The sequence below is a fragment of the Electrona antarctica genome (assembly GCF_951216825.1).
Source record: "Electrona antarctica genome assembly, contig: scaffold_247, whole genome shotgun sequence".
NCBI classification, from domain to species: Eukaryota; Metazoa; Chordata; class Actinopteri; order Myctophiformes; family Myctophidae; genus Electrona; species Electrona antarctica.
Genome location: NW_027637910.1, coordinates 35,375 through 107,463, shown reverse-complemented (window position 1 = coordinate 107,463; position 72,089 = coordinate 35,375). Strand labels below are relative to the sequence as shown.

General features: G+C 45.3%; 1 protein-coding gene across 1 annotated transcript; it reads left to right on the top strand.

Moving 5' to 3' along the window:
• Positions 1–20,032: 20,032 nt before the first annotated feature.
• On the top strand, positions 20,033–63,622 carry LOC306918574 (NACHT, LRR and PYD domains-containing protein 12-like). The gene is made up of 15 exons (XM_079531467.1): positions 20,033–20,184; positions 32,893–32,954; positions 35,696–37,679; positions 39,119–39,292; positions 39,772–39,914; positions 42,115–42,265; positions 42,346–42,501; positions 43,455–43,498; positions 48,267–48,801; positions 50,956–51,018; positions 51,385–51,599; positions 53,363–53,610; positions 58,387–58,518; positions 60,376–60,517; positions 62,626–63,622. Exons 1-15 carry the CDS (start codon positions 20,141–20,143, stop codon positions 63,003–63,005), a joined length of 4,473 nt encoding a protein of 1,490 aa, XP_079387593.1. The 5' UTR covers positions 20,033–20,140; the 3' UTR covers positions 63,006–63,622.
• The last annotated feature ends 8,467 nt before the right edge of the window (positions 63,623–72,089 follow it).

Here is a 72,089-nt window from a genome sequence, read left to right as displayed (position 1 = left end):
GAAACAGTGTTGTTATTGTGGTGATAACAGAGGAGACAGAAACAGTGTTGTTATTGTGATGGTAACAGAGGAGACAGAAACAGTGTTGTTATTGTGATGGTAACAGAGGAGACAGAAACAGTGTTGTTATTGTGGTGGTAACAGAGGAGACAGAAACAGTGTTGTTATTGTGATGGTAACAGAGGAGGCAGAAACAGTGTTGTTATTGTGATGATAACAGAGGAGACAGAAACAGTGTTGTTATTGTGATAACAGAGGAGACAGAAACAGTGTTGTTATTGTGGTGGTAACAGAGGAGACAGAAACAGTGTTGTTATTGTGATGGTAACAGATGAGACAGAAACAGTGTTGTTATTGTGATGGTAACAGAGGAGACAGAAACAGTGTTGTTATTGTGGTGGTAACAGAGGAGACAGAAACAGTGTTGTTATTGTGATGGTAACAGAGGAGGCAGAAACAGTGTTGTTATTGTGATGATAACAGAGGAGACAGAAACAGTGTTGTTATTGTGATAACAGAGGAGACAGAAACAGTGTTGTTATTGTGATAACAGAGGAGACAGAAACAGTGTTGTTATTGTGGTGGTAACAGAGGAGACAGAAACAGTGTTGTTATTGTGATGATAACAGAGGAGACAGAAACAGTGTTGTTATTGTGATGGTAACAGAGGAGACAGAAACAGTGTTGTTATTGTGATGGTAACAGAGGAGACAGAAACAGTGTTGTTATTGTGATGGTAACAGAGGAGACAGAAACAGTGTTGTTATTGTGATGATAACAGAGGAGACAGAAACAGTGTTGTTATTGTGGTGGTAACAGAGGAGACAGAAACAGTGTTGTTATTGTGGTGGTAACAGAGGAGACAGAAACAGTGTTGTTATTGTGATGATAACAGAGGAGACAGAAACAGTGTTGTTATTGTGATGGTAACAGAGGAGACAGAAACAGTGTTGTTATTGTGATGATAACAGAGGAGACAGAAACAGTGTTGTTATTGTGATGATAACAGAGGAGACAGAAACAGTGTTGTTATTGTGATGGTAACAGAGGAGACAGAAACAGTGTTGTTATTGTGGTGGTAACAGAGGAGACAGAAACAGTGTTGTTATTGTGATGGTAACAGAGGAGACAGAAACAGTGTTGTTATTGTGATGGTAACAGAGGAGACATAAACAGTGTTGTTATTGTGGTGGTAACAGAGGAGACAGAAACAGTGTTGTTATTGTGATGGTAACAGAGGAGACAGAAACAGTGTTGTTATTGTGATGGTAACAGAGGAGACAGAAACAGTGTTGTTATTGTGATGATAACAGAGGAGACAGAAACAGTGTTGTTATTGTGGTGGTAACAGAGGAGACAGAAACAGTGTTGTTATTGTGATGGTAACAGATGAGACAGAAACAGTGTTGTTATTGTGATGGTAACAGAGGAGACAGAAACAGTGTTGTTATTGTGGTGGTAACAGAGGAGACAGAAACAGTGTTGTTATTGTGGTGGTAACAGAGGAGACAGAAACAGTGTTGTTATTGTGGTGATAACAGAGGAGACAGAAACAGTGTTGTTATTGTGATGATAACAGAGGAGACAGAAACAGTGTTGTTATTGTGATGGTAACAGAGGAGACAGAAACAGTGTTGTTATTGTGGTGGTAACAGAGGAGACAGAAACAGTGTTGTTATTGTGATGATAACAGAGGAGACAGAAACAGTGTTGTTATTGTGGTGGTAACAGAGGAGACAGAAACAGTGTTATTGTGGTGGTAACAGAGGAGACAGAAACAGTGTTGTTATTGTGGTGGTAACAGAGGAGACAGAAACAGTGTTATTGTGGTGGTAACAGAGGAGACAGAAACAGTGTTGTTATTGTGATGGTAACAGAGGAGACAGAAACAGTGTTGTTATTGTGATGGTAACAGAGGAGACAGAAACAGTGTTGTTATTGTGATGATAACAGAGGAGACAGAAACAGTGTTGTTATTGTGATGGTAACAGAGGAGACAGAAACAGTGTTGTTATTGTGATGGTAACAGAGGAGACAGAAACAGTGTTGTTATTGTGATGGTAACAGAGGAGACAGAAACAGTGTTGTTATTGTGATGATAACAGAGGAGACAGAAACAGTGTTGTTATTGTGATGATAACAGAGGAGACAGAAACAGTGTTATTGTGGTGGTAACCGAGGAGACAGAAACAGTGTTGTTATTGTGGTGGTAACAGAGGAGACAGAAACAGTGTTGTTATTGTGATGATAACAGAGGAGACAGAAACAGTGTTGTTATTGTGATGGTAACAGAGGAGACAGAAACAGTGTTGTTATTGTGATGGTAACAGAGGAGACAGAAACAGTGTTGTTATTGTGATGGTAACAGAGGAGACAGAAACAGTGTTTGTTATTGTGATAACAGAGGAGACAGAAACAGTGTTGTTATTGTGGTGGTAACAGAGGAGACAGAAACAGTGTTGTTATTGTGATGATAACAGAGGAGACAGAAACAGTGTTGTTATTGTGGTGGTAACAGAGGAGACAGAAACAGTGTTGTTATTGTGGTGGTAACAGAGGAGACAGAAACAGTGTTGTTATTGTGATGGTAACAGAGGAGACAGAAACAGTGTTGTTATTGTGATGGTAACAGAGGAGACAGAAACAGTGTTGTTATTGTGATGATAACAGAGGAGACAGAAACAGTGTTGTTATTGTGGTGGTAACAGAGGAGACAGAAACAGTGTTGTTATTGTGATGGTAACAGATGAGACAGAAACAGTGTTGTTATTGTGATGGTAACAGAGGAGACAGAAACAGTGTTGTTATTGTGGTGGTAACAGAGGAGACAGAAACAGTGTTGTTATTGTGGTGGTAACAGAGGAGACAGAAACAGTGTTGTTATTGTGGTGATAACAGAGGAGACAGAAACAGTGTTGTTATTGTGATGATAACAGAGGAGACAGAAACAGTGTTGTTATTGTGATGGTAACAGAGGAGACAGAAACAGTGTTGTTATTGTGGTGGTAACAGAGGAGACAGAAACAGTGTTGTTATTGTGATGATAACAGAGGAGACAGAAACAGTGTTGTTATTGTGGTGGTAACAGAGGAGACAGAAACAGTGTTATTGTGGTGGTAACAGAGGAGACAGAAACAGTGTTGTTATTGTGGTGGTAACAGAGGAGACAGAAACAGTGTTATTGTGGTGGTAACAGAGGAGACAGAAACAGTGTTGTTATTGTGATGGTAACAGAGGAGACAGAAACAGTGTTGTTATTGTGATGGTAACAGAGGAGACAGAAACAGTGTTGTTATTGTGATGATAACAGAGGAGACAGAAACAGTGTTGTTATTGTGATGGTAACAGAGGAGACAGAAACAGTGTTGTTATTGTGATGGTAACAGAGGAGACAGAAACAGTGTTGTTATTGTGATGGTAACAGAGGAGACAGAAACAGTGTTGTTATTGTGATGATAACAGAGGAGACAGAAACAGTGTTGTTATTGTGATGATAACAGAGGAGACAGAAACAGTGTTATTGTGGTGGTAACAGAGGAGACAGAAACAGTGTTGTTATTGTGGTGGTAACAGAGGAGACAGAAACAGTGTTGTTATTGTGATGATAACAGAGGAGACAGAAACAGTGTTGTTATTGTGATGGTAACAGAGGAGACAGAAACAGTGTTGTTATTGTGATGGTAACAGAGGAGACAGAAACAGTGTTGTTATTGTGATGGTAACAGAGGAGACAGAAACAGTGTTGTTATTGTGATGATAACAGAGGAGACAGAAACAGTGTTGTTATTGTGATGGTAACAGAGGAGACAGAAACAGTGTTGTTATTGTGATGATAACAGAGGAGACAGAAACAGTGTTGTTATTGTGGTGGTAACAGAGGAGACAGAAACAGTGTTGTTATTGTGATGGTAACAGAGGAGACAGAAACAGTGTTGTTATTGTGATGGTAACAGAGGAGACAGAAACAGTGTTGTTATTGTGATGGTAACAGAGGAGACAGAAACAGTGTTGTTATTGTGATGGTAACAGAGGAGACAGAAACAGTGTTGTTATTGTGATGGTAACAGAGGAGACAGAAACAGTGTTGTTATTGTGGTGGTAACAGAGGAGACAGAAACAGTGTTGTTATTGTGATGGTAACAGAGGAGACAGAAACAGTGTTGTTATTGTGGTGGTAACAGAGGAGACAGTGTACGGATATAACTAAACTTTGCTGTTTCATAGCTTTGCTTAATTACTGATTCAGACCCTCCGCAAAGGGGTTATAACAAACAGGTCTGGTAACTGTGATTTAACACACACCAAGGTAACATTTATATTACTCAAACACACATAGCCTCGACGTTGCAATAATGCCCGTAAACAATCACTTGATTTTGGCCATTTTATTACTATTATCTCATAACACACTCACACACGTACAAACATACTTCTACTACACTTGTGTACAGTATAAAGCCTTATTTGCCTTGTCTGGCCCGTGTTAGATAGTACAATAGCATTGATGATCATTACAACAAAGGAACCTGAGACTGTGGCGTTTAGGTAATAACTGCAAACACAAAGAGAAACACAAGATACATACTATTAATTCACAGATATAGCGACTGCATAGATGCATCATTTGTGACTGAATTTAGAGCATTTAACGAACATATAACACATTAAAAGGACTTACTTAAACGCGTCATCCCGTTCGTTACATTGTTCTGCACTGAAAGAATGAATGAACACATCGTGCCCTGGTATAGCTCGCCCCTCTCTCTGTCACCCGACACTTCCTATCCCCATACCATGTCCTGTCCTAGTATGAACTCGCATTCCTGGTATATAGTAGTATCACATTGGTAACACATTGGTAACACATTTACCCCCCAATTAGCTGTATTAATATCTACATCCCTGAGATATACTGTAATTGGTTGATAAGAGGATCTCTGTTCTTATATAACACAGAGTATTTACTGTATAGGCAGTGAACTTCATAATAGCACCAACATTCTATACATAAATGACACAACATGAAGTTACAAATATAAGCTGGGCCGGCACTTAATATTATAATGATCCCACTCACGGAATAAACTCGACACCTCCCACTTTTAGGCTACGGTTTGAAATAAACCCAGTAGGCTAAATAGATTCCCCACAATCATTTGCAAACAAAAACATTCAAACAAAAATAAAAAATAAGTATATCAATCATGCTTCTAATCGATGAACGCCTCCGGATGGCACTCACCAGTTGAACTTATGAAATAATAAACCTAGTTTACTTTCATGCACTGAATTAATTTTGATCTCAATCTGACTGTAGGAGGTAGGCACCACCGCTTTGCTCCTTACTGAGTGACAAGTATGCCTCATCACCCAGCTGCCTCAAGTAAATACCCAACTGACTAGTCTTACTCGCGCAGCATGCATATGGAAGAGTTCGTTAGGGTATTTCTCAAGAGGTCTTTCTAGTCTAATTCACTGATCTTCAACCGGGATTAGGACAACCAGCCGCCGCACATCACGATGGAGGATGACGGATGGCCATGCCACCACGTCTTTCACCACCTGCGACCAACTGATGGGCAGACTTGGACATGTCCGCACCTTTACGTCCCTGACGACACCCTGGTTATCTGGATTCACCTCCACGACACGACCCATCCGGAATCGACCTCGTAGAGCATTCTGGTCCGCGACCCACACCAGGTCGCCGACGGCCACATTCCGTGCTGGAACGTGCCATTTCTCTCGGATGAAGAGATGAGGGCCCGCCAGCTGGCTCCACCGCTTCCAGAACTTGTCCACCTCGCGCTGGACCGCCCGAAGACGACTGTACGGGTAGCTAGGGAAGTCAAAGCCCAGGATGTCTCCCCTGGGCCCTGCCCGCCCCAACAGCAGAGAGTTGGGAGTGATGATGTCCACGGAATCCTCGTCGACTTGAGTTCTGGCTCCGATGGGTCTTTCGTTGGCCAGGTTAGCAGCAAGGTAGAGTAGAGTCTGGAACTCCAACGCCGACAGATCATCGGTGTCGCCGACGCTGCTCAACGCCCTTTTCAGAACATGGACGGCAGCTTCGGCCGCCCCGTTCCGGTGCGGTGAGTCCGCTGGGCTAAACTCCCATGCCCAGTCGGTCCCTGCAACTGCTGCTCTTTGCTGGATCTGCTCCTTGTCAATGTCCCCTAGGAACTTGTATAGCTCCTCCAGTGCTGGCCTCGCGCCAACAAAGTTCGTACCCTGATCAGACCACAACTTTTTTGGATGGCCTCTCAGAGCAGTGAATCGCTGGTAGGTCTGCAGAAAGCCTTCTGTAGACAAGTCCTCAACTAGGTCTGCATGGACAGCCCGTGAGGCCATGCAACTGAAGACCACGCCCCAGACTTTTCTCTTAATGCGTCGCTTCACAGTGCCCCTGACAGTGTAAGGACCGAACAAATCCAGCGTTGTGTACTCGAACGGAGCTGCTGGACTTGTGCGCACTGTAGGAAGATTAGCCATCACTTGACTGGATAGCTTAGCCCCCCGTTTGCGACAAAACAGGCAAGAGTCGATCACCTTACGTGCGACCCTTGGCCCCTGAACCACCCAGGCTTTCTTCCTGACTCGCAGGAGTGTCCCAGCCACGCCCTCGTGGTTTGCACGATGGGCCTCCTCACACAGTAGTGTGCTGAGTCGTGCCTCGTAAGGAATGATGGGCACGCCCTGGCTTTCTTGGTCAACGGTCTGAACCCGGCCTCGGCATAGCAAGAGACCTGTCTTGTCGTTCTTACTAACTACAAGACGGTTTAGTGTCGTTGTCGGGAAAGAAATTCCCTCTTGGGCGGCAAGGCACAGCTCCTTAAATGCTGTGTCCCGCTCTCCGACAGAGAGCACCGCCCCCCACTGTACACGACTGCCGGACTTGAATAAGCCTCCGTGGCCGTGCAACACTCTGCGGACGTAGCCAACTGCCCCGCAGAGTTTTGACAGTGTGCTGCATCTAGCCAAGTCCATTTGGTTCACAAGGCCTGACCCCCACAGCTGTTCAGTTTCGTCATTAGATGCTGCCACAGAACCCCCATCACTGACTGGTGAAGGACCCCTGCTGACCGCTGGAGACCCCCCATTGTCTGGTGAAGATCTGCCACTGACTGGCGAGGACCCGCCACTGTCTGGCAGTGGCGCGGACCCCTGGTTCTTAGTTTGGGATCTAGTAACAGCAGCAGAGAATGCTTTCATTTTGAACACTTTTCTCTGCAATGTACTCACGATTTCCCGCGATGAAGAAGCCACCTCAGCAGCAGACTTCATAGGCCATTGGTCGACTGGTCTGGCTAGGAACTCTGGTCCCTTTTGCCACAGGGAATCACTGTCTAATTGCTCAGGAGAACCCCCCCTCGTGACTAGATCAGCTACATTTTCCACCCCGGGAACCCACCACCAGTCAGTCACAGGCCCCGCCTTCTGGATTTCCCCAACCCTATTGGCGAAGAACGTTTGGAACCCATAACTGTCCCTTTGAATGGCACCCAGCACTGTCTGGCTGTCGACAAAGTGATACCACTTCTCGATTGTCAGCCTGCTATGCTTCAGCACGTACCCTTTCAGTCGTGCGGCAAAGACAGCACCGCAGATTTCAGCTTTCACTGCATCACCCTTTTGGTCTAGAGGAGCCAACTTGGCTTTTGACTCCACCAGACGAGTCTCCACCCCGCTAGCAGTTTCCCACCGCAGGTAGAGCACCGCTCCGTAGGACTCTGAGCTCCCGTCGGAGAAGGTGATGCCCCAGGGTTTCCCCACCCATCCGGGCGGAGTGATACACCTGGGGAACGTGATCGCACTCAGCTTTGCGTATTCCTCAAAAAGTTCAACCGCTCTCACGCGGAGATCGCTAGACAACGGCTGATCCCAAGTGTCTTTGGTCAATGACCCCGCCTCTTGGAACGCCCTCCTGACTAGAATAACGCCTTTCTGTTTCAGAGGCGTCACAAGGCCAATGGGATCATACAGCCCCGCTACTTGACTCAGCAACATACGCCGAGTCAGAGGATCTGGCGTCTTCTCCGCCACCTCCTCCAGAGCAAGGTTTTCCTCGCTCCGCACTTTCTTTTTTCTGGCGGAAAAGTTTATGGCAACCATGATGAAGAGGCTGTCCTCCTTCACATGGTAACCAACCCCCAGAGCCTTATTGTCCTCTTCTCTCATCTGGTTCGGAAACAACATAGTCTCTGGTTTCATTTCTCCATCTCCTTCCCTCCCACTTTGGCCTGACCGTACCCAGGGCTTTAGGTGAAACCCCCCGGTAGCCAGAATGGTTTTAACCCCCGCCAGTACCTCCTCCAGCCTCTGGGGGCAGTTGTGAGATAGAAAAATGTCATCTATGTAAGCGTTCTCCACGATTACGTCCCTCTCGTCAACCATGTGGGTGAACTGAGGTAGATACGCTGTCTCGCGCATCGCTATTTGAGCTATGCTACCCGCTGGACGGTCTCCCATATTGACCCGTACAACTGCATAGTCTTCAATCTTGCTGTCAACTGAGTCTCTCCATAGGAACCGGTGCAAATGTACCTCCCGCTCTTCTAGCCAAACGGAGTGGTACATTTTGCTTACGTCGCCAATGGCGGCGTATTCCCCCTCCCTGAAACGCAGCAACACTGCTCGGATCGGGTTCAAAACATCGGGCCCCTTCAGCAGGATACTGTTCAAACTCACGCCCCGGAATTCTTGACTACTGTCCCAGACTATCCTAACTGGCGTGGAAACTGAGTGTGGGTTTGGTGCCATAAGATGGTTGATCCACCAAACAGCCCCGTTCCACATGTCCATGGCAGCTTTAGACAGCTTGACAGCAGCACCTCTTTTGAGCATCTCGTGCACCTGGTTAGCATAGGCCTGGTACCACACGGGATCTCGCCTGAGACGTTTCTCAGACTTTAAGAACGTGGCCTCAACCGCCGCCCTATTATTTGGTAAAGTAGACGGGTCCTCTTTCCAAGGATAGCTCGCGTCCCAATGCGACTCATCGCTGTGAGAGTCGCTTGTCTTAAAAGTCAGGCCCCTCTTGACAATCTCCATTTCTCTCTCGTCAGCGAGAGACATCTCTTTTCCACCAGGGGCGCATTTTCCACAACGACAACCCCCACACAGGGGATCACATGCCGCCCCAATACTGTCCCAACGCCACCAAGACAGTGCCGCGCTGGTGTCAGTATGGCACGTAGCAGCCTTAATTTCAACGGCTCCACCTCTCATTGAAAGAGCAAAATGGGTTGACGCCCACTGTCCTGTGACCATTTCACTGGCGTCGAATAGAGACGGATGACATCCGCTAACCGTCTTACCCAAAATCCCCGACCAAAGTACCAAATCTCCACATCTAGCCAACCGCTGTGGGGCTAAACGACCCTCACGCGCACTGATAAGTATTTCCACCTCCAGTGGACGTCGCAACTCCTCCGGATCGGTGCCCGGGAAAAGATCTGCAATGCGCCTAGGATTAACTGGACAATTGATCTTTGCAATCTCATTCAGACCATAACAAGTCATGTCATGGTCCAGTGGAGAAGAGCCCTTCTCCCCCATTGTCTTCAACTTAATGGAGTATTTTTTCGTCTTGAATGTCTTTTTCATCCCCCCAACGCCCTGCACGCTCAGAGTGACAGGTCTTCCTTTCAGCCCGAGCCTGTCTGCAGCTTTGTGGGTGATATAATTCGTATCAGAGGCGAGGTCAATCAAAGCCCCCACCCAATCACCACTTTTCGTGGTTACTTCCAGCGTCATCATCAGAGCAGGCATCTCTCCGCCCTCAGTGCAGCCTGTCGTGGCTGTATTGTTCGTGTAAGCTTTGCGTACTATAGCTAGTTGCTTTGGCGTCAACTCGGCCTCAGCAAGCTTAAGTTCAATTTCATGTGTAGGCCCACGTGAGTCCCTCCCCACGCTACTAGCCCCCCCTCTCGCGCTGTCACTATTATTATTACTAGTGCTACTATCCCCATTACGTGGACGCGCCTTGGGGCACAACTTGAAATTATGAGGAGGCGACGAGCCGTCCCTTTTGCACTCACTTAACCTACACAGGAAATTGTCATTGCGCACTCTGCATTGGCCGTCATGTAGATATAAACACTTAAAGCATGCTTTATGTTTCTTCGCATACGCACGCCGGCCTTCCACGTTGGCTTTCATGAACCTTTTACAACGGAACAATGCCCCTGAGTGATCGCTCTCTCCGCAGATTCCGCACGAACCCCGCGCCTCCTCGCCGCTAAACGTAGCCCTTGTCGAAGCACGCTTCTCGCGCGCCCCGTTCCCCGGCTTATCATTCTGTCGGTCATTATTACGGCTACGTGGGCTCGGATCACTTCGTTTGGTCCCTATGCCCTTTGCATTTAATTGTTCTTGTTCAACGAGCACCTTTGTATGCTCGCGTAAGAAGGCAATGAAATGCGGGAACCTGTTTTGGCTATCAATATTATTATTTGGATTACAACGCATCACAAGCCACCGTTCTTGCATTTCTGGCGGCAATTTAGCCTCTAAATTGTGAATGACGAGCTGATTTTGAATGACGTCGCCAGCATTAAGATCCGCTAGATCTAGAACCGATTGCTCTATTAATCTAACAAGATTTAATGTCTCCTTTGGCTGGCCACTGCTTACAGCGGGCACACTTTCCAACTTCATTATAATCTCCTTGACAATCTGTCCTACGTTTCCGTAGTGGAGTTCTAATTTCTGGTAGACCTCATCTGAAGTCTGGCAATAATCAAGCCTTAATTCATCATTTATCCTTTTATCAATGGAATCAATCAGTAGCTGGTAACGCATGTCATCACCCCATCCAGGATTGTCAAAGAGTGCATAAATCCTATGCCACTGTTTCTTCCATCTGAAGTATGACATGCGTTCCCCACTGAATTGGGGTAATTTCATAGGCTGAGCAGCCAGCTTGCTACCGGCTGACTTCTTTCCTCCATTGTCAACGGCGAGAGGTACACTTTCTTGTTTAATTTCCTCTTTCATTTCTATTACTATTTCGCCTTTGTGCTTTAAATCCTGGAGGTTGGCACTCTTACGTGCTTTCAAAGCATACACCTCAGCTAATACCTTGGCCAAATTCCCGTCAGAAATGCAACCTTCCCATGAGTTTAATAACGTCTGCATGTCTGTTAATGATCGCTCAATTACACTCTCTAGCCCGTAAATAAGACTTAGGTTAATATCCTGTTCTTCGTAACGGTCAGGACGCGCTCTGTCTGCTGCCTCTGCCGCCCACTTGAGGGTGCGCTGCACAGACTCTTCTATGAACCGCTTCCATAAGTTTTCCTGCAATTCTGTCCGAGCCAAAAGATAGGATATCTTTGCGGCATCGAGTCTCGTACTAACAACTTTTATGTCCATAGCGTTTTCATCAGCCTCTACCATTGCACTTGTATAATCCGTGCTACAAGTTAGAAGCTCATCAAAACCTATATCCATGTCTTTCAGTAAAGCCTTAAGTTCACTTTCGGACTTATGGGCAGCCGTACTTTTGGCTCTGGTCGTTAACCTTGTTAACGCGCCTTGGCTCGCCGAGCGCGCTTTCTTTAACGCATCTAAGGCTGCCATGGTTACACGAGGCTACTCGCTCGCCCCCCCCACCAACCTTGTCTCTCTTTTTAGATGGCCGGTTCGGCGTTCCTCCCTGGCGGCCAGTCGTGCTGTGAAACATACACAATGCGGTAGTCCCAACCCCTATGCTATTAGCGTTAGCATTGGCTAGGCTAGCCCCAACAACATCCAACTGGAGTTACCCTCCTTTAGCTTAGCATTAGCGTCAGTCAGCCAGTCCCTCCTTTAGCTTAGCATTAGCGTCAGTCAGCCAGTTAGCCACCGTTAGCCTAATGCTAGTTGGTTGCTAGGCACAATGCAATGTCAATGGGAAGGTGGCTAGCTCCTTGCTTGTTTACAATTTAGCTTGGTCTGGTATACCCCCCAAAGTCAATGCACAGTTCCTTTCTGCAACACACAATTCCAGCGATATTCCCCCCAATGCACAAGCACTCATGTGGGCACTGAAACTCTTTATTTAGGTCGGCAAAACCGGATGCTTCCTAGCACCCAGGGCACAACCTCCTTAGCAGCGGGATCACGCTACTAGCATCCTTTCCCGAGTTAACTCAGGTCACCTCAATGCGGCACGGATGATTCCCGCAGATATCAGCTACTCCGGCAGCCTACGGGTTTCGGTCGCTGGTCCTTGGACACGGCGATCGATGACGGGTCAGCGATGCTCCGCAAACGCTGGATGGCCGTCCCTCGTTGTCTTGCTTCTCAGCTAGCGTCACGCTAACAGCAGACAACCACCATTGCTCACGTAGTAGCTAAGCTAACAGCTAAGCTAACACGGGCCAATGGCTTTCATTAGCATTTGCGGATCACACAGAATGCCCGTATTTCTTTAGCTACGGTGAATTAAGTACCGTTGCTTCAGTAATACGTCGGCGGATTACACCGAAATGAATTATTACTCCGGTGGGTTACACCGCAATTAATTATTGCTCTGGTGAATTACACCGCAATTAATTATTACTCACCGGTGATTACACACGGTTAATTATTACTGTACGGATATAACTAAACTTTGCTGTTTCATAGCTTTGCTTAATTACTGATTCAGACCCTCCGCAAAGGGGTTATAACAAACAGGTCTGGTAACTGTGATTTAACACACACCAAGGTAACATTTATATTACTCAAACACACATAGCCTCGACGTTGCAATAATGCCCGTAAACAATCACTTGATTTTGGCCATTTTATTACTATTATCTCATAACACACTCACACACGTACAAACATACTTCTACTACACTTGTGTACAGTATAAAGCCTTATTTGCCTTGTCTGGCCCGTGTTAGATAGTACAATAGCATTGATGATCATTACAACAAAGGAACCTGAGACTGTGGCGTTTAGGTAATAACTGCAAACACAAAGAGAAACACAAGATACATACTATTAATTCACAGATATAGCGACTGCATAGATGCATCATTTGTGACTGAATTTAGAGCATTTAACGAACATATAACACATTAAAAGGACTTACTTAAACGCGTCATCCCGTTCGTTACATTGTTCTGCACTGAAAGAATGAATGAACACATCGTGCCCTGGTATAGCTCGCCCCTCTCTCTGTCACCCGACACTTCCTATCCCCATACCATGTCCTGTCCTAGTATGAACTCGCATTCCTGGTATATAGTAGTATCACATTGGTAACACATTGGTAACACATTTACCCCCCAATTAGCTGTATTAATATCTACATCCCTGAGATATACTGTAATTGGTTGATAAGAGGATCTCTGTTCTTATATAACACAGAGTATTTACTGTATAGGCAGTGAACTTCATAATAGCACCAACATTCTATACATAAATGACACAACATGAAGTTACAAATATAAGCTGGTCCGGCACTTAATATTATAATGATCCCACTCACGGAATAAACTCGACAGACAGAAACAGTGTTGTTATTGTGGTGGTAACAGAGGAGACAGAAACAGTGTTGTTATTGTGGTGGTAACAGAGGAGACAGAAACAGTGTTGTTATTGTGATGGTAACAGAGGAGACAGAAACAGTGTTGTTATTGTGGTGGTAACAGAGGAGACAGAAACAGTGTTGTTATTGTGATGATAACAGAGGAGACAGAAACAGTGTTGTTATTGTGGTGGTAACAGAGGAGACAGAAACAGTGTTGTTATTGTGGTGGTAACAGAGGAGACAGAAACAGTGTTGTTATTGTGATGATAACAGAGGAGACAGAAACAGTGTTGTTATTGTGATGGTAACAGAGGAGACAGAAACAGTGTTGTTATTGTGATGGTAACAGAGGAGACAGAAACAGTGTTGTTATTGTGATGATAACAGAGGAGACAGAAACAGTGTTGTTATTGTGATGGTAACAGAGGAGACAGAAACAGTGTTGTTATTGTGATGATAACAGATGAGACAGAAACAGTGTTGTTATTGTGGTGGTAACAGAGGAGACAGAAACAGTGTTGTTATTGTGATGATAACAGAGGAGACAGAAACAGTGTTGTTATTGTGATGGTAACAGAGGAGACAGAAACAGTGTTGTTATTGTGGTGATAACAGAGGAGACATAAACAGTGTTGTTATTGTGATGGTAACAGAGGAGACATAAACAGTGTTGTTATTGTGATGGTAACAGAGGAGACAGAAACAGTGTTGTTATTGTGATGGTAACAGAGGAGACAGAAACAGTGTTGTTATTGTGATGGTAACAGAGGAGACAGAAACAGTGTTGTTATTGTGATGATAACAGAGGAGACAGAAACAGTGTTGTTATTGTGATGGTAACAGAGGAGACAGAAACAGTGTTGTTATTGTGATGGTAACAGAGGAGACAGAAACAGTGTTGTTATTGTGATGATAACAGAGGAGACAGAAACAGTGTTGTTATTGTGATGGTAACAGAGGAGACAGAAACAGTGTTGTTTTTGTGATGGTAACAGAGGAGACAGAAACAGTGTTGTTATTGTGATGGTAACAGAGGAGACAGAAACAGTGTTGTTATTGTGATGATAACAGAGGAGACAGAAACAGTGTTGTTATTGTGGTGGTAACAGAGGAGACAGAAACAGTGTTATTGTGATGGTAACAGAGGAGACAGAAACAGTGTTGTTTTTGTGATGGTAACAGAGGAGACAGAAACAGTGTTGTTATTGTGATGATAACAGAGGAGACAGAAACAGTGTTGTTATTGTGGTGGTAACAGAGGAGACAGAAATAGTGTTGTTATTGTGATGATAACAGAGGAGACAGAAACAGTGTTGTTTTTGTGATGATAACAGAGGAGACAGAAACAGTGTTGTTATTGTGATGATAACAGAGGAGACAGAAACAGTGTTGTTATTGTGGTGGTAACAGAGGAGACATAAACAGTGTTGTTATTGTGGTGGTAACAGAGGAGACAGAAACAGTGTTGTTATTGTGATGGTAACAGAGGAGACAGAAACAGTGTTGTTTTTGTGATGGTAACAGAGGAGACAGAAACAGTGTTGTTATTGTGATGGTAACAGAGGAGACAGAAACAGTGTTGTTATTGTGATGGTAACAGAGGAGACAGAAACAGTGTTGTTATTGTGATGATAACAGAGGAGACAGAAACAGTGTTGTTATTGTGATGGTAACAGAGGAGACAGAAACAATGTTGTTATTGTGATGGTAACAGAGGAGACATAAACAGTGTTGTTATTGTGATGGTAACAGAGGAGACAGAAACAGTGTTGTTATTGTGATGGTAACAGAGGAGACAGAAACAGTGTTGTTATTGTGATGGTAACAGAGGAGACAGAAACAGTGTTGTTATTGTGATGATAACAGAGGAGACAGAAACAGTGTTGTTATTGTGATGGTAACAGAGGAGACAGAAACAGTGTTGTTTTTGTGATGGTAACAGAGGAGACAGAAACAGTGTTGTTATTGTGATGGTAACAGAGGAGACAGAAACAGTGTTGTTTTTGTGATGGTAACAGAGGAGACAGAAACAGTGTTGTTATTGTGATGATAACAGAGGAGACAGAAACAGTGTTGTTATTGTGGTGGTAACAGAGGAGACAGAAACAGTGTTGTTATTGTGATGATAACAGAGGAGACAGAAACAGTGTTGTTTTTGTGATGATAACAGAGGAGACAGAAACAGTGTTGTTATTGTGATGATAACAGAGGAGACAGAAACAGTGTTGTTATTGTGGTGGTAACAGAGGATACATAAACAGTGTTGTTATTGTGGTGGTAACAGAGGAGACAGAAACAGTGTTGTTATTGTGATGGTAACAGAGGAGACAGAAACAGTGTTGTTATTGTGATGGTAACAGAGGAGACAGAAACAGTGTTGTTATTGTGATGATAACAGAGGAGACAGAAACAGTGTTGTTATTGTGATGGTAACAGAGGAGACAGAAACAATGTTGTTATTGTGATGGTAACAGAGGAGACATAAACAGTGTTGTTATTGTGATGGTAACAGAGGAGACAGAAACAGTGTTGTTATTGTGATGGTAACAGAGGAGACAGAAACAGTGTTGTTATTGTGATGGTAACAGAGGAGACAGAAACAGTGTTGTTATTGTGATGATAACAGAGGAGACAGAAACAGTGTTGTTATTGTGATGGTAACAGAGGAGACAGAAACAGTGTTGTTTTTGTGATGGTAACAGAGGAGACAGAAACAGTGTTGTTATTGTGATGGTAACAGAGGAGACAGAAACAGTGTTGTTTTTGTGATGGTAACAGAGGAGACAGAAACAGTGTTGTTATTGTGATGATAACAGAGGAGACAGAAACAGTGTTGTTATTGTGGTGGTAACAGAGGAGACAGAAACAGTGTTGTTATTGTGATGATAACAGAGGAGACAGAAACAGTGTTGTTTTTGTGATGATAACAGAGGAGACAGAAACAGTGTTGTTATTGTGATGATAACAGAGGAGACAGAAACAGTGTTGTTATTGTGGTGGTAACAGAGGATACATAAACAGTGTTGTTATTGTGGTGGTAACAGAGGAGACAGAAACAGTGTTGTTATTGTGATGGTAACAGAGGAGACAGAAACAGTGTTGTTTTTGTGATGGTAACAGAGGAGACAGAAACAGTGTTGTTATTGTGATGATAACAGAGGAGACAGAAACAGTGTTGTTATTGTGGTGGTAACAGAGGAGACATAAACAGTGTTGTTATTGTGGTGGTAACAGAGGAGACATAAACAGTGTTGTTATTGTGATGGTAACAGAGGAGACAGAAACAGTGTTGTTATTGTGATGGTAACAGAGGAGACAGAAACAGTGTTGTTTTTGTGATGGTAACAGAGGAGACAGAAACAGTGTTGTTATTGTGGTGGTAACAGAGGAGACATAAACAGTGTTGTTATTGTGGTGGTAACAGAGGAGACAGAAACAGTGTTGTTATTGTGATGGTAACAGAGGAGACAGAAACAGTGTTGTTATTGTGATAACAGAGGAGACAGAAACAGTGTTGTTATTGTGGTGATAACAGAGGAGACAGAAACAGTGTTGTTATTGTGATGATAACAGAGGAGACAGAAACAGTGTTGTTATTGTGATGGTAACAGAGGAGACAGAAACAGTGTTGTTATTGTGATGATAACAGAGGAGACATAAACAGTGTTGTTATTGTGATGATAACAGAGGAGACAGAAACAGTGTTGTTATTGTGGTGGTAACAGATGAGACAGAAACAGGGTTGTTATTGTGGTGGTAACAGAGGAGACAGAAACAGTGTTGTTATTGTGGTGGTAACAGAGGAGACAGAAACAGTGTTGTTATTGTGATGATAACAGAGGAGACAGAAACAGTGTTGTTATTGTGGTGGTAACAGAGGAGACAGAAACAGTGTTGTTATTGTGATGATAACAGATGAGACAGAAACAGGGTTGTTATTGTGGTGGTAACAGAGGAGACAGAAACAGTGTTGTTATTGTGGTGGTAACAGAGGAGACAGAAACAGTGTTGCTATTGTGATGGTAACAGAGGAGACAGAAACAGTGTTGTTATTGTGATGATAACAGAGGAGACAGAAACAGTGTTGTTATTGTGGTGGTAACAGAGGAGACAGAAACAGTGTTGTTATTGTGGTGGTAACAGAGGAGACAGAAACAGTGTTGTTATTGTGGTGATAACAGAGGAGACAGAAACAGTGTTGTTATTGTGATGATAACAGAGGAGACAGAAACAGTGTTGTTATTGTGGTGGTAACAGAGGAGACAGAAACAGTGTTGTTATTGTGGTGGTAACAGAGGAGACAGAAACAGTGTTGTTATTGTGATGGTAACCGAGGAGACAGAAACAGTGTTGTTATTGTGATGATAACAGAGGAGACAGAAACAGTGTTGTTATTGTGATGGTAACCGAGGAGACAGAAACAGTGTTGTTATTGTGATGATAACAGAGGAGACAGAAACAGTGTTGTTATTGTGGTGGTAACAGAGGAGACAGAAACAGTGTTTTTATTGTGATGGTAACAGAGGAGACAGAAACAGTGTTGTTATTGTGGTGGTAACAGAGGAGACAGAAACAGTGTTGTTATTGTGATGGTAACCGAGGAGACAGAAACAGTGTTGTTATTGTGATGATAACAGAGGAGACAGAAACAGTGTTGTTATTGTGGTGGTAACAGAGGAGACAGAAACAGTGTTGTTATTGTGGTGATAACAGAGGAGACAGAAACAGTGTTGTTATTGTGATGGTAACAGAGGAGACAGAAACAGTGTTGTTATTGTGATGGTAACCGAGGAGACAGAAACAGTGTTGTTATTGTGATGGTAACAGAGGAGACAGAAACAGTGTTGTTATTGTGATGGTAACCGAGGAGACAGAAACAGTGTTGTTATTGTGGTGGTAACAGAGGAGACAGAAACAGTGTTGTTATTGTGATGGTAACCGAGGAGACAGAAACAGTGTTGTTATTGTGATGGTAACCGAGGAGACAGAAACAGTGTTGTTATTGTGATGGTAACAGAGGAGACAGAAACAGTGTTGTTATTGTGATGGTAACCGAGGAGACAGAAACAGTGTTGTTATTGTGATGATAACAGAGGAGACAGAAACAGTGTTGTTATTGTGATGGTAACCGAGGAGACAGAAACAGTGTTGTTATTGTGATGATAACAGAGGAGACAGAAACAGTGTTGTTATTGTGATGATAACAGAGGAGACAGAAACAGTGTTGTTATTGTGATGGTAACAGAGGAGACAGAAACAGTGTTGTTATTGTGATGATAACAGAGGAGACAGAAACAGTGTTGTTATTGTGATGGTAACAGAGGAGACAGAAACAGTGTTATTGTGATGATAACAGAGGAGACAGAAACAGTGTTGTTATTGTGATGGTAACCGAGGAGACAGAAACAGTGTTGTTATTGTGATGATAACAGAGGAGACAGAAACAGTGTTGTTATTGTGATGATAACAGAGGAGACAGAAACAGTGTTGTTATTGTGGTGGTAACAGAGGAGACAGAAACAGTGTTGTTATTGTGATGGTAACAGAGGAGACAGAAACAGTGTTGTTATTGTGATGGTAACCGAGGAGACAGAAACAGTGTTGTTATTGTGATGGTAACAGAGGAGACAGAAACAGTGTTGTTATTGTGGTGGTAACAGAGGAGACAGAAACAGTGTTGTTATTGTGGTGGTAACAGAGGAGACAGAAACAGTGTTGTTATTGTGATGATAACAGAGGAGACAGAAACAGTGTTGTTATTGTGATGATAACAGAGGAGACAGAAACAGTGTTGTTATTGTGGTGATAACAGAGGAGACAGAAACAGTGTTGTTATTGTGGTGGTAACCCTAACCCTAACCCTAACCTGGTTGACTAGATTTAGAAGACATGTGTCCAGTGCATAGCCTACTGCAGGCCTGGTTGACTAGATTTAGAAGACATGTGTCCAGTGCATAGCCTACTGCAGGCCTGGTTGACTAGATTCAGAAGACATGTGTCCAGTGCATAGCCTCCTGCAGGCCTGGTTGACTAGATTTAGAAGACATGTGTCCAGTGCATAGCCTCCTGCAGGCCTGGTTGACTAGATTTAGAAGACATGTGTCCAGTGCATAGCCTACTGCAGGCCTGGTTGACTAGATTGAGAAGACATTTTGATGCTCTTGCTACTGAAATGATTCATTATTTACATGGAGAAATCCTGTCATTTAACATGCATCTCTATGGGGAGAAGGACAGTCATTTAACATGCATCTCTATGGGGAGAAGGACAGTCATTTAACATGCATCTCTATGGGGAGAAGGACAGTCATTTAACATGCATCTCTATGGGGAGAAGGACAGTCATTTAACATGCATCTCTATGGGGAGAAGGACAGTCATTTAACATGCATCTCTAGGGGGAGAAGGACAGTCATTTAACATGCATCTCTAGGGGGAGAAGGACAGTCATTTAACATGCATCTCTATGGGTGACAGAAGGACAGCTTGCCATTGCAGAGTGGAGTGGGCGGGGCTTAGCGTAGGGCTAATTGTGTAAATAAAAATGTGTTTTATGATTCCAGAAGTGTTGACCACAGAGCAGAGTCTCCAACTCCCAGCCTTCTGTCTGTGAAGAGTGACAAGTCTAAAGGAATGTCTCCTGACTTCAGTAATGAACCTGGACCTCCACACACTAAGTATGTTAATCCTCCTATAAATATATACTAGGGCTGCCACGATTCGCCTAATCCACGATTCGATTCAACTTTCGATGTTAAGGTCACGATTCGATACGATACGATTTTCGATACGATTCAATGGATATTTTAAAAAACCTCCTATTTTCAGCACAGAGCGCTGTATGATCATTAATTTAGGCTAATGTTTTGATTTGTAAAGAAAAACACTTGTTTCTCTGCAATAAGTCACTTTTATTTGACTAATAACAAATGAGAATGAGAATAGCATCAACAATATAAACTTTGGGTTTTATGTCCTAACATCATTTTGAGATGTTTCTTTAAGATGATGAGAGAGAGATGACATTATTGTTAAGCTCTACTCTAAGTAACTAAATAAAATAAAAAGTAAATAATAGGACTGGGACTCGATTAAAAATGTTAATCTAATTAATTAGAGGCATTATAATTAATTAATCTCAATTAATCACATTTGAATCGCATATCGATATTTTTGTGGACCTCCTGAAGGTCTGCAAGGCCAAGTACCGCACCTGAGGGGACAGATGTCTCTGCCCCCACCTGGGGGGCAGACAGGGCCTTCTATGTCTCTGCCCCCACCTGGGGGGACAGACAGGGCCTTCTATGTCTCTCCCCCCACCTGGGGGGACATTCTGTCCCCACCTGGGGGGACAGACAGGACATTCTGTCCCCACCTGGGGGGACAGACAGGACATTCTGTCCCACCTGGGGGGACAGACAGGGCCTTCTATGTCTCTGCCCCCACCTGGGGGGACAGGGCCTTCTATGTTTCGGCCCCCAACCTCTGGAATGAACTCCCCAACCATCTCAGAGTTGCTCCCTCTCTCCTCTCATTCTAAACCCACCTCTTCAGGATAGCTTTCCCCAGCTGAGGTCTGGTTAGGATGTCCCCCCTTCCCTCGTTTATCCTTTTATCTTTTTAACCTTGTACTGCTTTGTTTTGTTTTTTTCCTAATAAAGTCTGTTCTTATGTAAAGCGCTCTGGGTATTTAGAAAAGCGCTATATACATTTGAGCTATTATTATTATTATTATTCAATATAACAGTGAGAAACATTTTTTTCAAAGGTATATGCCAGTGAATCAATGAATATTGACTACAAAAGATTAAGCAATGAAACATTGTTTTTGAGGGGCCGCTGGGCGCTAGCCACTAGCTTTTGTTTTAGCCTCTAGTTGTTTTTGAGGGGTGCTAGCTGGTAACTCCTATACTAGCCATGGTTCACATGGCTTGTTCACAGTCATGTTTCAGGGCTACTCCTATACTTGGAGTCAGGACTAACATTAGCCCCACTAAAGGAGCTCACTCCGGCGCTCTAATGTAGCAGCTTCAGGGAGAGGTTCCATGGGCTGGACTGGCGTCAGCCTCCACGCTGGCTGTCTCTAATGTAGCAGCTTCAGGGAGAGGTTCCATGGGCTGGACTGGCGTCAGCCTCCACGCTGGCTGCCTCTAATGTAGCAGCTTCAGGGAGAGGTTCCATGGGCTGGACTTGACTGGCGTCAGCCTCCACGCTGGCTGTCTCTAATGTAGCAGCTTCAGGGAGAGGTTCCATGGGCTGGACTGGCGTCAGCCTCCACGCTGGCTGCCTCTAATGTAGCAGCTTCAGGGAGAGGTTCCATGGGCTGGACTGGCGTCAGCCTCCACGCTGGCTGCCTCATGTCTCGCACTGAACACAGCTTCGCGCTGCGGTCCTCGTCTCGATGCGAAACATGTCGAAGCAGCCCTAGCGTGGAGGCCAGCGCCAGTCCAGACATTATCCTGTTTATTACACTGCTACTTAATACACACATTAATAAATTGACCCAAAAGTACAACAAAACAAAGTATTTCCTTGCTTATGGTAATGAAAGTATTCCAAGTTGGCCCAGCAGAGGCAACGAGTCGCCTCGGAATACAGTCATACAGTCTGTATAAAACACCCCAAAATAACACTCAAAATAATGTTGCGGGCCAGAAATAATAACCTCGAATCTATCTGTGCAACTTGTATTGTACTGTATTTACAGTACATTTTACTGGTGATATTATTTCATTCATTGTTGTCCTGTTTTCATGGAACTGTAATATTGTGAAAGGAAACCCACAGATTAGACTCTCTTATACTTGTTGGGACATAACAATACATCCTCTTGAACAAAGTGACTTTTTCATTCACATGATAATTGTATGAATATGTTTTATGATTCCAGAAGTGTTGACCACAGAGCAGAGTCTCCAACTCCCAGCCTTCTGTCTGTGAAGAGTGACCGGTCTAAAGGATTTCCCGGTCCACTCTTCAGTAATGAACCTGGACCTCCACACTCACAGTATGTTAATCCTCCTATAAATATATACTAGGGCTGTCACGATTCACCTAATCCACGATTCGATTCAACTTTCGATGTTAAGGTCACGATTCGATACGATACGATTTTCGATACGATTCAATGGATATTTTAAAAAACCTCCTATTTTCAGCACAGAGCGCTGTATGATCATTAATTTAGGCTAATGTTTTGATTTGTAAAGAAAAACACTTGTTTCTCTGCAATAAGTCACTTTTATTTGACTAATAACAAATGAGAATGAGAATAGTATCAACAATATAAACTTTGGGTTTTATGTCCTAACATCATTTTGAGATGTTTCTTTAAGATGATGAGAGAGAGATGACATTATTGTTAAGCTCTACTCTAAGTAACTAAATAAAATAAAAAGTAAATAATAGGACTGGGACTCGATTAAAAATGTTAATCTAATTAATTAGAGGCATTATAATTAATTAATCTCAATTAATCACATTTGAATCGCATATCGATATTTTTGTGGACCTCCTGAAGGTCTGCAAGGCCAAGTACCGCACCTGAGGGGACAGATGTCTCTGCCCCCACCTGGGGGGGCAGACAGGGCCTTCTATGTCTCTGCCCCCACCTGGGGGGACAGACAGGGCCTTCTATGTCTCTCCCCCCACCTGGGGGGACATTCTGTCCCCACCTGGGGGGACAGACAGGACATTCTGTCCCCACCTGGGGGGACAGACAGGACATTCTGTCCCACCTGGGGGGACAGACAGGGCCTTCTATGTCTCTGCCCCCACCTGGGGGGACAGGGCCTTCTATGTTTCGGCCCCCAACCTCTGGAATGAACTCCCCAACCATCTCAGAGTTGCTCCCTCTCTCCTCTCATTCTAAACCCACCTCTTCAGGATAGCTTTCCCCAGCTGAGGTCTGGTTAGGATGTCCCCCCTTCCCTCGTTTATCCTTTTATCTTTTTAACCTTGTACTGCTTTGTTTTGTTTTTTTCCTAATAAAGTCTGTTCTTATGTAAAGCGCTCTGGGTATTTAGAAAAGCGCTATATACATTTGAGCTATTATTATTATTATTATTCAATATAACAGTGAGAAACATTTTTTTCAAAGGTATATGCCAGTGAATCAATGAATATTGACTACAAAAGATTAAGCAATGAAACATTGTTTTTGAGGGGCCGCTGGGCGCTAGCCACTAGCTTTTGTTTTAGCCTCTAGTTGTTTTTGAGGGGTGCTAGCTGGTAACTCCTATACTAGCCATGGTTCACATGGCTTGTTCACAGTCATGTTTCAGGGCTACTCCTATACTTGGAGTCAGGACTAACATTAGCCCCACTAAAGGAGCTCACTCCGGCGCTCTAATGTAGCAGCTTCAGGGAGAGGTTCCATGGGCTGGACTGGCGTCAGCCTCCACGCTGGCTGTCTCTAATGTAGCAGCTTCAGGGAGAGGTTCCATGGGCTGGACTGGCGTCAGCCTCCACGCTGGCTGCCTCATGTCTCGCACTGAACACAGCTTCGCGCTGCGGTCCTCGTCTCGATGCGAAACATGTCGAAGCAGCCATAGCGTGGAGGCCAGCGCCAGTCCAGACATTATCCTGTTTATTACACTGCTACTTAATACACACATTAATAAATTGACCCAAAAGTACAACAAAACAAAGTATTTCCTTGCTTATGGTAATGAAAGTATTCCAAGTTGGCCCAGCAGAGGCAACGAGTCGCCTCGGAATACAGTCATACAGTCTGTATAAAACACCCCAAAATAACACTCAAAATAATGTTGCGGGCCAGAAATAATAACCTCGAATCTATCTGTGCAACTTGTATTGTACTGTATTTACAGTACATTTTACTGGTGATATTATTTCATTCATTGTTGTCCTGTTTTCATGGAACTGTAATATTGTGAAAGGAAACCCACAGATTAGACTCTCTTATACTTGTTGGGACATAACAATACATCCTCTTGAACAAAGTGACTTTTTCATTCACATGATAATTGTATGAATATGTTTTATGATTCCAGAAGTGTTGACCACAGAGCAGAGTCTCCAACTCCCAGCCTTCTGTCTGTGAAGAGTGACCGGTCTAAAGGATTTCCCGGTCCACTCTTCAGTAATGAACCTGGACCTCCACACTCACAGTATGTTAATCCTCCTATAAATATATACTAGGGCTGTCACGATTCGCCTAATCCACGATTCGATTCAACTTTCGATGTTAAGGTCACGATTCGATTCGATACGATTTTCGATACGATTCAATGGATATTTTCAAAAACCTCCTATTTTCAGCACAGAGCGCTGTATGATCATTAATTTAGGCTAATGCTTTGATTTGTAAAGAAAAACACTTGTTTCTCTGCAATAAGTCACTTTTATTTGACTAATAACAAATGAGAATGAGAATAGCATCAACAATATAAACTTTGGGTTTTATGTCCTAACATCATTTTGAGATGTTTCTTTAAGATGATGAGAGAGAGATGACATTATTGTTAAGCTCTACTCTAAGTAACTAAATCAAATAAAAAGTAAATAATAGGACTGGGACTCGATTAAAAATGTTAATCTAATTAATTAGAGGCATTATAATTAATTAATCTCAATGAATCACATTTAATCGCATATCGATATTCTTGTGGACCTCCTGAAGGTCTGCAAGGCCAAGTACCGCACCTGGGGGGACAGATGTCTCTGCCCCCACCTGGGGGGCAGACAGGGCCTTCTATGTCTCTGTCCCCACCTGGGGGGACAGACAGGGCCTTCTATGTCTCTGTCCCCACCTGGGGGGACAGACAGGGCCTTCTATGTCTCTGCCCCCACCTGGGGGGACAGACAGGGCCTTCTATGTCTCTGCCCCCACCTGGGGGGACAGACAGGGCCTTCTATGTCTCTGCCCCCACCTGGGGGGACATTCTGTCCCCACCTGGGGGGACAGACAGGACATTCTATGTCTCTGCCCCCACCTGGGGGGACATTCTGTCCCCACCTGGGGGGACAGACAGGACATTCTATGTCTCTGCCCCCACCTGGGGGACAGACAGGGCCTTCTATGTCTCTGCCCCCACTTGGGGGGACATTCTGTCCCCACCTGGGGGGACAGACAGGGCATTCTATGTCTCCGGACCCACCTGGGGGGACATTCTGTCCCCACCTGGGGGGGACAGACTAATAAAGTCTGTTCCTAGTGTTCTTATGTAAAGCGCTTTGGGTATTTAGAAAAGAGCTATATAAATTTGAGCTATTATTATTATTATTATTATTCAATATAACAGTGAGAAACATGTTTTTCAAAGGTATATGCCAGTGAATCAATGAATATTGACTACAAAAGATTAAGCAATGAAACATTGTTTTTGAGGGGCCGCTGGGCGCTAGCCACTAGCTTTTGTGTTAGCCTCTAGTTGTTTTTGAGGGGTGCTAGCTGGTAACTCCTATACTAGCCATGGTTCACATGGCTTGTTCACAGTCATGTTTCAGGGCTACTCCTATACTTGGAGTCAGGACTAACATTAGCCCCACTAAAGGAGCTCACTCCGGCGCTCTAATGTAGCAGCTTCAGGGAGAGGTTCCATGGGCTGGACTGGCGTCAGCCTCCACGCTGGCTGTCTCTAATGTAGCAGCTTCAGGGAGAGGTTCCATGGGCTGGACTGGCGTCAGCCTCCACGCTGGCTGTCTCTAATGTAGCAGCTTCAGGGAGAGGTTCCATGGGCTGGACTGGCGTCAGCCTCCACGCTGGCTGCCTCATGTCTCGCACTGAACACAGCTTCGCGCTGCGGTCCTCGTCTCGATGCGAAACATGTCGAAGCAGCCCTAGCGTGGAGGCCAGCTCCAGTCCAGACATTATCCTGTTTATTACACTGCTACTTAATACACACATTAATAAATTGACCCAAAAGTACAACAAAACAAAGTATTTCCTTGCTTACGGTAATGAAAGTATTCCAAGTTGGCCCAGCAGAGGCAACGAGTCGCCTCGGAATACAGTCATACAGTCTGTATAAAACACCCCAAAATAACACTCAAAATAATGTTGCGGGCCAGAAATAATAACCTCGAATCTATCTGTGCAACTTGTATTGTACTGTATTTACAGTACATTTTACTGGTGATATTATTTCATTCATTGTTGTCCTGTTTTCATGGAACTGTAATATTGTGAAAGGAAACCCACAGATTAGACTCTCTTATACTTGTTGGGACATAACAATACATCCTCTTGAACAAAGTGACTTTTTCATTCACATGATAATTGTATGAATATGTTTTATGATTCCAGAAGTGTTGACCACAGAGCAGAGTCTCCAACTCCCAGCCTTCTGTCTGTGAAGAGTGACCGGTCTAAAGGATTTCCCGGTCCACTCTTCAGTAATGAACCTGGACCTCCACACTCACAGTATGTTAATCCTCCTATAAATATATACTAGGGCTGTCACGATTCGCCTAATCCACGATTCGATTCAACTTTCGATGTTAAGGTCACGATTCGATACGATTTTCGATACGATTCAATGGATATTTTTTAAAAACCTCCTATTTTCAGCACAAAGCGCTGTATGATCATTAATTTAGGCTAATGTTTTGATTTGTAAAGAAAAACACTTGTTTCTCTGCAATAAGTCACTTTTATTTGACTAATAACAAATGAGAATGAGAATAGCATCAACAATATAAACTTTGTGACCAGGTACAGACTCTGTGAACACAGCCTTGCGATAGAGAAAGGCTGACACAGACAGACCCCGACTGCACCCACTGCACGCTCCCATGACAAGACAGACAGACTGCACCCACTGCACGCTCCCATGACAAGACAGACAGACTGCACCCACTGCACGCTCCCATGACAAGACAGACTGCACCCACTGCAGGCTCCCATGACAAGACAGACTGCACCCACTGCACGCTCCCATGACAAGACAGACTGCACCCACTGCACGCTCCCATGACAAGACAGACTGAACCCACTGCTGTGTTGTTATTGTGATGGTAACAGAGGAGACAGAAACAGTGTTGTTATTGTGATGATAACAGAGGAGACAGAAACAGTGTTGTTATTGTGGTGGTAACAGAGGAGACAGAAACAGTGTTGTTATTGTGATGGTAACAGGGGTGACATAAACAATGATAACATGGATGACAACCAGAGTCAGAGACCAGAGGCTCCAAGCAGCACAACGAGTGGCATCTACTCTCTCACTTCTACCGGACTCTCTTCAGACGTCAGTGATGAACCTGGACCTTCACGCTCAAAGTAAGATCATTTATAATTCATGCTTTTCGAGAATGAATAAAGGTTTCAATCAAAGGTCGGAGTCAGAATTGTTATAACGGTGATGACAGAAAAAAAGCTAAACAGAGAATACACACTGGCAGAATTCCTGAGCACTGTGACTGACACAAAACTAAGACCGTTCTTGACCAGGTACAGACTCTGTGAACACAGCCTTGCGATAGAGAAAGGCTGACACAGACAGACCCCGCTCCCATGGCAAGACAGACTGCACCCACTGCACGCTCCCATGACAAGACAGACTGCACCCACTGCACGCTCCCATGACAAGACAGACTGCACCCACTGCACGCTCCCATGGCAAGACAGACTGCACCCACTGCACGCTCCCATGACAAGACAGACTGCACCCACTGCACGCTCCCATGACAAGACAGACTGCACCCACTGCACGCTCCCAAGACAAGACAGACTGCACCCACTGCACGCTCCCATGACAAGACAGACTGCACCCACTGCACGCTCCCAAGACAAGACAGACTGCACCCACTGCACGCTCCCATGGCAAGACAGACTGCACCCACTGCAGGCTCCCATGACTAGACAGACTGCACCCACTGCACGCTCCCATGACAAGACAGACTGCACCCACTGCACGCTCCCATGACAAGACAGACTGCACCCACTGCACGCTCCCAAGACAAGACAGACTGCACCCACTGCACGCTCCCATGACAAGACAGACTGCACCCACTGCACGCTCCCATGACAAGACAGACTGCACCCACTGCACGCTCCCATGACAAGACAGACTGATTGATTGATTGATTGATTGAAGAATTTATTAACAGTTTGCAGAATTACAGTACATTTCAAGCACAAACTCAATACAAAGGCTGTTAACTGTGAGTGGACGACCCAATTAAGCATTACACTTGTTTCCAACAGGGTCCACCATGTTCAAATCATCAAAACATTTAGAGACGTACAAATAGACACTTCTATAGACAGAACAGGAATTCATCAAAAAAGAATTCATCAAAAAGGAGGTAAAAAGGGAAAAGAAATATATACAGTGAGGGGAAAAAAGGGGGGGGCGGGGGGGGGGGATTCAGATTTTACGGGGGCCAGTTTCGAATTGCAGCCATCCGTAGGTGCCCTTTGAGAGCGGTTTTGAAGGAGTCAAGGGATTCGCATGTCTTAATGACAGTTGGTAGGGCGTTCCACATTTTGGTGGCATAGGAGCGAAAAGAATTTAGTCCCTTGTTTGTGCCGAATCTGGGTTGTACATGGTTCGTTGCACTCCCTCTGGTGTTGTGGGTGTGGACTTCGTTAACATTAAGGAAGTATCTAGACAGGTACATGGGTATCTTGGTGGTGTATCGAATCTTGTGGACCAGACCCATTGCAAGATGCTGTACTCTGTCGTCGACCCTAAGCCATTCCAGCCTGTCGAAGTGGGCAGGGGTGAGGTGGGTTCGGGGGGCTAGATCAAGTAGGAGCCTGACCAGTTTGTTTTGGGAAGTCTGGAGCCTGGTTTTAAGGGCCTTTGAGGTGCTGTGGTACCAGGAGGTGCATGCATAGTCAAAGAAACCCTGTACAAGGGCTCCTGTTAAGGTCTTCAAGGTGTTTTTGTTGACCAGTGAGGAGATCCTGTAGAGGAATCTTGTTCTATGGTTGACTTTTTTGATTACGTTGGTGGCCATTTTATCACCGGAAAGATTAGCCTCCAGGATGGAACCTAGGTAGGTAATTTCATCTTTACGTGTGATAACATTGTCACCCACTCTAACCAAGAAGCCATTTGCCTTGCTGAGATTACTAATAGAGCCAAAGAGAATGGATTCAGTTTTTCCCAGGTGTAAAGATAGTTTGTTATCAGCGAGCCAGGTGCAGATTCTACCGAGTTCAGAGCTGAGGGCATTTTCAACCTGCAGTTTGTCCCTGTCCGAGACCAGCAGTGCTGAGTCATCTGCGAACAGGAACAAGTTGCAGTCACAGGCTGAAGTCATGTCGTTTACATATATTAGGAACAGTAGAGGCCCTAGTATGCTTCCTTGTGGAACGCCACAGCTCACTGGGAGGGGGGGGGACAGTGTTCCGTTCACTTCCACCATCTGTTCTCTCCCCTCCATGTAGGATTGCATCCAGCTCACTGATGTGCTATCGAAACCAATTGCTTTTAGCTTGTTAACCAGTATGGAGTGGTTCACGGTGTCAAAAGCCTTTTGGAGGTCCAGCATGACCATGCCGCAGTATTTGCCAGCGTCCACCTCTTGTTTGATGTGGTCGCTCAAATAGAGGAGGCATGTGTCAGTGGAGTGGGATGTTCTGAAGCCAGATTGGAACTCGTACAATAATTTATTAGTGGCAAGATACTTTTCAACCTGTTCATAGACTATTTTTTCCATCACTTTCGAGATGGAACTAAGAATAGAAATAGGGCGGTAGTTGCCGGGGTCTAATTTACTCCCACTGCACGCTCCCATGATAAGACAGACTGCACCCACTGCACGCTCCCATGACAAGACAGACTGCACCCACTGCACGCTCCCATGACAAGACAGACTGCACCCACTGCACGCTCCCATGACAAGACAGACTGCACCCACTGCACGCTCCCATGACAAGACAGACTGCACCCACTGCATGCTCCCATGACAAGACAGACTGCACCCACTGCACGCTCCCATGACAAGACAGACTGCACCCACTGCACGCTCCCATGACAAGACAGACTGCACCCACTGCACGCTCCCATGACAAGACAGACTGCACCCACTGCACGCTCCCAAGACAAGACAGACTGCACCCACTGCACGCTCCCATGACAAGACAGACTGCACCCACTGCACGCTCCCATGACAAGACAGACTGCACCCACTGCACGCTCCCATGACAAGACAGACTGCACCCACTGCACGCTCCCAAGACAAGACAGACTGCACCCACTGCACGCTCCCATGACAAGACAGACTGCACCCACTGCACGCTCCCATGACAAGACAGACTGCACCCACTGCACGCTCCCATGACAAGACAGACTGCACCCACTGCACGCTCCCATGACAAGACAGACTGCACCCACTGCACGCTCCCATGACAAGACAGACTGCACCCACTGCACGCTCCCAAGACAAGACAGACTGCACCCACTGTACGCTCCCATGACAAGACAGACTGCACCCACTGCACGCTCCCATGACAAGACAGACTGCACCCACTGCACGCTCCCATGACAAGACAGACTGCACCCACTGCACGCTCCCATGACAAGACAGACTGCACCCACTGCACGCTCCCAAGACAAGACAGACTGCACCCACTGCACGCTCCCATGACAAGACAGACTGCACCCACTGCACGCTCCCATGACAAGACAGACTGCACCCACTGCACGCTCCCATGACAAGACAGACTGCACCCACTGCACGCTCCCAAGACAAGACAGACTGCACCCACTGCACGCTCCCATGGCAAGACAGACTGCACCCACTGCACCCTCCCAAGACAAGACAGACTGCACCCACTGCACGCTCCCATGACAAGACAGACTGCACCCACTGCACCCTCCCAAGACAAGACAGACTGCACCCACTGCACGCTCCCATGACAAGACAGACTGCACCCACTGCACCCTCCCAAGACAAGACAGACTGCACCCACTGCACGCTCCCATGACAAGACAGACTGCACCCACTGCACGCTCCCATGACAAGACAGACTGCACCCACTGCACGCTCCCATGACAAGACAGACTGCACCCACTGCACGCTCCCATGACAAGACAGACTGCACCCACTGCACGCTCCCATGACAAGACAGACTGTGCACCCACTGCACGCTCCCATGACAAGACAGACTGAACCCACTGCACGCTCCCATGACAAGACAGACTGCACCCACTGCACGCTCCCATGACAAGACAGACTGCACCCACTGCACGCTCCCATGACAAGACAGACTGCACCCACTGCACGCTCCCATGACAAGACAGACTGCACCCACTGCACGCTCCCATGACAAGACAGACTGCACCCACTGCAGGCTCCCATGACAAGACAGACTGCACCCACTGCACGCTCCCATGACAAGACAGACTGCACCCACTGCACGCTCCCATGACAAGACAGACTGCACCCACTGCACGCTCCCATGACAAGACAGACTGCACCCACTGCACGCTCCCATGACAAGACAGACTGCACCCACTGCAGGCTCCCATGACAAGACAGACTGCACCCACTGCACGCTCCCATGACAAGACAGACTGCACCCACTGCACGCTCCCATGACAAGACAGACTGCACCCACTGCACGCTCCCATGACAAGACAGACTGCACCCACTGCACGCTCCCATGACAAGACAGACTGCACCCACTGCACGCTCCCATGACAAGACAGACTGCACCCACTGCACGCTCCCATGACAAGACAGGCTGCACCCACTGCACGCTCCCATGACAAGACAGACTGCACCCACTGCACGCTCCCATGACAAGACAGACTGCACCCACTGCACGCTCCCATGACAAGACAGACTGCACCCACTGCACGCTCCCATGACAAGACAGACTGCAACCACTGCACGCTCCCATGACAAGACAGACTGCACCCACTGCACGCTCCCATGACAAGACAGACTGCACCCACTGCACGCTCCCATGACAAGACAGACTGTGCACCCACTGCACGCTCCCATGACAAGACAGACTGCACCCACTGCACGCTCCCATGACAAGACAGACTGCACCCACTGCACGCTCCCATGACAAGACAGACTGCACCCACTGCACACAGACTGTGGTGGAAACAGAGCTACACTTAACACTTTTCATGCCGGGGAATTTTCCAGGAAAAAGGTCCTAAAGTGCCTAGAAAGTCTGACCTATCTTTAGAAGTGTTTAAACGAGTTGAGTTGAGATGGTTTCAACTTCAACTACAAAGACACAAAGCTACTAATATTTCACCTACTAGTACTCAACTAGTCTGTTACCGTCCATCACTAGTTACTAGCGTCATGCTTGTGTGTGTGTGTGTGTGTGTGTGTGTGTGTGTGTGTGTGTGTGTGTGTGTGTGTGTGTGTGTGTGTGTGTGTGTGTGTGTGTGTGTGTGTGTGTGTGTGTGTGTGTGTGTGTGTGTGTGTGTGTGTCTCCACAGAGAGGGGACTGAGGGTCCATCCAGGGGTTCAGTGTGTGACCGTCCCTCCAGCATTCTACCAAGTAAAGCCTGAGATATTCATTAATTTATGACATGATGTAAATAATATCTATATATACAAGTGAGAAGTTGTATCCAACCCAGGAAAAGGGACCCAAAGTCACACACTGCATACATCACTGACACGTCACTGACACACTGCAACACACTACACTCACACGGCAGTGACGTCACACACTTACCCTCCGCGTCGTTCGGCCGCTATCTCCTCATATCGCGCCGAACGCCGACCCTCAACACCACCCGCGGAACATTACTCATTGCACTGACACCAACGTTGCCTCCCTTCCACACCCACGCCGGCATTGTATCTCTTCACAACAAACAATATCTCCCCAAGCACCCACACCTCCGCACGCACACACTCACATGTTGCCAGGTCTATGAAAACAAGCCCAGAAAAAATGCCATTCAACACGCTACTTACAACTCGCTTACAATTCGCGGACCTGGCAACACTGCATCCCGTGATTCCCCTCTTTTCATTGGCTGCGCCGCCAACATTGTTGCCACGTCTATGTAAACAAGGCCGCAAACCCTGACTTCCTACAGCCTATACTTACACACACTACCACTCGCTTACAATACGTGGACCTGGCAACACTACATCACCCCTTCCCAATGGCTCAAAACCCCACCACGTGACCCACGTGTTTTTCGTGTTACCTTTCACACTTCCGGAAACACTACCGGAAGTTACACAGTACACACACACACACACACACTCGTGCACACACACACACACACACACACACACACACACACACACACACACACACACACACACACACACACACACACACACACACACACACACACACACACACACACACACACAGTGTACAGCCTGCCGGAAACCAAAAGTAGAAGAAGAAGAACAACAACACAGGTTCTACACTGATTCTAACTTTGATGGAGAGCGCCGCGATTACATACACAGTTACAATAATGCAAACACGACCGCGTCGACACCTGGCGTGGTACAATCGGGACGAACCGAGGCGCATATATGGATAAGAACAACAACACCAACACTACACGCACACGTGCGCGCTGCAACAACGCGCTGCAACACAAAACAGCTGTGTACAACGCAGTGTCACTGCAGACACGTGTGTGTGTGTGTGTGTGTGTGGTGTGTGCGTGCGTGCGTGCGTGCGTGCGCGGGGGGGTTGGGGGTTGGGGGGGGGGGTTTGGATCGCCTCGCAATGCAGCTGAAATGGCACACACACACACACACACACACACGCCACAAAACGCTAATAATAATAATAATAATAATACAAAATAAGAACACTACACTAATAATAATAATAATAACAGTACAGATAACAGTACAGTACACATGAGTACAGTACAGTACAGAAATAAAGCTCACATCAGAATATTAATCCATGTAATAATAATAATAATAAAAAATAAGAACACAACACTAATAACAACTATAATATCAACAGTACAGAGAACAGTACAGTACAGTACATCAGAATATTAATCCATGTAATAATAATAATAATAATAATAAATAAGAACACAACACTAATAACAGTACAGAGAACAGTACAGTACACATGAGTACAGTACAGAAATAAAGCTCACATCAGAATATTAATCCATGTAATAATAATAATAATACTAATAAATAAGAACACAACACTAATAACAGTACAGATAACAGTACAGTACACATGAGTACAGTACAGAAATAAAGCTCACATCAGAATATTAATCCATGTAATAATAATAATAATAAAAAATAAGAACACAACACTAATAACAACTATAATATCAACAGTACAGAGAACAGTACAGTACAGTACATCAGAATATTAATCCATGTAATAATAATAATAATAATAATAAATAAGAACACAACACTAATAACAGTACAGAGAACAGTACAGTACACATGAGTACAGTACAGTACAGTACAGTACAAAGACTTACAGTACAGTACAGTACAGTATACTGTTCCTGCGCCTTGCCATGCTCTCTTTCAATAATAATAATAATAATAAAAAATAAGAACACTACACTAATAACAACAATAATATCAACAGTACAGATAACAGTACAGTACACATGAGTACAGTACAGTACAGAAAGAAAGCTCACATCACAATATTAATCCATGTAATAATAATAATAATAAAAAATAAGAACACAACACTAATAACTATAATATCAACAGTACAGAGAACAGTACAGTACATCAGAATATTAATCCATGTAATAATAATAATAATAAAAAATAAGAACACAACACTAATAACAACAGTACAGAGAACAGTACAGTACACATGAGTACAGTACAGTACAAAGACTTACAGCACAGTACAGTACAGTATACTGTTCCTGCGCCTTGCCATGCTCGCTTTCATACGCAAATACACAAAACCAAACCGGGCCACTCAGCCAGCTTGGCAACTTTGCGCTTTCCAAGCAAATGCATAAATGAAAACATCATGGGTTGCCATTGCCTTCTTCCCATTTGTGACGCATCGCATGGCGCTAGGATGAGCGGGCCGAAGGCCCGCGAAATTCTAGTATTATACATGTAATTCATCATAGCTCACTAATTTAGTAAGTAAATAAATAGAGAATTAGATATACTAGTCAAATAGTTTATGTTGCCTTTTGAGTTGTTTCAGAGTCAGTGTTCAATTTACATTGTTTAGTTTAATAACATTGAACGGCTGTGTTCCAGAACATGGTTTAATAACATTGAACGGTTGTGTTCCAGAACATGTCAGAGACCCATATGTGATCGGTGTGATGAAGAGGATCGAAGGTCAGCGAGATGACATCACCGGACCAGTACCTGGAACCTCCTTCAACAGGAACTACACAACACTCTACCTCTTAAAGGGAGACAGTGAAGGGGTTAATCTGCAACATGAGGTGTGGCAGCTTGAGAAAGCGTCCAAGATGAGGAAGAGCCTCTTTGACCAGATGAAGTGCACTGAAGTCTTCAAGCGCTTGGCAGCCGGTGAGACAGACATCCAAAGAGTTCTGACGAAGGGCATCGCCGGCATTGGGAAAACCTTCTCCGTGTACAAGTTCACTCTGGACTGGGCGGGGGGCGTGGCCAATCAGCACATCGATCTCGTGATTCTGATGTCGTTCCGGGAGCTGAACCTGGTCCGAGAGACGCGGCACAGTCTTCTCTCACTGATCCATGACTTCCATCCAACGTTAAAGAAGGTCACAGCAGAGCAGCTCGCTGCCTGTAAGACTGTCTTCATCTTCGATGGTCTCGATGAAAGCAGGTTTCCGCTGAAATTCGAGAATATTGACATTGATTCTGACGTCTTCGACAACAATGACATCGTCTCTGATGTCACGGTGACATCATCGGTGGGCGTGCTGCTGACGAACCTCATCAAGGGGAATCTGCTCCCCTCGGCTCTCCTCTGGATAACCACCAGACCTGCGGCAGCCTATCGGATCCCTCCTCAATGCATTGACAGGGTGACCGAAGTACGAGGGTTCACAGACCCCCAGAAGGAGGAGTTCTTCAGGAAGAGGTTCAGTGATGACGAGGAGCTGGCCAGCAGGATCATCTCACACGTCAACAAAACAAAGAGCTTCCACATCCTGTGTCACATCCCACTCGTCTGCTGGATCGCTGCCACGGTTCTGGAGGTCCTGTTGAAGAGCGACGGGACAGGACAGCTGCCCACGACTCCCACTGAGATGTTCGCCCACTTCATTTTGGTCCAGATATGTAGGAAGAACCTTAAGTATGGTGAGAAAGGTGAGCTGAGTCAACAGCAGCTCATGGCGACCGACCGGGAGGGTCTTCTGTTGCTGGGCTTGCTGGCGTTTCAGCATCTGAAGAAAGGCAGCGTCATGTTCTACCAAGAAGACCTGGAAGAGTGTGGTCTTGATGTGAACGACGCCGTGCTGTACTCGGGAGTGTGCACACAGATCTTCAAAAGAGAAAGTGTGATCTTCGGAGAGGAAGGTGAGAGGAAGGTCTACAGCTTTGTTCATCTGAGCATTCAGGAGTTCCTGGCTGCAGTTTACCTGATGCACTGTTTCACTGAGAGGAACACAGAGGTGCTGAAGACATTCCTGGGAGAAGATGATGATGCTGATGAAGATGATGATGAAGATGATGATGCTGATGAAGATGAAGATGAAGATGATGATGATGATTATGAAGATGAAGATGATGATGATGATGCTGCTGATGAAAATGATGATGATGATGATGCTGATGAAGATGATGAAGATGACTTCAGTCACATGTCCCTGGGTGACTTCCTGAAGAAAGCCATCCTTAAAGCCATGAAGAGTAAGAACGGCCACCTGGACCTCTTCATCCGCTTCCTTCATGGCCTCTCACTGCAGTCCAGCCAGAGTCCGTTAGGAGGCCTGCTGGGTCAGACAGAGAACAGTCCAGAGGAGATCCAGAGAGTCATCAACAACCTGAAGGAGATGAGCATTGAGGAGGATGATGCCTCCCCTGACAGATGTATCAACATCTTCCACTGTTTGATGGAGATGAAGGACGACTCAGTTCATCAGGAGATCCAACAGTTCCTGGAGTCAGAGGACAGATCTAAGACACAACTGTCTGAAACCCAATGTTCAGCTCTGGCTCACATGCTGCTGATGTCAGAGGAAGTTCTGGATGAGTTTGACCTGGACAAATACAATGCCACATCGGCATGGGGGCAAGGGAGACTGCTACCAGCTGTGAGGAACTGCAGAAAGGCTCGGTTAGTATTCATGGGGATTTGAACAACATGAAGGAAATCATACTAAAGCTGCAGTCAGCCAGTCAGTCAGTCAGTCAGTCAGCCAGTCAGTCAGTCAGTCAGTCAGTCAGTCAGTCAGTCAGTCAGTCAGTCACAACATGTTGACAATCAGTCATGCTGGCATTAAAGAGTCAACTAAACTCTTTACGTACTTTTAAATGTAAAACATTTTAACATTTATTCTTATTATGATTATAAAAATAACCTATAGTAATATTAGTAATATTAGGCTGTGGTGGAAAGTATAACTAAGTACCCAGTACTTACTAAAGTACAACATTCCAGGTACTTTAACTTTACTGAAATACTTCTGATTTTCTATACTTTTACTTCTACTCCACTACATCTCAGAGGCAAATATTGTACTTTTACTCCACTACAATTTATTGAAAACTTTATTTACTTGTTAATTTGGAGATTTTGATTATTATTACAAAACATACATTAACCACTTCAGCCCTATTTAAACTTTGTCTATTTGGAAAATATAGGCGATCTAGTGTCACATCGCAACACGTTTGTGAGCTTGTAGATCAGCTATTTTCAAAAGATTTGTAATACATTTTAGACATAAAACGGAATAGTCTGCATAATGAGTACTTGATGCCAACACTTATGTACCTTTGAGTAAAACTACATTCTGAGAAGAAAATCCACTACAATTATTTGAACACTTTAGTTACTAGTTATGTTTTAGATTTGTATTACTAAACATAAATTAACCACTATACTCTATCCCTACCACTCTAGTCTATTTGATAATAGCCGATCTACAAGCTCGCAATGTGACGCGTTGTTCTACATACTGTAGCTCACGTTGATCTAGGAGCTCACAGCGCGTCCTAATGCGACGCATTGTGAGCTTGTAGATCTGCTATTTTCGAAATGTTTTATACATTTTGAAAACTCTAAATTCTGCATTATGATTACTTTTACTTTAATACATTAAGTAGAGTATTTATACATTGCAGTATTGATACTTTTACTTATAAGTAAACATTTGAGTAGCTTACCGTTTCCGCCGCTCAGGTTCAGTGAGGCTTATGGGTAATGTAGTAGATGTCGTGTGTGTGTGTGTGTGTGTGTGTGTGTGTGTGTGTGTGTGTGTGTGTGTGTGTGTGTGTGTGTGTGTGTGTGTGTGTGTGTGTGTGTGTGTGTGTGTGTCGTGTGTGTGTGTGTGTGTGTGTGTGTGTGTGTGTGTGTGTGTCATCACAAATTAAGTTAAACATTTACCTTTATTATCATTGTGGTAATTTCATTACCCATGCCTCCATAGTAGTAGTAGTAATATTTATAGTAATTGTAGTGTATATTACAGTGTTGTTATTGCCAGTGTGGTGCTGTATAAACTGATTGTTTTGTAATATTAGCACATGTTCTATGTTAATGTGTAATTACAGACTTTGTGGCGTTGGCATCAATGAGGCAGCATGTGAGGTTCTGGTGTCAGCTCTCAGCTCTAATCCATCCTATCTGGTTGAACTGGAGATGTCTGATACCCCCCTGGATGAAGATGCAGTGAAGAGGCTCTGTGATGCAATGAAGAGCCCACACTGTATACTGAAGAGTCTGACGTCAGTATCTGTCTGTCTGTCTGTCTGTCTGTCTGTCTGTCTGTCTGTCTGTCTGTCTGTCTGTCTGTCTGTCTGTCTGTCTGTCTGTCTGTCTGTCTGGTCTGTCTGTCTGTCTGTCGTTCTATCTCGTTCTCTCTCTTGTTCTCTCTCTCGTTCTCTCTCTCGTTCTCTCTCTCTCTCTCTCTCGTTCTCTCTCTCTCTCTCTCTCTCTCTCTCTCTCTCTCTCTCTCTCTCTCTCTCTCTCTCTCTCTCTCTCTCTCTCTCTCTCTCTCTCTCTCTCTCTCTCTCTCTCTCTCTCTCTCTCTCTCTCTCTCTCTCTCTCTCTCCTCTCTCTCTCTCTCTCTCTCTCTCTGATTATTTAGGATCCAGTTCCATGAACACAGTCCTCAGAACAAAGACACTCAAATAAGGTGTGTGTGTGTGTGTGTGTGTGTGTGTGTGTGTGTGTGTGTGTGTGTGTGTGGTGTGTCTCCATTCAGGCTGAGTCACTGCGACCTCTCAGAGAGCTGCTGTGAACATCTGGCCTCAGTTCTCTGTTCCAGCTCTAGTCTTCAGGAACTGGACTTGAGCTACAACAGCTTGACCGACGCAGGGATGGCGAAGCTACTTCCTGGACTTGAGAGTCAACAATGCAGACTGAAGATACTCAGGTTTGATCAGTTAACACTCCCATCGCCCAGGACGAAGTACTTTGTCCTTTCTATTAGTAACGCCCGTTGCCCAGGACGAAGTATTGTCCAAAAGACGAAGATTATTGATATGAGAACGGATCGCATGGCTCGCATATAGCCCAGGCGCGCCTCCTGGGCAATCCTCGGTGACGCGCAAGAGTGAGACGTCCTCGAAAAACCCCTCTGTTTAGCTGATGAAAACGAAAATCTTAAAACGTTCATAACTCGCGATCTAAATTATCCCGTTTTTTTAATGAAAAAAGATCCTGTGTTAGACGGCGCCCCTTGCGGCCCATTCGCTAGTCTCGATAGATTTATTCTTGTCTCCCGTTGTTGTCGATCGACCTCTAGAGTGGTGTGGCTATTGTTAGCTGCTACACACACATCAACAACTTCCGCCGGTCCGTCCGGAAAAGGGGTCCGTGTTTATAAATCGAATGGGCGCATTAATGTAATGGGTTAAATAACCCCGGGCAATTCAATTGTTAATGGTGACGATTGTGGGCGGTGATGCTGAGTTCCATTATTCTATAACTATAGAAATGTGATGATGATTGTTCTTGTCACTGTGATTAACTTCTGTTTCATTAATGGATAAGTAACCCCCCCCCCCCCCCCCCCCTTACCTTACCATAGTAACCTTAATTAGTAGAAGAAAATCACAGTAATTCCACTAATGTCTCCACCAGGCCGAAGGCGTGCGTGCGTGCGTGCGTCCGTCCGTCCGTCCGTCTGTCCGTCTGTCCGTCCGTCCGTCCGTCCGTCCGTTACCAGCTAATCTCCAGCGATGACCTCTGCCCCAAATGTTCAAGAACGGCCTGTTATAGCGCCACCAGGAGGAGGACTTTTGAAAAACACATTTTTAGATATTACTCCTCCAGATTCTGTCCAAACGTCCTGCAAATCGTTACACAGTATCTATATAGTCATGTGTTCAAGACGATATCTGTCCGATATTTCATATTCCATCCTAATTGGCCAACATTAGCTTTCAAAGTTTGCAGGATTGGCCCATTTTCAACAAAAATCCTCAAATCATGAACGCAGCGTGCAATTTACGTGAAATATTTCACAGACTTTCCTACTAGCCTGAGGAATATATCCCACCCTTTTCACATTGGCCTGTTATAGCACCACCAACAGGTGTATTTTTGCAAAACACATTTTTGGAACAAAATTACTAAAATCATCCAATTGCCATCCAAGGCCAATTGCCACATTGGCCTATTATAGCGCCACCAGGAGGCCACAACCTGACCTTGCCTGGTGGAGACCTGTCCTATTATAGTGCCACCAGGAGGCCACAACCTGACCTGGCCTGGTGGAGACCTGTCCTATTATAGCGCCACTAGGAGGCCACAACCTGACCTGGCCTGGTGGAGACCTGTCCTATTATAGCGCCACCAGGAGGCCACAACCTGACCTGGCCTGGTGGAGACCTGTCCTATTATAGCGCCACCAGGAGGCCACAACCTGACCTGGCCTGGTGGAGACCTGTCCTATTATAGCGCCACCAGGAGGCCACAACCTGACCTGGCCTGGTGGAGACCTGTCCTATTATAGCGCCACCAGGAGGCCACAACCTGACCTGGCCTGGTGGAGACCTGTCCTATTATAGCGCCACCAGGAGGCCACAACCTGACCTGGCCTGGTGGAGACCTGTCCTATTATAGCGCCACCAGGAGGCCACAACCTGACCTGGCCTGGTGGAGACCTGTGCCCAGAGGGGCATTTTATCTAGTTGTTCACTAAAAAGATTGGTTGTCGATATGTTGTTTTTATTTTTATCTTCTTCTTTGGGCATAGTATTAAATACTATTGTAATGTTAACTTGCCGTAGCACTTTCCCTAGACTTGATGACCTTGCAGGCGTATGCAAAGGCTCAACTTATGTAACTTAGATAGCATTTTATGTAGACATAGCACTCTAAAGATATTCTACATATCTTGATGGATGTTAGGTTCTTAGCTTACTTGTGATTCCTGATGACTATTTGTATGTATGTGATGTATTGCCATGTGTTTTTCTTGCTTACTCAAAATCACTCTGGATTAAGAGCGTCTGATAAATGCCTACATTTTTAACCTGTCCACATGTCTGTCTGTCTAACCTTTTTTCCAACCCAGGTTGAGACAAAACTGACCTCACAGAGAAATGCTGTAAGGAGTTATCCTCACATATCAGTTCCAACTCCTCTAGTCTGACAGAGTTGGATCTATCTTCCAATGGCTTAAGGAATCATGGAATAATTCAACTGTCCGTTGGTCTGAAGAGCCCAAACTGCACACTGGAGATTCTGAGGTAAAAATGGTGTTTTCTCTCTGTGTGAATCTCTACGTGAATATCAGAAGCAATTAGTTAAACTGTTTGTTTCTCTGCAGGTTGTCCCACTGTCTGGTCTCAGAGGAAGGCTTTTCTTGCCTGGCCTCAGCTCTGCGTTCCAACCTCTCCCACATGAAAGAGCTCGACATGAGCTTCAACCAACCCGGGGCCTCAGGAGGAGAGCAGCTGCTCTCTGTTGGACTGGCTACTCTCAAGTGAGTAGATGTGCGAAGTCCTTCCATGCTGAAATGATTTGTGAGAGACAACCTAAACCCATTTTGTTCAATTGTTTTATTTTATTAGTATTTCATTTTTACAAAATGAGGCGTCACTTCTCTAGATTGACCAAACCCTCTTGCAGTAAACAACAGAGTTCAATACATGTGGATTTGTTGCAGTTAACTATGAAATTGTGCATTTCCCGTCAGTCAGTCACATCCCATATAATGGTCATACCTGGTGACATCACGTGATGTCATCAATATTAAGCCCATATATGGAGATCCCTGATGTCATCAGTATTGGCCAGCAACTAGACGGGCAACTAGACGGGCCTGCCCCAAAGTTATTAGTGCAGCCGCGCCCGGCAGCCGGCGAAAACTAGAGTTCTTAACAGGCCCGAAAATTAAGATCTTACCCCCATGCCAAAGCGCCAGCTGTGTGTGTGTGTGTGTGTGTGTGTGTGTGTGTGTGTGTGTGTGTGTGTGTGTGTGTGTGTGTGTGTGTGTGTGTGTGTGTGTGTGTGTGTGTGTGTGTGTGTGTGTGTGTGTGTGTGTGTGTGTGTGTGTCTCTTCTGCTGTCATGCAGGACTTTCAAATTATTGTAAACACAACATGAACATAGTACTAACCCTAAAATAATAATAATAATAGTAATAATAATAATAATATATTATTTAATTTAAAAAAAACAAATGGTTCAAGCCCATTAATTAAGATTTGAGTGCCAACCCTAACGAGCGAACATTCGAACCCTGAATGTTCTGGGACACACTGTGTGTGTGTGTGTGTGTGTGTGTGTGTGTGTGTGTGTGTGTGTGTGTGTGTGTGTGTGTGTGTGTGTGTGTGTGTGTGTGTGTGTGTGTGTGGTGTACATGTTTTAATACATGTGTTACTGTGTGTGTTAGTGTGTACATTTGTCATATTAATGTGTGTTTCATATCCTACAGGTTGGATCAAGAAGAAGAATATTCACCTCTACTTCTTAAAACATGTGAGTACAGACATACGATACAATATATTACTGTATTATTAAAACATGTGAGTACAGACGTATGATACGTGAGGGATAATGTATGGCTGAGTGGTCCTTGTTGATAGATAAATCACCTGAAAGGTGATTAACTGTTTCCATGTTACGCCGGGGCTCCACTGGACGCGTCAGCGTTGCGTCTCTGTCACCGTCAGGGAATGTTCACTTTTTAATCAATGATGGGTGGCTCCACTGCCTACGATGCGCTGCGCTGCGTTCGGTGACTGCTTTAAAATTGCCCCGGTTCGTTTTTTGACCCGTGTCACATGCGTCCAGTGGAGCCCCGCCGTTACAGCAGTAAATAAAGCGGGGCGCAGCAGGTGCTCCGAACCTTTGATTATTATACCTTCTGTTATAGTATATATATATAGTAATTTTTCAGTAATAAAACACAACTGAATTCTGTGATTGACCAATCAGAATCAAGCATTCAACCAAGCTGTGTAATACAATACAATATATTTCTTTATTATTAGCTTTTACTGAAATGTGTCTGGTAACACAGCAGCCATAATAAAACGTAACTAATTGAACGCACGCACGCACGCACGCACGCACGCACGCACACACACACACACACAGTCCTTGGCCAGATTAATTTATTATCTCTTTTGAAGGTAGCAACTTATATTTCCCATTCAGAACAGGGCTAGTGTGTGAAGTGATATGCCTTGCCAGTCACTCTCTCACGCACAATGGAACCTAATAAAGGGCGAGGTTGCGAGGTCGCGTGCACTGGTCATATATGGAGCGTGTCTTGAGTGCACAGGTTTTGATGAGGTCAGATCAACATATGGAATGTCAGAACAGGTCAGCTCCATATATGGAGATCTAAGGGTGGCAACGGGGGCAGTGTCTTGAGTGTACAGTGTTTGCCGGTAGCGGCTGCACTAATAACTTTGGGGCAGGCCCGTCTAGAGTTTAAATGGACAGGTATCAGTCAACAGGCCCGTCTAGAGTTTAAATGGACAGGTATCAGTCAACAGGCCCGTCTAGAGTTTAAATGGACAGGTATCAGTCAACAGGCCCGTCTAGAGTTTAAATGGACAGGTATCAGTCAACAGGCCCGTCTAGAGTTTAAATGGACAGGTATCAGTCAACAGGCCCGTCTACAGTTTAAATGGACAGGCATCAGTCAACAGGCCCGTCTAGAGTTTAAATGGACAGGTATCAGTCAACAGGCCCGTCTAGAGTTTAAATGGACAGGTGTCAGTCAACAGGCCCGTCTAGAGTTTAAATGGACAGGTGTCAGTCAACAGGCCCGTCTAGAGTTTAAATGGACAGGTGTCAGTCAACAGGCCCGTCTAGAGTTTAAATGGACAGGTATCAGTCTAAAAGGAGACATGGAAGAGGAAGGATGATGTCATAGTGATGTCACGACTAGACCTGGGCACAATATAGAGAATAGCTGATCTACAAGCTCACAATGCGTTGTACTCTATTGTAATTGTATCTCTCTCTCTCTCTCTCTCTCTCTCTCTCTCTCTCTCTGTGTCTCTCTCTCTCTCTCTGTGTCTCTCTCTCTCTCTCTCTCTCTCTCTCTCTCTCTGTCTCTGTCTCTCTCTCTGTCTCTCTCTGTCTCTGTCTCTGTCTCTGTCTGTCTCTCTGTCTCTCTGTCTCTCTGTCTGTCTGTCTGTCTGTCTGTCTGTCTGTCTGTCTGTCTGTCTGTCTGTCTGTCTGTCTGTCTGTCTGTCTGTCTGTCTGTCTGTCTCTCTCTCTCTCTCTCTCTCTCTCTCTCTCTCTCTCTCTCTCTCTCTCTCTCTCTCTCTCTCTCTCTCTCTCTCTCTCTCTCTCTCTCTCTCTCTCTCTCTCTCTCTCTCTCTCTCTCTCTCTCTCTCTCTCTCTCTCTCTCTCAATTCAATTCAATTCAATTAGCTTTTTTGGCATGAATGTAATAGCTACAGTATTGCCAAAGCATGAAATTTAACAAAAGAACAAAACTAAATAAAATAAAAATATAACAGAAAACAAGCAGAGATAGAACATTAACTTTCACAATACAATATGAAAATACTGTCATACCGGTCAAAATGTACAGTATTAAATGTGTGTGTGTGTGTGTGTGTGTGTGTGTGTGTGTGTGTGTGTGTGTGTGTGTGTGTGTGTGTGTGTGTGTGTGTGTGTGTGTGTGTGTGTGTGTGTGTGTGTGTGTGTGTGTCGAGATGGTTCGTGTCAAGATAATAGTCACATTGTGTATATTTGTCCTATGTGTCCCTCATTTTGTGACATGCAGTCACATACTGTGCAGCCAGATGTGCTGCAGGTCCTTCTCCTAATACAATGAGTTGTTTGTCATTGTCATGTAGCTCTTTAAAATTTGGGATCAACAACTCAAATCTATTAAAATATTCGGTTCTTATATTATTATATTTATTACATTTTAATAGAAAGTGTGTCTCAGTCTCTACCTCAGCTGAGGTACAATGACCACACACTCTCTGTTCTGGAGGTAGGTAGGACTTCTTGTGGCGTCCTTTCTGTGGTCACTCACTCTGTATTTGGTCAAGATCTGTCTCTGCTTTTTATTTGACCGAAAACAGATACTCAGCCAGTTTATATTCATGTTTTAGGGCCAGATAACAATTAAGTTTGTTTTGAGTTTTGGTTTGATTAGTCCAATGTTCCAGATAGGTGTCTTTTATTAGTTTACAAATTTGGTTGACTCTGATTAGTGGTTGTGAAGCAGTGCTGGTCTGAGGTTGAGGCTGGACACTGTTGTTGGGTTGTGAGTGATCAATAAGTCCAAGGACTAGTTGGCAGAAGGGACTCTTTTGGGGTTTCATCTCCTGGGATTACAGGGCCTGGAATCCCAGGCTGTCTTGGGGGCTTGATTTAAGGTGTAACCAAAATTTGAGTGTTCTTTTTCTAATGTTAATAATTAATGGGTAACGGCCTAATTCTGCCCTGCATGCATTGGTTGGTGTTTTTCTTTGGATGTTTAATATGGACCTACAGAATTCTGCATGCAGGGTTTCTGTGGTATGTTTGTCCCATCTAGTGTAGTCCTGGTGACTGAGTGGACCCCAAACCTCACTGCCATAGAGAGCGATTGGTTGGATAATGCTGTCAAATATTTTCATCCAAATTCTAACAGGGATATCAATTTTATAAAATGTTCTCTTAATAGCATAAAATGCTCTACATGCTTTCTCCTTTAGTGCATTCACTGCCATACCAAAATTACCTGAGGCACTCATTTTTAGTCCCAGGTAGTCATAGTATAGGGTGTGTTCAAGTTGTGTGTTTCCTAATTTAAATTGGTATTTGGTTTCTTGAGATCTGGCCTTCTTTTGAAAAATCATGATTTTGGATTTATTTAAGTTGACTGTCAGGGCCCAGTTCCGACAGTACTGCTCCAGCAGGTCCAGGTGCTGCTGCAGTCCTTGTTGTGTGGGAGACAGCAACACCAGGTCGTCAGCATAGAGCAGGAATTTGACTTCCTTGTCATTAAGGGTTAGGCCAGGGGTTCCAGACTGCTCCAACAGTAATGCTAAATCATTAATGTAGAGACAGACTGTTGCCCTGAAAAACACCTCTCCCTTGAGTGAATAGATCCGTAAGTTTGTCACCAAGTTTCACTCCACATTTGTTATTCACATACATTGATTTAATTATGTCATACATTTTACCCCCTACACCAATTTGGATAATTTTGTAATATAATCCCTCTTGCCAAATGGAATCAAATGCCTTTTTAAAATCAATGAAACATGCAAAAATGTTACCCTTACTTTTTTGGTGAACGTGATTACTAATTAGTGTATGTAGGGTGTAAATATGGTCAGTGGTGCGGTGATTTGGTAGAAAGCCAATTTGCCCTTTACTCAGGACATTGTGTTCTGTAAGGAAGGCCAGCATCCGGGCATTAATGATGCTGCAAAACACCTTCCCCAGATTACTGCTCACACATATGCCTCGGTAATTGTAATTGTTTATCTCCACTCTTATATATTGGGGATATGAGCCCCCGGCTCCAGATCTCAGGAAAGCAACCTGATTGAAGGACGAGGTTGAACAACTTGAGCAGGGCCTGTTTGAGCTCGGGGCTGCTGTGCTTTAACATCTCTGACCTGATGCTGTCAGGGCCACATGCTTTGCCAGATTTAAGCTTTTTTATGTTGTCTTCTAATTCTTTCATTAAAATTGGATAGTCGAGGGGGTTCTGATTAGTTTTTATTGTTGATTCTAGGATTGCCAATTTGTCTCTAATTAGTTTTTGTTGGTGGTTGAGATCATTGGGTGATATTTCCTCATATAATTTTTCAAAATGGTCTTTCCAAATGTTTCCATTTTGTAATGCCAGGTTTTCTTTTTTGCTCTTTAAGTTGTTCCATCTCTCCCAGAACTGATTTTGGTTAATGGACTCCTCAATTTCCCTTAGTTTCTCTCTCTCTCTCTCTCTCTCTCTCTCTCTCTCTCTCTCTTTGTGTGTGTGTGTGTGTGTGTGTGTGTGTGTGTGTGTGTGTGTGTGTGTGTGTGTGTGTGTGTGTGTGTGTGTGTGTGTGTGTGTGTGTGTGTGTGTGTGTGTGTGTGTGTGTGTGTGTGTGTGTGTGTGTGTGTGTGTGTGTGTGCGCGTGCTATATAATATATGATTCAGTAAGGGGGGGGGGGGTACTGTTAAATATCATAACTGTGGTATTTTAGATACCGTACTGATAAACGTCAATGTTACATCTCTACTCAGTACTTTGTGATGTAGTGAAGTATTGTTTGTTGTTCTCTCCATCAGATGCCTTTCCTCTCACACTGGACACAAACACAACAGGCCCAACGCTCTCTCTGTCTGAGAACAACAGAAAGGTGACAGGGACCAGTGAGCCTCAGAGCTATCCAGACCATCCAGACAGATTTCAGTACCATCCACAGGTTCTGTGCAGAGAGGGTCTGAATGGATGCTGGTACGGCGAGGTAGAGTGGAGTGGACTGGTTGTTATAGGAGGGACTTCCAGAAGAATCACCAGGAGAGGAGCGGGGCATGACGCTCTGCTTGGAGCCAATGACCTGTCCTGGAGTCTGGACTGTGAGGATGAAGACAACATATACGCTGTCCGTCACAATAAGAAGAGAACCGTCCTCCTTGTCCGTCCCTCTGGCTCCAACAGAGTAGCAGTGTATGTGGACCGTCCTGCTGGCCGTCTGTCCTTCTACAGAGTGTCCTCTGAGACACACACACACCTGTACACCTTCCAGACCACCTTCACTGAGACCCTCTATGCTGGGTTCTGGGTGGGGCCTGACTCCTCAGTGTCTTTGTGTCAGATAGAGTAAGTGGAACACACACACACGCACACACACACACACACACACACACACACACACACACACACACACACACACACACACACACACACACACACACACACACACACACACACACACGTGTTACTGTTTTATAGATCTGATATTTTTATAACATAACATATAGATGTTTTATAGATCTGATATTTTCAGCGTTTATAACATCTTCATAACATGTAGATGTTTTATAGATCAGATATTTTCAGCGTTTATAACATCTTCATAACATGTAGATGTTTTATAGATCAGATATTTTCATTGTGTTGTAACATGATCTATAAGGTGTTGCACATGTTTTATAGATCTGATATTTTCAGTGTTTATAATGTATCTATAACACTGGTTCTCAAACTTTTTCATGTCAAGGACCCCCAAATTAACACTAATCAGCCCCGTGGACCCCCTTTGAGAAGATATGCCAGGGACCCCCAAATTAACACTAATCAGCCCCGTGGACCCCCTTTGAGAAGATATGCCAGGGACCCCCAAATTAACACTAATCAGCCCCGTGGACCCCCTTTGAGAAGATATGCCAGGGACCCCCAAATTAACACTAATCAGCCCCGTGGACCCCCTTTGAGAAGATATGCCAGGGACCCCCAAATTAACACTAATCAGCCCCGTGGACCCCCTTTGAAAAGATATGCCAGGGACCCCCAAATTAACACTAATCAGCCCCGTGGACCCCCTTTGAGAAGATATGCCAGGGACCCCCAAATTAACACTAATCAGCCCCGTGGACCCCCTTTGAAAAGATATGCCAGGGACCCCCAAATTAACACTAATCAGCCCCGTGGACCCCCTTTGAAAATATATGCCAGGGACCCCCAAATTAACACTAATCAGCCCCGTGGACCCCCTTTGAAAAGATATGCCAGGGACCCCCAAATTAACACTAATCAGCCCCGCGGACCCCCTTTGAAAATACATGCCAGGGACCCCCATAAGAGAAGGTTTTTACGGCTCTAGCAGTGATTCTCAACCTGTTTAATTTCAAGGACCCCCAGTTTGACGTGCATTAGTCTACGGACCCCCATTTAATGGCATTTATATCTCTGGGACCCCCAATTTATATTGTAAAATCAATGTTAATTTAACTCTGAGAGTGTACAAATGGACCCGTTAGGGTCGATTTGGTTCCATTTGTACACTCTCAGAGTTACAGACCCATAAGGGGTCCATTTGGTCCCAAACTATCATTTGACCCCCTGAACTCCCTCAAGGACCCCTGGGGGACCCCGGACCCCACTTTTGGAACCACTGCTTTAGCTATTGAAAAATAGCACATCTACAAGCTCATAGCACGGCATCGAGTGCCGCAATACGAGCTTGTAGATCTGCTATTATATTTATTTTTTATTTTTTTCTGAAAACTGATTTAGAAGACATTTAGAAGACATTTAGAAGACATTTAGAAGACATTTAGAGGACATTTAGAGGACATTTAGAGGACATTTAGAAGACATTTAGAAGACATTTAGAGGACATTTGGAAGACATTTAGAAGACATTTAGAGGACATTTAGAGGACATTTAGAAGACATTTGGAAGACATTTAGAGGACATTTAGAGGACATTTAGAAGACATTTGGAAGACATTTGGAAGACATTTAGAGGACATTTAGAGGACATTTAGAAGACATTTAGAGGACATTTGGAGGACATTTGGAGGACATTTGGAGGACATTTGGAGGACATTTGGAGGACATTTGGAGGACATTTGGAGGACATTTAGAAGACATTTAGAAGACATTTAGAAGACATTTAGAGGACATTTAGAAGACATTTAGAGGACATTTAGAAGACATTTAGAAGACATTTAGAGGACATTTAGAAGACATTTAGAAGACATTTAGAAGACATGTGTAGAATCATTTCTCAGGTCAAAATATCTGAGTTATACTTACAGTAGTACTTACCAACATATCAAATCAAAGAGTTGTGCACTTGTAGATCAGCTATTTGGACTATTTTAAAATATTCTATAAGTAGTGTAAAATGTGCTCAAGTGGCTCAAATATTATAATCCCTAAAATCAAAGTGTGTGTGTGTGTGTGTGCGTGTGCGTGTGCGTGTGCGTGTGCGTGTGTGTGTGTGTGTGTGTGTGTGCGCGCGTTTCAGGCCGGTCGTTCCAACCAGTTTCTCCCCCGTCGTGCACACAGAACACACGACCACTGAATACAGGTCAGTTCTAACCCCTAACACACAGTTCCACTATTATAGCACCAAAAATCCCTTTCTGGCCAAAATGTACCATTTATACGTGTGGTGGGGGAGGGGGGGGGGGGCTCAGAGTGCTCCCACTAAGGAAAGTAGGCTTTCTAATGGGTTAAGGTTAAGGTTTGGGTGAGGGTTAGGTTTAGGGTTTAGGGCTAACGCTAACCTAACCCTAACCCTCATATGTGTCCCAGGTTCCCGTGCCCCGGGGCGAGGCTGTTCCAGTGCAGTGACACCAGGTTGGATTAGGGTTAGGTTTAGGTTTAGGGTTAGGGTTAGGGTTAGGTTTAGGGCTAACGCTAACCCTAACCCTAACCCTCATATGTGTCCCAGGTTCCAGTGCCCCGGGGCGGGGCTGTTCCAGTGCAGTGACACCAGGTTGGTGTTTGGAACATGGAGGGGAGGAGACGTTCTCTACAGGACTGTTCAGTGGGAGGAGAGATGTCTCCCGTCAACAGGAAGGACTCCCGCAGGTCCTCTGTTTGACATCCAGTGTCCTCAGAACGCTGTCTGCCAGCTACACCTGCCACACTGTGCCATCACACCTGGTGAGTCAGCTACACCTGCCACACTGTGCCATTACACCTGGTGATTCAGATTTTACGGGGGCCAGTTTCGAGTTGCAGCCATACGTAGGTGCCCTTTGAGAGCGGTTTTGAAGGAGTCAAGGGATGTCTTAATGACTGTTGGTAGGGCGTTCCACATTTTGCCACACTGTGAGATCACACCTGGTGAGTCAGCTACACCTGAATCGTCCAATCAGCTTTCTTGTTAACAGCTACAGTATAACAGATGTGGTGATTTTTTATTATTTTGGACTAGTTGAACTATTACAAATGTGTCACACAGGCTGTGAGCAAGCGCTCCACACACACACACACACACACACACACACACACACACACAGGCTGTGAGCGAGCGCTCCACACACACACACACACACAGGCTGTGAGCGAGCGCTCCACACACAGCCTGTGTGTGTGTGTGTGTGTGTGGAGAGCTCGCTCACAGCCTGTGTGTGTGTGGAGCACTCGCTCATAGCCTGTGTGTGTGTGTGTGTGTGTGTGTGTGTGTGTGTGTGTGTGTGTGTGTGTGTGTGTGTGTGTGTGTGTGTGTGTGTGTGTGTGTGTGTGTGTGTGTGTGTGTGTGGAGCGCTCGCTCACAGCCTGTGTGTGTGTGTGTGTGTGTGTGTGTGTGTGTGTGGAGCGCTCCACACACACACACACACACACACACAGGCTGTGAGCGAGCGCTCCACACACACACACACAGGCTGTGAGCGAGCGCTCCACACACACACACACAGGCTGGGAGCGAGCACTCCACACACACACAGGCTGTGAGCGAGCGCTCCACACACACACACAGTCTATGAGCGAGCGCTCCACACACACACACACAGGCTGTCAGCGAGCGCTCCACACACACAGGCAGTGAGCGAGCGCTCCACACACACACACAGGCTATGAGCGAGCGCTCCACACACACACACAGGCTATGAGCGAGCGCTCCACACACACAGGCTGTGAGCGAGCGCTCCACACACACACACACAGGCTGTGAGCGAGCGCTCCACACACACACACACACACAGGCTGTGAGCGAGCGCTCCATACACACACACACAGGCTATGAGCGAGCGCTCCACACACACAGGCTGTGAGCGAGCGCTCCACACACACACACACAGGCTGTGAGCGAGCGCTCCACACACACACACACACACAGGCTGTCAGCGAGCGCTCCACACACACAGGCAGTGAGCGAGCGCTCCACACACACACACAGGCTGTCAGCGAGCGCTCCACACACACAGGCAGTGAGCGAGCGCTCCACACACACACACAGGCTATGAGCGAGCGCTCCACACACACACACACACAGGCTGTGAGCGAGCACTCCACACACACACACAGGCAGTGAGCGAGCGCTCCACACACACACACAGGCTATGAGCGAGCGCTCCACACACACACACACAGGCTGTGAGCGAGCGCTCCACACACACACACACACAGGCTGTGAGCGAGCGCTCCACACACACACACACACAGGCTTTGAGCGAGCGCTCCACACACACACACAGGCTGTGAGCGAGCGCTCCACACACACACACACACACACACACACACACACACACAGGCAGTGAGCGAGCGCTCCACACACACACAGGCTGTGAGTGAGTGCTCCACACACACACACACAGGCTATATGAGCGAGCGCTCCACACACACACAATTTTTTTGTAGAAGTGTTGTGTCTGATTCTCACGTCCTCACAGTATAATAGAATGACAGGATTCTTTCCACAGGTGATGTGGACCTTTGTGTGGCCAACGTCACAGATGGCGCAGCGTACCTCTTGGAGCCACAGAAAGTGACCCAGACGCACGTGGTTTTAAACGTGGACCACCTGTCTCTGTATGGACTCCTGTGGAAGAAGATTAAGGAGTATTTCTGTCCAATATCTGGTCAAGTTCTGCTGTTCCTTCAACCTCCAGGACGTCGAACACGGAAACTCAGTGTATTGATGCTGCCTGGAAATGCGGATCTCGACAAGGTAAATATATATATTATCTGTTATGTAGTTATTCAGGTTACGTGAAGTTCAATTCAGATTTTGAACAGACATCTGTAGGTGTGGACAAACATCCAGTCTAGTCTGTAGGTGTAGACCAGGGGTTCTCAACCCGTGGGTCACGACCCCTCGAGGGGTCGCCAAATTATTTTGGAGGGTCCCCAAAGTTTTTTTTTCTTATTTTTTTTGCAACTGAGTGGCTGTAAAGTGGAAATGAAGAGTTTACATATAGTACACATAGTACATGCATACACCTTCCCTAATGATTATGGTTTCAGTATTTATTTATGGACAGACAGACAGACAGACAGACAGACAGACAGACAGACAGACAGACAGACAGACAGTCTAGTCTGTAGGTGTAGACAGACAGACAGACAGACAGGCAGACAGTCTAGTCTGTAGGTGTAGACAGACAGACAGACAGACAGACAGGCAGACAGTCTAGTCTGTAGGTGTAGACAGACAGACAGACAGACAGACAGACAGTCTAGTCTGTAGGTGTAGACAGACAGACAGACAGACAGACAGTCTAGTCTGTAGGTGTAGACAGACAGACAGACAGACAGACAGGCAGACAGTCTAGTCTGTAGGTGTAGACAGACAGACAGACAGACAGACAGACAGTCTAGTCTGTAGGTGTAGACAGACAGACAGACAGGCAGACAGTCTAGTCTGTAGGTGTAGACAGACAGACAGACAGACAGGCAGACAGACAGTCTAGTCTGTAGGTGTAGACAGACAGACAGAAAGACAGACAGACAGACAGACAGACAGTCTAGTCTAGTCTAGTCTAGTCTAGTCTAGTCTGTAGGTGAAGACATTCTATTGTTGTGTCTGTAGGTGAAGACATTCTATTGATGTGTCTGTAGGTGAAGACATTCTATTGATGTGTCTGTAGGTGAAGACATTCTATTGATGTGTCTGTAGGTGAAGACATTCTATTGATGTGTCTGTAGGTGAAGACATTCTATTGATGTGTCTGTAGGTGAAGACATTCTATTGATGTGTCTGTAGGTGAAGACATTCTATTGATGTGTCTGTAGGTGAAGACATTCTATTGATGTGTCTGTAGGTGAAGACATTCTATTGATGTGTCTGTAGGTGAAGACATTCTATTGATGTGTCTGTAGGTGAAGACATTCTATTGATGTGTCTGTAGGTGAAGACATTCTATTGATGTGTCTGTAGGTGAAGACATTCTATTGATGTGTCTGTAGGTGAAGACATTCTATTGATGTTTCTGTAGGTGAAGACATTATATTGATGTGTCTGTAGGTGAAGACATTCTATTGATGTGTATGTAGGTGAAGACATTCTATTGATGTGTCTGTAGGTGAAGACATTCTATTGTTGTGTATGTAGGTGAAGACATTCTATTGTTGTGTCTGTAGGTGAAGACATTCTATTGATGTGTCTGTAGGTGAAGACATTCTATTGATGTGTCTGTAGGTGAAGACATTATATTGATGTGTCTGTAGGTGAAGACATTCTATTGATGTGTCTGTAGGTGAAGACATTCTATTGATGTGTCTGTAGGTGAAGACATTCTATTGATGTGTCTGTAGGTGAAGACATTATATTGATGTGTCTGTAGGTGAAGACATTATATTGATGTGTCTGTAGGTGAAGACATTCTATTGATGTGTATGTAGGTGAAGACATTCTATTGATGTGTCTGTAGGTGAAGACATTATATTGTTGTGTCTGTAGGTGAAGACATTCTATTGTTGTGTCTGTAGGTGAAGACATTCTATTGTTGTGTCTGTAGGTGAAGACATTCTATTGTTGTGTCTGTAGGTGAAGACATTCTATTGTTGTGTCTGTGTCATTGTAGGTGAAGACATTGGGCGATCAGCCAAAATAATAATAAACCACAATAATATGTTCAGCGAATGACAGCACTCACACCCAGATCCACTCTACTTTTGTCAGTGACGTTGTCTGTGCATGGCGCTGGTTGGCTGCTCGCTGAACGCCCAGTCTCTGGCAAATATGGAGACGACTTCCAGTTTTCGTCTCTCGCAGGAGTGAGGAGTTGTGTGTGTACAGACCGGTGCCTGTGTTTTGTGAAGACGGCAGTTGCCCATGTAAAGTTGCCCAGATAAGCAGTAAACAGTAGAGCCATTCTAGACAACGCCACGGACGACCGCGCCGGGGCATAGAGCGGCCGCGGAGCTAGTGGCAGCGGTGGCCGAACGGTTTGCGGAGCGGTCTTGATACCGGAAGGTCGCCAGTTCGTATCCCCGGACCGGCACGTTAAAATTACCACCGCTGAAGTGCCCTTGAGCAAGGCATTGAACCACTACCATGAAATGTTCTATGAGCAGGGCCTGGCTGTAAACAAGTATCTGATGCTTAGTCCAGTTACCCTGGGTAAATATAGTAACTTTGCTTTGTTTTGCTTTGCTGCTGAGACACCGCTTCCCGACTGTCACTTTACTGACGGCGTTGTCTTTCGAAGAGGAGCCGTTGTCCAGTATAAAGAGGAGGGTCGCTGTGGGTGAGCGAGTACGAGGGCTAGCTGCGGAGCTAACACACAAACACACCCACACACCAGAGGCGCCTGAGCCATTGAGCAAACGGAGCAGCTGCTCCAGCAGATTAAAATGAACCGTCGCACTGCACCCCCAATTCTAGATTGGGGGTGCAAGGCCTCGCATGCGCGAGGCCTCGCGCTATGCAGTGTTTTTTTTGTTTTGTGCGTTAAGAAACAATAATCGCATCGCAGCCCGTTCCGTCGCAGGTGATTTTTCACCTATTCCGTCGCAGTTGATTTTTCACCTATTTAAGCATTCTGTGCGGCGGCACCATTCGCACTACCCAAAAAGCGGCCCTGACATACACACACACACACACACACACACACACACACACACACACACACACACACACACACACACACACACACACACACAGACATGAATGTGCAGTAGCCTACCAATGCTTGTTAGCCCTGCAGTTAACCATGTGGGTCATGCTTTTAACAGAGCTAGAATCGTGCTAAGACACCCGACTCGGCCCGAAAAAACGCCATCAAATTTTGCGTGCACTGCGCGCGCGCATGAGTCCAAATCTGTGCTCCCCCACCTGGAAACAAAGTTAGGCGCCCCTGCCACACACACACACGCACGCCAGAGTGCACGCGCGCACACACACATCCACACACAAGCGCCAGGACGCTGTTTTCTTTCTTTTTCTTTTGGTTCTTATAGTGGTGCACGGCACCCGAGTTATTTTTGTTTATGGGTACAACCTGAAGTGGAGCTATGGTGTGAAGTGTGTGACATAAACTGAACTTTACGTTTATTTACATTTAATTCAATAATACAAACCTTAAACTGACTTTGTGTGTCGTTTGAACTTCTTGATTGTTGACTGTGGGTTGGGGTTGAAATCATTTATTGTATCATTTAAGTGTTATTGAAATGATTTAATCATTAATAACTGATTTATTATATTATATATATATTATATATTATTATTATTATTATATATATCCCTGAGTTAACAGGTAGGTTGTTGTATTCAAACAGTGACCTTTGTAGGGTTTCTCCTCCTGTGTCCAACTTTATTTGGGAAACCGCTACAACATTCTATTGTTGTGTCTGTGTCATTGTAGGTGAAGACCTTCTATTGTTGTGTCTGTAGGTGAAGACATTCTATTGTTGTGTCTGTGTCATTGTAGGTGAAGACATTCTATTGTTGTGTCTGTGTCTGTAGGTGAAGACATTCTATTGTTGTCTGTGTCTGTAGGTGAAGACATTCTATTGTTGTGTCTGTGTCTGTAGATGAAGACATTCTATTGTTGTGTCTGTGTCTGTAGGTGAAGACATTCTATTGTTGTGTCTGTGTCTGTAGGTGAAGACCTTCTATTGTTGTGTCTGTGTCTGTAGGTGAAGACATTCCATTGTTGTGTCTGTAGGTGAAGACATTCTATTGTTGTGTATGTGTCTGTAGGTGAAGACATTCTATTGTTGTGTCTGTAGGTGAAGACATTCTATTGTTGTGTATGTGTCTGTAGGTGAAGACATTCTATTGTTGTGTCTGTGTCTGTAGGTGAAGACCTTATATTGTTGTGTCTGTGTCTGTAGGTGAAGACATTCTATTGTTGTGTCTGTAGGTGAAGACATTCTATTGTTGTGTATGTGTCTGTAGGTGAAGACATTCTATTGTTGTGTCTGTCTGTAGGTGAAGACCTTCTATTGTTGTGTCTGTGTCTGTAGGTGAAGACATTCTATTGTTGTGTCTGTGTCTGTAGGTGAAAACATTCTATTGTTGTGTCTGTGTCTGTAGGTGAAGACCTTCTATTGTGTCTGTGTCTGTAGGTGAAGACATTCTATTGTTGTGTCTGTGTCTGTAGGTGAAAACATTCTATTGTTGTGTCTGTGTCTGTAGGTGAAGACCTTCTATTGTTGTGTCTGTGTCTGTAGGTGAAGACATTCTATTGTTGTGTCTGTGTCTGTAGGTGAAGACATTCTATTGTTGTGTCTGTGTCATTGTAGGTGAAGACATTCTATTGTTGTGTCTGTGTCATTGTAGGTGAAGACATTCTATTGTTGTGTCTGTGTCTGTAGGTGAAGACCTTCTATTGTTGTGTCTGTGTCTGTAGGTGAAGACCTTCTATTGTTGTGTCTGTGTCATTGTAGGTGAAGACCTTCTATTGTTGTGTCTGTGTCTGTAGGTGAAGACATTCTATTGTTGTGTCTGTGTCATTGTATGTGAAGACCTTCTATTGTTGTGTCTGTGTCATTGTAGGTGACGACGTTCTATGAAAAGTACAACAAGAAAGACATCCTGGAGAGCACCTCAGACTGTGATCTGACTCCAGACCTGCGCTACAGACTGCAATGTGCTTCACATTGTCTCAACCCCACCATCCATCCTGAGGTAGGGTAGGAGGATAGGGAACCCTAACCCTACTATTACACAGTAGTTGTTAGGGTAATATAGGGAACCCTACTATTACACAGTAGTTGTTATTAATATAGGGACCCTAACCCTACTATTACACAGTAGTTGTTAGGGTAATATAGGAACCCTAACCCTACTATTACACAGTAGTTGTTATAGTAATATAGGGACCCTAACCCTACTATTACACAGTAGTTGTTAGGGTAATATAGGAACCCTAACCCTACTATTACACAGTAGTTGTTATAGTAATATAGGGACCCTAATCCTACTATTACACAGTAGTTGTTATAGTAATATAGGGACCCTAACCCTACTATTACACAGTAGTTGTTATAGTAATATAGGGACCCTAACCCTACTATTACACAGTAGTTGTTATAGTAATATAGGGACCCTAACCCTACTATTACACAGTAGTTGTTATAGTAATATAGGGACCCTAACCCTACTATTACACAGTAGTTGTTATAGTAATATAGGGACCCTAACCCTACTATTACACAGTAGTTGTTAGGGTAATATAGGGACCCTAACCCTACTATTACACAGTAGTTGTTATAGTAATATAGGGACCCTAACCCTACTATTACACAGTAGTTGTTATTAATATAGGGACCCTAACCCTACTATTACACAGTAGTTGTTATAGTAATATAGGGACCCTAACCCTACTATTACACAGTAGTTGTTATAGTAATATAGGGACCCTAACCCTACTATTACACAGTAGTTGTTAGGGTAATATAGGAACCCTAACCCTACTATTACACAGTAGTTGTTATAGTAATATAGGGACCCTAACCCTACTATTACACAGTAGTTGTTAGGGTAATATAGGGACCCTAACCCTACTAATTACACAGTAGTTGTTAGGGTAATATAGGGACCCTAACCCTACTATTACACAGTAGTTGTTAGGGTAATATAGGGACCCTAACCCTACTAATACACAGTAGTTGTTATAGTAATATAGGGACCCTAACCCTACTATTACACAGTAGTTGTTATTAATATAGGGACCCTAACCCTACTATTACACAGTAGTTGTTATAGTAATATAGGGACCCTAACCCTACTATTACACAGTAGTTGTTAGGGTAATATAGGGACCCTAATCCTACTATTACACAGTAGTTGTTATAGTAATATAGGGACCCTAACCCTACTATTACACAGTAGTTATTAATATAGGGACCCTAACCCTACTATTACACAGTAGTTGTTATAGTAATATAGGGACCCTAACCCTACCATTACACAGTAGTTGTTATTAATATAGGGACCCTAACCCTACTATTACACAGTAGTTGTTATAGTAATATAGGGACCCTTAACCCTACTATTACACAGTAGTTGTTAGGGTAATATAGGGACCCTAACCCTACTATTACACAGTAGTTGTTATAGTAATATAGGGACCCTAACCCTACTATTACACAGTAGTTGTTATTAATATAGGGACCCTAACCCTACTATTACACAGTAGTTGTTATAGTAATATAGGGACCCTAACCCTACTATTACACAGTAGTTGTTAGGGTAATATAGGAACCCTAACCCTGCTATTACACAGTAGTTGTTATAGTAATATAGGGACCCTAACCCTACTATTACACAGTAGTTGTTATAGTAATATAGGGACCCTAACCCTACTATTACACAGTAGTTGTTATAGTAATATAGGGACCCTAACTCTACTATTACACAGTAGTTGTTATAGTAATATAGGGACCCTAACCCTACTATTACACAGTAGTTGTTATAGTAATATAGGGACCCTAACCCTACTATTACACAGTAGTTGTATCTAAAACTGGTCTCTGTTTTCAGAATGTGAAGTATCGTCTGAACTATGGACCAAATTACAATCCAACGTTTAAGGTGACGATGGATCGCGACGTAGAAGTCGCCTCGTTGGCAATCCTGGGACCTAAGAACCACCAGGTCTGGAAGGATGACATTGAACTGGAAGGTAAACATAGTTATTCTGTTTAATTTACTTATTAATAAACTTTAATGTTGAACTGCAAAGTGAACATAATTATTCACTGTAATTTAATGCAGTCAGGTATACTCGAGAGGTTAAACGCTGTGCTTATGTGGGTGAATACAGTGTTATGCAAGACCCATACGTCACACGCTGACGTGGCAATCAGCTGACCAACTGGGCGGGTATTTAAGCTCCCCTAAGTCTGTGTTCTTTCTGGTTATGCGTTCCTGGTTGTTATGCGTCATTTGCTGCTCCGATGCTATAAATCGATTGGGCGCTCTGATTTAATGGATTAAATAACCCCGGGCAATTAAAGTGTTACTGGTTAATGATGAAATGTAGCAGAGCCGAACGCCAAGATGAAATATTATATCCACACTTGTGTTCTCATTCTATAATAAATATTGGTTCAATCCATTCCTGAGTTATCTGACTTGTTATGGCCTGGCTCAAAGGTCACAACATTTAGCTGCATGGGGACCACCTGGAACCCCCTCAAGGACCACTGGTGGTCCCCGGACCACCTGGAACCCCCTCAAGGACCACTGGTGGTCCCCGGACCACCTGGAACCCCCTCAAGGACCACTGGTGGTCCCCGGACCACCTGGAACCCCTCAAGGACAATTTACAATTTAGGCATTTAGCAGACGCTCTTAATCCAAAGCGATTTGCATTAAGCAAGAACAAAAAGCATGGCAATACATCACATACATAAAAAGTAGTTATCATGAAACATGCGTAAGCTAAGAACGTAACAGTGGAATATCTATATAATGAAACTATACATATATACTGTACTATGCTATACATAATGTACTATGAAGTGTTATGACTACATACAATGCAATTCTAGTGCTGTCTACGTAACATGCTATCAGTCTGTATCAAATGCTATCTAATTCTACAAAAAGTGCTATCTAAGGGGGGTAGGGTAAGTGCTACGGGCCATTATGGTGGAGTCTGAAAAGGTGGGTTTTCAAATACGGCGGAAGATTGGGAGTGAGGCTGCAGTTCTGATTGTGATGGGAAGTGCATTCCATAGTTTTGGAGCCAGAAGGGAGAAGAGTTTGGGACGTGTGGAGCGTTGTCCCAAACTTAGTGAGGGTACTTCCAGCTTCCCTGCGTTGGCTGATCTGAGTGCGCGGGAGGGTTTGTAGGGTTCGATCAGACTTGCAAGATATGGGGGAGCCATACCTTTGGTTGCTTTGGATGCCAGCACCAGAGTTTTGTATTCTGTGCGGGCAGCGACCGGGAGCCAGTGGAGGGAGCGGAGAATGGGGAGGGGCAGCGACCGGGAGCCAATGGAGGGAGCGGAGAATGGGGAGGGGCAGCGACCGGGAGCCAGTGGGGGGAGCGGAGAATGGGGAGGGGCAGCGACCGGGAGCCAGTGGGGGGAGCGGAGAATGGGGAGGGGCAGCGACCGGGAGCCAGTGGAGGGAGCGGAGAATGGGGAGGGGCAGCGACCGGGAGCCAGTGGAGGGAGCGGAGAATGGGGAGGGGCAGCGACCGGGAGCCAATGGAGGGAGCGGAGAATGGGGAGGGGCAGCGACCGGGAGCCAGTGGGGGGAGCGGAGAATGGGGAGGGGCAGCGACCGGGAGCCAATGGAGGGAGCGGAGAATGGGGAGGGGCAGCGAACGGGAGCCAATGGAGGGAGCGGAGAATGGGGAGGGGCAGCGACCGGGAGCCAATGGAGGGAGCGGAGAATGGGGAGGGGCAGCGACCGGGAGCCAATGGAGGGAGCGGAGAAGGGGGAGGGGCAGCGACTGGGAGCAAATGGAGGGAGCGGAGAAGGGGGGAGACGTGTGAGAATTTTGTCTGGTTGAAGACCAAGCGAGCTGCAGCATTTTGGATCAGTTGGAGAGGCTTAAGTGCACATGCCGGTAGGCCAGTAAGGATGGAGTTACAATAGTCAAGTTTTGACAAGACTGTTGTCTGGATTAGGACCACCAGTGGTCCCCGGACCACCGGTGGTCCCCGGACCACCGGGGGTCCCCGGACCACTGGGGGTCCCCGGACCACTGGTTGAAAACCACTGATCTAAATGAATGCATATGAAGTGTAACTGAAAACAACATTGTTTCTCCTCCAGACGCCTCCGCCCCCAGTCCAGGCTCCGCCCCCAGTCCAGGCTCCGCCCCCAGTCCAGGCTCCGCCCCCAGCCAGCCAGACGCAACGACAGCGATGGTGCCGCGACAGGGAGCGGAGATGTTGCGCTCTGTGCGTTTAGGGTTCATCAAACGAGTGTCGGAGCCGGTGATCCATGCTCTGCTGGACAGACTGCTGGACGAGAACGTCCTCAACGACGCAGAGATGGACTCGGTCAGGCTGGAGAAGGGCAGGACGGAGAGAGCGCGGGAATTAATCGACATGGTGCGAAAGAAAAGCGACAAGGCATCGGCGAAGATGATCGCCGCGTTTCGCGAAGAGGATCCAACGCTTTACGACGACCTGGGTTTGAACCAACCTTGAGATCTGTCTCGGTTTAGACCTTTGATTGATTGAAACGCACGTACAAAACAAAAGATTGCACAATCGTAGCCAAAAAGAATGACAGAAACTAAACATCGAGCCACAGCAATTAACCCACTTCATCCATTGACCAATCAAAATCAAGCATTCGACCAAGCCGTGTAATGCATACAATGCATGCATACTGCATTCAGCAGTGTATTTCGGGTGGACATACTGGACACTGGACAGTGCCGCGCTATGAGCTTGTAGATCTGCTATTTTTCAATAGTTAAAGTATAACATAATGCTTAAAACCGTTCCCGTCCTGAATGGGTTAATCTCCTTTTTCCCCTCACTGTATATGTTTGTTTTTTCCTTTTTTACCTCCTTTCATGATGATTTCCTGTTTTTGGCTTTATAGAAGTGTTTATTTGTACGTCTCTAAATGTTATGATGAATTGAACAAGGTGGACCCTCTTGTAAACAAGTGTAATGCTTTATGGTGTTGTCCACCCACAGTTAACAGTCTTTGTATTGTGTTGTGCTTGAAATTACAATTACAATTTAGGCATTTAGCAGACGCTCTTAATCCAGAGCGATTTACATTAGGCAAGAACAAAATAAATGTACTGTAATTCTCCAATCTGTTAATAAATACTTAAATCAATCAATCAATGAATTCAGTGAAGCTGGGCAGCTTGTGTGTGTGGGAACCACGTCTGTGTTCAGGTCCATGGGCCTACGGGCCGTCTTTGGCCAGTTTCATGTGTAGATAACCCAGTCATATGTATAATATACAGCTCCATCGCAATGAATTAGAATATTTTGTAAAAGTTAATTTTCTTCTGTAATATAATTCAAAAAGTGAAACTTTCATAATCATAAATAATGTTATATTCTTTAAATCAACAATAAAACATTTATTATACAGTTTTATTAAATAATGTTTTATAATCATTTTGTTCAACAATCTCAGACCCAAAACTAGAAAAAGTGCCCTTCTGGGCACAGGTCTCCACCAGGAGGATAGGAGTGTGTGTGTGTGATGTTTGGCAAAATGTTTAGGAGCAATATAAACGTGTGTGTGTGTGTATGTGTGTGTGTGTGTGTGTCGCGGCTTGGCCTGTTGTAGCGCCACCATGAGGCTGATTTTAAAATGGTCAAGTGGCATTTCTTCCAAAGCCTAGTGGGAATATGCATGCACAGTTTCACCACAATCGGACGCTGCGTTGAGTAGTTGTGGCGATTTGTACAAAACGGGTACAAAGCGGGCTACTCCTGAAAAGGTTAGAAGCCAATCGTAGCCAATGAGGGTGGATTATGAGAAATCAAACAAACCCGTCTTGATCACATGACTATGGAGAGCATGTGTACCGATATGCGTGAAATTTGGATAAAATCTGAAGGAGTAAAATTAGAAAATGTGTTTTACATATGTCGGCCTCCTGGTGGCGCTATAAAGAGCAGATGTGAAAAATTCCAGGCAAAGGTTTTTCTTTGGCCTCTAGGGAGTTGGCATACTCAAGTTATCCACAGATCCGTGCAGTTAGAGGTAAAAACACTTTTCGGCCAGTTATAGCGCCACCATGAGGCTGAGTTGAAAATGTTCATGTGGCATTTCTTCCTCGGCCTAGTGGGAATGTGCGTGCACAATTTCACGGAAATCACACAATGTGTTCATGATTTGCAGCATTTTGTTTGAAACTGAGCACTCCTGCAAACTTTGGAAGCCAATCTTAGCCAATCAGGATGGAGTCTGAGAAATCTGAAAGACACGTTTCATTGAATGGCTCTAGAGAGACTGTGTACCAATTTGCGTGATGTTTGGACAAAATATGTAGGTGTAATGTCCAAAAACTTGTTTTGCACAAAGCGGCCTCCTGGTGGCGCTATAACAGGCCGTTCTGGAAATTTTGGGGCAGAGGTTTATCGTTGGCATCCAGGGAGTGCGTGTGCAAAAGTTGGCATTGACCGGGTTAACGGTGCCGGAGATTAGCTGTTCACAGACGGACACACGGACGGACGGACACACGGACACACGGACACACGGACGGACGGACGGAGTGCAAAACATACTCTCTCCCCATGCCTTCGGCCTGGTGGAGACAACTAAAGAATATTGTTGTCGTCGGATTAGATTTGCTCCACAATTCCATATTGGTGTTGGTACCATTAGGAGAGATAACATGACGTTGGTACCATTAGGAGAGATAACATGGTGTTGGTACCATTAGGAGAGATAACATGATGTCGGTACCATTAGGAGAGATAACATGGTGTTGGTACCATTAGGAGAGATAACATGATGTCGGTACCATTAGGAGAGATAACATGGTGTTGGTACCATTAGGAGAGATAACATGATGTTGGTACCATTAGGAGAGATAACATGGTGTTGGTACCATTAGGAGAGATAACATGGTGTTGGTACCATTAGGAGAGATAACATGATGTTGGTACAATTAGGAGAGATAACATGATGTTGGTACCATTAGGAGAGATAACATGGTGTTGGTACCATTAGGAGAGATAACATGGTGTTGGTACCATTAGGAGAGATAACATGGTGTTGGTACCATTAGGAGAGATAACATGGTGTTGGTACCATTAGGAGAGATAACATGGTGTTGGTACCATTAGGAGAGATAACATGATGTTGGTACCATTAGGAGAGATAACACATGATGTTGGTACCATTAGGAGAGATAACATGATGTTGGTACCATTAGGAGAGATAACATGATGTTGGTACCATTAGGAGAGATAACATGATGTTGGTACCATTAGGATAGATAACATGTTGGTACCATTAGGAGAGATAACATGATGTTGGTACCATTAGGAGAGATAACATGATGTTGGTACCATTAGGAGAGATAACATGGTGTTGGTACCATTAGGAGAGATAACATGATGTTGGTACCATTAGGAGAGATAACATGGTGTTGGTACCATTAGGAGAGATACCATGATGTTGGTACCATTAGGAGAGATAACATGGTGTTGGTACCATTAGGATAGATAACACATGATGTTGGTACCATTAGGAGAGATAACATGATGTTGGTACCATTAGGAGAGATAACATGGTGTTGGTACCATTAGGATAGATAACACATGATGTTGGTACCATTAGGAGAGATAACATGGTGTTGGTACCATTAGGAGAGATAACATGATGTTGGTACCATTAGGAGAGATAACATGATGTTGGTACCATTAGGAGAGATAACATGGTGTTGGTACCATTAGGAGAGATAACATGATGTTGGTACCATTAGGAGAGATGACATGGTGTTGGTACCATTAGGAGAGATAACATGATGTTGGTACCATTAGGAGAGATAACATGATGTTGGTACCATTAGGAGAGATGACATGGTGTTGGTACCATTAGGAGAGATAACATGATGTTGGTACCATTAGGAGAGATAACATGGTGTTGGTACCATTAGGAGAGATAACATGATGTTGGTACCATTAGGAGAGATAACATGATGTTGGTACCATTAGGAGAGATAACATGGTGTTGGTACCATTAGGAGAGATAACATGGTGGTACCATTAGGAGAGATAACATGGTGTTGGTACCATTAGGAGAGATAACATGGTGTCGGTACCATTAGGAGAGATAACACATGATGTTGGTACCATTAGGAGAGATAACATGATGTTGGTACCATTAGGATAGATAACATGTTGGTACCATTAGGATAGATAACATGTTGGTACCATTAGGAGAGATAACATGATGTTGGTACCATTAGGAGAGATAACATGGTGTTGGTACCATTAGGAGAGATAACATGGTGTTGGTACCATTAGGAGAGATAACATGATGTTGGTACCATTAGGAGAGATAACATGGTGTTGGTACCATTAGGAGAGATACCATGATGTTGGTACCATTAGGAGAGATAACATGGTGTTGGTACCATTAGGATAGAAAACATGATGTTGGTACCATTAGGAGAGATACCATGATGTCGGTACCATTAGGAGAGATAACATGGTGTTGGTACCATTAGGATAGAAAACATGATGTTGGTACCATTAGGAGAGATAACATGGTGTCGGTACCATTAGGAGAGATAACATGGTGTCGGTACCATTAGGAGAGATAACATGATGTCGGTACCATTAGGAGAGATAACATGATGTCGGTACCATTAGGAGAGATAACATGATGTCGGTACCATTAGGAGAGATAACATGGTGTCGGTACCATTAGGAGAGATAACATGGTGTTGGTACCATTAGGAGAGATAACATGATGTTGGTACCATTAGGAGAGATGACATGGTGTTGGTACCATTAGGAGAGATAACATGATGTTGGTACCATTAGGAGAGATAACATGATGGTGGTACCATTAGGAGAGATAACATGATGTTGGTACCATTAGGAGCGATAACATGGTGTTGGTACCATTAGGAGAGATACCATGATGTTGGTACCATTAGGAGAGATAACATGGTGTTGGTACCATTAGGATAGATAACACATGATGTTGGTACCATTAGGAGAGATAACATGATGTTGGTACCATTAGGAGAGATAACATGGTGTTGGTACCATTAGGAGAGATAACATGATGTTGGTACCATTAGGAGAGATAACATGATGTCGGTACCATTAGGATAGAAAACATGATGTCGGTACCATTAGGAGAGATAACATGATGTCGGTACCATTAGGAGAGATAACATGATGTCGGTACCATTAGGAAAGATAACATGATGTCGGTACCATTAGGAGAGATAACATGGTGTCGGTACCATTAGGAGAGATAACATGGTGTTGGTACCATTAGGAGAGATAACATGATGTTGGTACCATTAGGAGAGATGACATGGTGTTGGTACCATTAGGAGAGATAACGGAGGGTTACACGGCAACGCTCTAGCGGGGCAGAGTGGGTGACCAGCTATGTCTGCACACTTCATCCGTCTGCATGTGAAGAGAGGACAGAGCTCAATCACCTGATTGAGATGTGCCCCTGAGAGAACCTTGGGGAGAAGGTTGGGTCGAGGTGTAAAACTACTCCATCACCCGGCCGAGCTTGTTATGGGTTGACAGAGCTCGCAACTCCCACATTTCTCCTTGCAGACGTGACAGCCAACAATACTGCTGTCTTGAGTGACAGTATGTCAGGCTCACTGACTATATGATTTTAAAGGGGGCTCCTCATGGAGCCTCCGGGGCCAACAGCCTGGCCCCCAAATGGGACTGGTGGGGCCCTAACCTGAGCTCCTCTGAGCCCCAGGGTGCCCTTCGGGAAATGTAACCAGGTTACTGCAGTCTGCAGGGACATGCACTCCCGCTCAAGTCCGCCCGTCGGACATGTAGGCCAACAGACTGTTGAAGCCATGTCCTGATGCGGAGCCCCGCACAATCAGTGAGGATGGTGCTGGCTGCCACACTGGTATAACCTGCTCAATGCGGACGGCCTCGACACAGAGTCCGTCCCACAGATCTCAGATAGAGGGACATCTCGTCATCAGTGCATGGGCCACAAGGCCCTGCACGGATTGTGCCCACATCCCTGTTGGGGCTGGCCTGCCTGCCCACCTATATGCCTGCTAGATTGTTTCACAACCCAATGAGGGAGCCCAGTCTTGGAGACCATCTGCCTAAGACAGTTTGGCCCATTACAGGCCCTGACAGGGCCCAACAGTGACTGCAATCCTGCTTCACCACCCTGCTTAGGAGGGTGGGAAGGGTGCAACTCAACCGGCTGACTGGCTCGTACTCTGATCAGGCCGTATGGTAGAATGCAGGGATGGGTGCCAGCACCACCTAAACATTGCCATGTAGGAAGCGGCAGCATCCTTCATGCACTGATAGGGACATTCTTGTGGCTGACACTGCTAACAACAAGAATGCTGTCCTGCGATAAACCACCCAAGTGTCCACGCTTAACTGGCTCATGCCGCAAGGCAGACAGTACCACCTCCTGTGGGGGGACTGCCGACCTAATGTGCGAGGGATTAACGGTGCGAGCACCCTTCAGTAACTGGGTGATCTTCGTGTTGCCCTTGTGTGGGACAGCGGTCCGCCGTGTCCCCAGGTCACCGGCGTAGCCCATTACCCCTGGATAAGGAGGGAGCTCACTCCGTGGCTCTGATAACCGGTTTCCACCACACACAATTACACCCAGGCGCTTAAACGGCCATGCCGTAATAACCCTTATGGTGGTCTGCTCACCCCTGACAGTCTCGTCACACTCTGCTGTGTGAACAGACGGAACTATACACGTTTACATACATGTAAACTGACACTGTGCCTGACCGTAAATGACAGATAATGCACTGGTCACATGTTCCGGGGAGCCGGGGGAACAAAGTGCACCGTGGTTGCCCTCAGCCCTAAGGGGCGGAGGCCCAAGCTGGCTCACTGTAATCGGGGTGAGCCCTGAAGGTGGCCCGTCACTGGAGCGAGGGACAGAGTCCCAGCTTTTCTCTCCAACACATGGCGAGAAACCTTACGGACTGTGAGAACTGACTCCTGCAAGCCCACCAGTTGGGGCACCGGCCTAGGTGCCCAACGTGCTGCCGAAGCCACATTGTTGTGGCACTTCACCTCTTGAGCAAACGCACAACAGCCGGTCAAATTTTTTTTGGATGTGAAGGCTCTCCCGATGCCAGGGTCCCAGGACTGCGTCAACGCAGGGGGCTAGGTATATGCTGAATGGGAGGACACAGAACTCAGGTTCTGTCGTGAGATAGCGTCAGTGCGTCGGATCTCGGGGTCTGAGAATAAGCATCCCCCATTCGAGCATGGCAGGCCAGTTGCCTCGGAGGCCGGCCTGTCAAACCCTAGCCCTTCCTTGACCGGGGAGTGTTGTATGTAGCATACAACCCACCTAAGACATGGTGGAACCTACCCAGGGGTCCACCTGAATTGACAGCCACTGTCTCGAGAGACAGCAGGCGGGGGCTGGGTTTCCTGAACTGTCAGGACTGAGGAGTGGGCTCAGCGCGCTGAGCACGTCTAGCCATACCCCGCCGGTTGGCCTCCAACCGGAGCTGCCAAACCTAACTGGGGTTGTGCAGCTTGAGGAGCTGTCGAGGCCAGTTGCCTGCCACTGCCTGGGGAGCCTGAAGCCAGTTGCTGTAGCTCCTCCATAAGGTCGGGGCCCTTATGGTCACCGAAGCGCCATGTGTAAGCAGGTGCTGGCGGCATTGAAAAAATAGCCCTGTGTTGGCTAGCTGCGCCTAGACAGCCATGAGTTTGTGACTTCTCTGGATGAGAAGAGCTTTCTCTGTGGTTTCAAACCGGTCACACCTAGGTGCGTAAACGGGCCCCCGGACCGCGGCGGCAGCGATCAGCGACAGCAGATGGCCTCAGAGATCCGCCGACTCGGTCAGCTCCTCTGGGTTCTACCCCGCCGGCCGCCACAGCGGTATACAGCCGCGATGTTTAACCCGGAGTTTCTCCGACGAGGTCGGTTTCGCTCAGGGTCTCACAACGCTATGCAGCCAGGGACCCAAGGCTCCACCAACGAGGTCGGCTTCACACTTGGGACCCTTTGGCCACACCGAGCGCCGTCACAAGGTTTCCCCCAACGTGGTCAGGTTTTACCAGGGAGCGAACGCACGGACAAGACTGAGGCTTCCTCCGCCAGCGGGTTCGGCACTCAGCTTGTTTGCTGTTGTTGTTTGTGGAGCTACACGGCGCCCTGAGAGGAGTCGTGGAGACGACCGGCTCTCTTCTTACCTCCGGTAAGCGGACTGTGTGCCACGCAGCTGTATGTTGCCTTTAACGGACAGACAGACCCAGCACGTCCTGTCTGTGACAGAACTACACCCCTGTCGCGTGAGCTGACGCCCTGCCAGCAATACGATAGTATAGTGCGCTATGATGACTGCCCAGCATAAAGGGAAACATTCGACTGACCTAGCATGTTCTGTTTGTGTCACTGAACCCAGATCCACAATACCGAACTACATCACAGGCGCGTAAGCTGGCGCAAGACCAACGATACATGTATCTATGTACTTTTTGTATGGCCCCATGGCCCCCCCCCCAGCCTCAGCTGGAAGGATGAGACCATTCATACAGGAGGCGGGATCCTCATACCAGGGCCCCTGCGGGACACACACTGGTCTCTGTGGCAGGGCCGGATCTACCATATGGGCACTTTGGGCACGTGCCCAGGGGCCCTTGGGCACCAGGGGCCCCGAAAAAAAAAAGAAAACGTTATTTTTTTTATTTATTTTTTAGCTCACAGAAAATGTCCCTGCTAATCCGAATTAAATAAATGGTGTCTAAAAAGATTAGTGTTTTATTGTTGGTGAGAAGGGCAGCTGAAAAGTGCAATTGTGTGTAAAGCAGCAACAATGCGCTAGATTGGCTGTCACTCTGGGGGGGTAGGCGACCGGAAATAGGCCAATATAACGGCATAAAACGGCCCCAAAACAGAAAAAATGTTGTGCGCGAGTGAAGGGGGGCCCTTCGAGCTTCAGTGCCCAGGGGCCCTCAGAGGTGTTAATCCGGCCCTGCTCTGTGGGCATATGAGCTCCACATGTAGCCTGAGAAACCCCACTGTTTCCATCTCCTCTTGTCTATATTAATATATTCTATTTATTATATGTGTATTTATATACACCTATATACTTATTGTATTGTACACATATTTTACCTGTTTGGACTGTGCTCAACAGGGAGTGGGCACATAGTAATTGCTTGAACGTGAAGGGTCACAATCTACCCTATGCATAATCTCACAATGCTGCATCAATGAATCAAGGCAACATGGTACCCTAAGACCCCATGACACGGGACTCTCATGTGCTCTCTTTCTTAGGACAGATGTCCATATCAAATCAATGTCCACGTTTGTTTTGTGTCCCCAGCAGAGTTATGGACATCTCTTTTTCTGAAAGAGGTTGCACATAAACTGCTAGGCCGCACTGAGGCGCTCTAGCACAAAACGATCTGACATTAAGCACACTGGAGCCCTCCAAACTTTTGTATATAATTCAAGTCGGCCTACAAGTCCACATGCATAGTGTGTTGTTGTAGATTGCCATTTTCATACTTATAAGCATATAAGTATATATTAACCAGAACCAATTGTGACAGAGTAAGCGATTTGCA

Excerpts from the sequence above, each read along its gene's own strand:
- LOC306918574 (XM_079531467.1), top strand. The coding sequence starts at position 20,141 with ATGTCTCCTGACTTCAGTAATGAACCTGGACCTCCACACACTAA. Across the intron at positions 42,502-43,454 it reads GTTGGACTGGCTACTCTCAA|GTTGGATCAAGAAGAAGAAT; the intron begins GTGAGTAGATGT and ends CATATCCTACAG. Across the intron at positions 51,600-53,362 it reads ACACTGTGCCATCACACCTG|GTGATGTGGACCTTTGTGTG; the intron begins GTGAGTCAGCTA and ends TTCTTTCCACAG.